The sequence below is a fragment of the Crinia signifera genome, chromosome 3 (genome assembly GCF_055691185.1).
Source record: "Crinia signifera chromosome 3, ASM5569118v1, whole genome shotgun sequence".
Classification (NCBI taxonomy): Eukaryota; Metazoa; Chordata; class Amphibia; order Anura; family Myobatrachidae; genus Crinia; species Crinia signifera.
Genome location: NC_139219.1, coordinates 208,616,827 through 208,677,774, shown reverse-complemented (window position 1 = coordinate 208,677,774; position 60,948 = coordinate 208,616,827). Strand labels below are relative to the sequence as shown.

General features: G+C 45.3%; 1 long non-coding RNA gene across 1 annotated transcript; it reads right to left on the bottom strand.

Annotated features, from left to right (window-relative positions):
• Positions 1 to 4,226: 4,226 nt before the first annotated feature.
• Positions 4,227 to 57,849, bottom strand: LOC146062641 (uncharacterized). The gene is made up of 3 exons (XR_014471438.1): positions 57,681 to 57,849; positions 9,301 to 9,659; positions 4,227 to 4,364 (listed from the first exon to the last, which is right to left on the bottom strand). It is a non-coding gene; the product is annotated as an uncharacterized LOC146062641 (long non-coding RNA).
• Between the last annotated feature and the right edge of the window lie 3,099 nt (positions 57,850 to 60,948).

Genomic DNA, 60,948 nt, shown 5'->3' with positions numbered 1-60,948 from the left:
GCGCCCCCCCCCCTCCGATCAGCTATTTAAGCACTGCGGGCGCTTTGCCCGCGGTGCTTAAAGGGTTAAACGGCCACGATCGGCGATCCGCTCGTGGCCGTGAGAGCAGGTACCTGGCTGTGATATACAGCCATTACCTGCTCTCTTTCAAGCCAGCTCACTCCGTGAGCTGGCTTGATTCCCCCGCAACCGTTATATGACGTACATGTACGTCATATGTCGGGAAGGGGTTAAACAGAGTGATCCTAAATTTTTCCTCACAGCTTCTCAGTAATTAGTTAGTACCCCCAATTCATAATATACAAAATACTGTGTATGTTCCATGATTTCATAATATGTTGCACAATAGTGCCCCCCATTTAGGCTATGCCTTAGAGCAGCGCCTCCAATTGAAAATCTGACACACATCTGTGGCGCCAATTCATAATAATAAACATAGTTGTGCTTTAATTTATAATATGCTCCACATCTTTGCCCCAATTTATAATATGCCACACATACAGTATGTGTCCATTTCATAGTATGCCACAAAGTAGTGCTCCAATTGATATGTCTCAGATCAGTGCCCTAATTCAGAATATACCTTATGGTGTGTACACACGGTCAGATGTGCCTTAAGATACTATCCACAATCAGATCGGATCGAAATCAGATCGCAAGGCACATCCGATTTGCATACAAGTCTGACTATATAGTGCAGATCTGCACTATATAGTCAAGGCAGACAAGACTTTCTGCCTTGCGATACGTGAACGCACATCGGGATCGAATCGGGATAAATCCTTGCGATCTGCATCCGATTCCGATCCGATGTTGACTATATCATCAACATCGGAAGGCAAATAGTACCGTGTTTACACACTATAAGAGCTGTGCCCTGAATTCGTAATTTGCCTAGGGGTGGCACCTGCTGGGGAGCAGCAAGGTATCCCCCCTCTGTGGGTCATGGAAGAGGCCATGAATCATAGGAGGGGGGTCACGAATCGCAAGAGGGGGAACACTCTCTTCCTCTCTCCGTTCTTGCTCTCTCTGTGCTCCCTCTCTCTGTGTTTAACCTCTCTCCCTCTTTCTGCACTCTCTCACTCCGAGCTCCCTCCGCTTTCTGTGCTCCCTCTCTCTCTGCACTCCCTCTCTCTGTGCTCCCTCTCTCTGTGCCCCCTCTCTCTTCACTCTCTTTTTCTGTCTCTCTTCCTTTCTCTCTCCCTCACCCCTTTCTCTCTCTTCCTCCCTCTCTCTCGCTTTCCCTCCCTTTCTCTGTCACATTGATGGCAAGATGAATGCAGCATGTTATCAGAAAATACTGGAGGAAAATGTGCACTCATCAGCCCGGAAGCTGTGCATGGGACGAACTTGGACGTTCCAACATGACAATGATCCAAAACACAATGCCAAGTCGACCTGTGATTGGCTACAGCAGAATAAAGTGAAGGTTCTGGAGTGGCCATCTCAGTCTCCTGACCTCAATATCATTGAGCCACTCTGGCAGTTCATGCAAGACAGCCCAAGAATTTACAGGAACCGGAGGCTTTTTGCTGAGAAGAATGAGCAGCTTTACCATCTGAGAAAATAAAGAGCCTCATCCACTACTACTACAAAAGACTTCAAGCGGTCATTGATGTTAAAGTGGGCAATATATGGTATTAAGAACTGGGGTATGTAAACTTTTGATCAGGGTCATTTGGGCAGTTTCTGTTGTCATTATGATTTAAAAAGAGTAAACACAGTTGTTTAACAATAAATAGCTTCAACCAACCACTAACCATCAGTGAAAAAAAAGTTTGGGAGTTATCATTCATATTCTCTGACAAATAGCCAGAAAATCACAAATTCTGCTAAGGTATGTAAAATTATGAGCACAACTGTATATCTCTTATTATCTCAAATAAACTCTCTACTTGACCTCTCTTCTTTGTGCAAAATTTCCATCTCTCTTACACAAATATTACTTAAGGTCCATACACACTGGGCGATTTTGCCCAGCGTGTATGGACAGTGATGATCAGTGTCATTGCTGGGGGGAAGCCGCTCAGTGCATACACACTGAGTGGCTTTCCCCCCTGACCGGCGCTGTCAAAGGGGGGCGGACGACTTTGCATAGCGTAGCACTATGCAAAGCTGTCCGCAAAGCCGCTCATTTTCTGGTAATTCCAGCAGATGAACGGCTTTCTCAGCGATGATGCAGGAGTGCGCATCACCGCTCATGGCCAGGCCATACACACCGAGCAGCTTTCATGCTGAAAGAAGCTCAAACAAGAAAACTAAGCGGCTTTCATGTACAAGTCGCCCAGTGTGTATGGGACTTTACTTACATTTACAGTTATGAGCTTTCACAAGAAGACTTTCTTCTAGCAACAAAACTAAAAGCGTTATCTGAGCTTATGAATTCCATAACCACCCACATTAACTTCATAAGCTATTTTATACATTCTTTCTACACAAATCACACTTTACATACAGTAGGTTCAGTTTCTGCACTCACAGAACCCACTGACCCCAGGCCAACATTGCTGTATGACTGGATCATATATCCCACCAAGAATCTCTGCAATCTGGCTAGAGCAATGTACAATACATATCACTTTTCCTCATGTATTACATTTCTATAAGCTTGCAAGCAGATCCTTACCTTTGTCTGTATGTTATTGCCCGGTCCTGTTTTTTTTTTACAGTTTTTTCCTAATTAAATGCAACATAATATTTTGGTGCAATATTTGTATCTGTTCATAAATAACTAGAATAGATATTGCATAAAGTATTATCTCCAACTCTTCATTAACACTCCTAACTAGAATATAAACAAGTTTCCCACCAATAAACGTCAACATCCCCAATGAGATGAACAGCTTGTACACCTGGAAGGTTATTCTGATCACCACACATTGCAGTTGCTCACCATCACTCCCCTGCACGAACACGCAGGGGAGTGATGGTCAGCGACTGGGCATGTGCATAAACTTTTATGCAAATGTGCAGCTGCTTTGTGCGAGCGGGCAATGCGAAGTACTCATTCGTCGTCCCGTTCGCACCTAGCAGTGCAGGCGTGGGAAGGCAGTGAGGGGCTGCGCTCATGGAAACGCCCAGCATTTCATGGGCGTCTCCGTGAAAATGCTGGGCGTTCCCATATTAATGCGCCCATGATGCTTCCCGTAGAGGGCGCCCGCAGATGTAAGACACCAGAGCATCATACATCTGATTTTTGTCCCCCACACACAAGACTGAGAATGGGGCATTCGTGCGGGACGGCGGTTAAATGACACGCTGAGAGTGGAGAATGGAATTGGTTACTGTTTGTTTCTGCTTCTTTTTTTCCTCTCATTCCTTCATGGACATATACAGTATTTTAATCCAAGATCATTGTTGCTCTCAGTATTAGGAATGTTAGTTGAAAACTTTCTTGTTTGAATATATTTGAGTATATGTATGGGCCTTCAAGCAGGGGCAAGTTGAGGTCGGGACATTGGAGCTTCTTGGGAGGCAGGTAGACAATGCTGCCTGGCTGCTCTGTTTACAATACTCAATAAGAGCAGCCAGGCAGCATTCTCTACCTGCCTTTTGGCCTTCAGCCAGACAGTGAATGGCTGCTAGCATGCTGATTGGTGGATGAGTGTTGACAGCCATTCACTGTATGGAAGCATATGAGAGACTGTGCAGTACTGCAGGAGAGGTAAGTTATGATTTCTTCCCCCCCCCCCCCCCCATGAATGGGTGTATAAGGATCATAGTGCATTGCTTTGTCCAGGATCTACAATGCTGGTAAGATGAACTTGATGGAACCCATGCTTTTCACCTTACCGCAAATTTTTGTATCTGTGCCCCAGGATATCACTCTGACTGTGATTATCCATGTGTGTCTAATTTTTTTGTTTTTAACTTATATCTCCCCAACTGGTGCAGTGATTGGTCCTGCCATGGTCATGTGATCACCGGCTCCGGCACTGTGACCCAGTCATCTGTTGTAAGCCGACATTTACAGCAGTTTAAAGCATTAGATGATCGGCAGAGAGCACCAACCACCAAGTAGTGGAAGGGGGAGGGGGAAGTTATTACTTGCTTTGTCGCAAGCCTGCGCATGATAATTGATACAGTCATGCAATGTATTTAACTATCGCAATGCGGATTGTGCCAAATTAATAACATCACATTTCATAGCAACATTCAATAAATGTAACACCATTATATGGAATTTGCTGTATTTTATTAGTACTTTATTTCAGTAGCTTGTTGGGGCTTATTTAAAGGCTAGCGTGAGAATTCCTTAAATGGCACTTGAAGGCTTTCTCATGACCTTTGTCTCCTTGATCTCAAGCATGATTAGATATCAGAATGCAGGATTAGTTACTTATGGTGCTGTTAAATTGGAATTTCTGCAAATAAGATCAAAGTGAAAAAATACACACATTATAGTCTGATGTAGAACTGGTCCTAAGTTAAAAAATGTGAAAAACTCAATGTGGTGTATCAAATCAATAATTAACTAATTAATTTTTTTCACGCACAATACAAAAAACCATACAATTGAGGACATTGGCTAACAAAGCGGGAAAAAATTAGTTGATTATTGATTTGACACACCACATTTAGTTTTTCACATTTTTTTGTTACTCACGTGTGTAATAAACCATCATCTAGTACTATATACTGTAATTAGAGAGTGTAAAAGTACATTAGTAAGTGCTTAGGAGTATAGTTTTTAAGAACAAAATCAATTAACAAGTAACTTTTTTGGCTAAGCAGTGCCCCAAGAAAGAGATTCATCTTTTTCTTGGATAATGTGTTGTATTACCTTATGACTCTGGGGAGCACCACCAACAAGGAAATTTACCAGGACCTGGCAAGTCCATAAATTAATAGCTAATGTTGGTCATTGATAAATGTATCTTTAAATCTGTGCTATTCCCCTTTTTCCCCTTCTTTCAAAACACTGGTCTAAGATATGTTTAACCTTATTTAGCACCAGCAGAATATAAGATCTGTTATTCACATCTGGGATTTTGCACAGCCTGATGTGACACCCTAGGAAGATATAGAACAAAATGGGACAATGAGTTGCTTTCCATCTTGCAGTTACTAGTGTCACATAAGGTGACGGCGAATAGTATGTATCTAACTACCGTTGGGATGCTACATCTGAACCAGTATGGAATATGGGGAAAGAAGATGGCATAACAAGCCCCTCCCATTGACACAGGGCCAGCAACAGAAATCTTGGGGCCCGGAACACTGATATCTCTGGGGCCCCCCAACCCCCGCAGATTGTTATTACATTGCATATTAAATGTATTTTTTTAATTAGATAGAACGAGGGCTGCATAGGCTCGAGTGTATTTAAGAGCCTGGGAATTTGTGGGTTGTAAATAAAGTTAATGCAGAAAGTAAGGTGCTGTGGGAAAAACCTCAGGCAGTCAGGGGTAGGTGGATGGGTCAATCAGGTAGCTTAGGGGAGGTAGCTTAAAGAGGGGTATAAAGCGACAGTTGGCAGTGAAACGCGTTAAGTGGACAGCCCTATCCTCTAACGCCCAGGACCCCAAAAACGCATGCCATCTTGCCCAGTGTGGACTCTTGGATACCAGGTACCCCCTTGTGACCAATTCATCTTTGTGTGGCGGACACTGCTCCCCAATCCCCCAGTGGCTTATTCCATCCAGCCAAGACAGTAGGAGGACCGTGTGAGCAGAAGCCCTGTTTTCAGTGACATTCCATCTCCTGGCGGACACCGCATCCTGGACAACCCAATATGGCCCACTAGGGCACAATACCAGAGGAAAAGCGGAAGCCTACGGTGTAATTTTTCCTCCACATGACCTACAATATATTGTGATAAATGGTGAGGATCAACATCATCTGTTATAAAAGTGGATTTCCCTGGATTTAAAGGTCACTCCTAAAATCGGTAAAGTGCACTTACCTGTGACTCACATACCTAATATCCCTTTGATCCCCTGGGCTAATTTACACTTTATGCATCATCCTGTGGCGTGATTTTAATATATATTTTTATATTGTATACCTATTGTGCATCCATTGTATATTGTTTTTGTTATTCTTTATTTATTGCAGTAAAATATTATATATTTTTCCAATCCACTGGTTTAAATTTATTAAGCGCTGCTCACATGCCCTGTGCGTGATTGCTTGCTTGTTTTTATTCCAGGAGGGGATTGACTACCCCCCCCCATTCTGAGCAGCTGCTTTAACAAGAAACACAGCTACTGCCATAGCGCCTGGTTCCTTTTCCTTGTGAAAAGTTTTCCTCTGTATATAGGGGCAAGTTGGGAGGAAGAACTTCCTTTTTGAGTCTGGATCCCCACCCTCCCTTCCCTTTTTTCCAATCCTGTGCTACCTGGCCAATTTGATTCAATAACTTTAATTATAAATTGGTGAGAAGGTGTTCTCGGCCAGCAGTCAGGTGAGGTGTCAGGCGGTCGCCGTGCGGTATTGCCCCCGTTTGCCAGGACGGTGGGCGAGTCCCGACTCGGAGGGGGGATGTTGGACACTTCCTGGAGGTGTCTGCGCCATGCCATAGGAGGGGCGGTAAGTCTGTCACGGCGCAGGCTGTACCTTTCGTAGGGGGTGTTTTTGTTGGATTGGAGCGTTGCAGTCGCTACCATTGACATATACCTTTGACTGGTGCTGGCCTCAAGTGCTTTTTCTTGGCCATCCCTTTAGACAAATAAGGGTCATACCACTTCAATAAATATCATGACCAGTTTAAACTTATGCAGCTGTTGTCCGAGTCGTTATTTCAGGTTATGGTGTCTTGTGTGAGTTATTTCTAGGCACTTAAGGTTATGTTATGGTATAGGCCAAGCAACATAATTCCTTAGGCGCCTTATTATTATTATTATAGAAATAAACAGATAATTTATATTTACAATGCAATATAATAGGGATGGACAGATGGGAGGGCACAGCACTGTGTGGTTTGGTGTGTTGCATGATGTCACTAAACTCATGAAGGTAATAAAACCATTTTTTTTTATTTCTTGTGAAAGAATATTTATTTAATTTAAAGTGCATTTATTTATTTATTACAGTAATTTAACTTGTAACTGTACACTGGGAAGTGGAAAACAGTATAAATATATACATAACAAGATGCAAAAATGAAATAACTTTATATTATATAACATTTTAAAATTTAGTAAAATGCACATGACCAGTATTAAACTATGTGCACATAAACCAGTGTCTAATGTACATAACCTTAACACTTTAGGGGTGACATTTAATAGAATGAGAGTTTTTCGCAATTTTTAAAATCACATCATATCGCCGCACATCGCACTTTTTTTCGCATTTTTCCCTTGTAATCCGCATATTTAATGAAATGCGCATTCGCGGGGAAAAGTGCTATATGGTGCGATTTGTGGCGATTTTTAGTCATGGAAATGTGCGCATTTTCAGTCATGAAAATGTGCACATTTCAAAACTTGCAATTTTTGGTAAGAAAAAAAACGCAAAAAAACATCATGAGGTCCCCCCTCCTGAGCATTACCAGCCCCGGGCTCAAAGAGCCGGTCCTGGTTTCATAAAATCACGGGGCAAAACAAATAGTCCTGGTTCCCAAAATTTGGAGGACAAAATGAGTAGGGGTCCCCCGAATTTCAAGAACCAGCACCGGGCCCAACCAGCCAGCAAGGTAATGCCACAGCCGGGGGGCGACTTTTTATACAAGTCCCCCCGGCCAAAGCATTCATCCTCCTGACCGGTCAGCATGGGCAGGGGTCCTGGGGGAGTGGGCGGTGGTCATCGAGCTGATTTTGTGTAAAAAAATAGATGATAAACTATTATCTTATACCGTGGAACTATGAGTCCCAGCAAGCCTCCCCTGCATGCTGGGACTTGGAGAACCACAAGTCCCAGCATGCGGGGCATTAAAGGGCCCACTGGCACTTGTAGTTCCACAGTAAAAGTTGAATAAACACACTGACACCTATTAAAAATAAAACTTTAATACATACAAAGCCCACACATACTGATACTTACCTATCTTTAGCCCGTAGGTGTCCCTTGGTCCGTGGTCCGGTGCTCTGAGGTCTGGGGCTCCAGGGCTGAAGAGTCCGGGGTCCCGGATCCGAAGAAATCCATAGGGGGACCTGTGAAAAAAAATCCTACTCACCAAGTTCCTCTGGAGAAGATCTGTCATCTTGATCCGAAGTAGTCCAGGTCTTCTGCGTCTACTCCCGCTGGTACCCGTGTGACAAACTATACGGAGAGAGGCTGAACTATATGGAGATAGGCACTTTTGAAGTGTCTATAAATCGCACTATTTTCAGACCAGGGTCTGATGTGTGAATTGGTCAGAGACATGCACAGATCATTGTGATCTGTGCATGTTTCTGGTGTTAAAGCACAGGATTGAAGCACAGAATTAAGTTTGTGTTTGTGGCTAATGAGGCCTTTATACTCACATTAAGGGGGGTATTCAATGTTCCACCGCTATTCCCGACGAGGGAAATAGCGGCAGGTCTCTACTCAATACTGTCTTTACCGACAACATTAAAGGGGGATTTGTATAAAAAGTCGACCCCCGGCTGTGGCATTACCTTGCTGGCTGGTTAGGCCTGGTGCTGGTTCTTCAAATATGGGGGACCCCTACTCAGCAGAACGAGCCTGACTTCAGAAGCTGTCGGGCCCATTCTGCAGATAACGGCCATGGATTGTCGCGATCCCGGCTGCAGATTGACAATCCACAGCAATTTACACAGACACGCCCACTTTTTGCCGATCGGCGGGCGGGACATTGAATCCCAGCTGCCGATTTGCTGTCAGGCAAAATGTAAATGGGCCTGGATCCCGACTGTCGGGAGGGATCGACAGCTATGATCCAAGATTGAATACCCCCCTATGCCTTATGCACAAAGGGAACTGATCAAGGAGAAGCATAACTACAACTATTGGCTTTCCAGAGTGTTCTGTGCTGTGGAAAAAGCATTTTGCAATCTTAGCAATTGCATCAGGAATTTCCACAGCGCCATCAATTAATATGTGGTTAAGAATAATTAGGTCATAACGATATACTGTGTCTTGAATAATTTTCTAAGAAAGAAAGAATAACAAACACAGCTACAGTATGCCGGATGACCAAGACAACCCCAAGATATGGCTTGGTGGTCTTCTTCTACCAACAACCTCTGCACGTACCAAACAACTCAGGGAGAAGTACCTGGAATATGCTAATAGAGTGAGGATAGTGCCCTGGCAGGAAGACTGCTTATAATAAACTTTAGTGGCCTTAGTTTAAGAAACACACAAAAAACCATTTAGCATGGCATGTTTAAGCATTGTGTCTTCACTTACCAAATCGATGCTAGAAGTACTGTATTGCCAATTTTATCCACCTCTTCCCCCAGTAGCTGATCCATCAAACTTATGAAAGAAAGGGTGTTGAGGGTCTTCTCCAACGTAAATGTAAGCATGTCGTAATACCACAAATTCCGAATGTGGTACTCATTTGCCCCAGCTCCAGATAACATGGATGCTTTGTGTTTTTTATATTCCTCCATTTTTTTTATCCTAACCCATTCAGGGCTTACTTTTTGCTGTAGTTCACCAGCTTCTGTATGGTGAATTTCTTTAGAGTTTTATTGGAGTAGCCTTTTGATTTTATTTTCCACATGGTAGTTTGATGAACCTTATATTCTTCTCCATACATATATCTGAGAAGATAACAGACAATAAAGACAGTGATTAGATGAAGTGTTTTATTTGAACTACGAAAAAAAGTGAAAAACTCATGTTGACCTTATTCATGTCGACCATGTCTATGTTCACCATACATTTGTGTTGACCTTTTGTCAATGCTGACCTTTGGTATGTCGACAAATTCAACGTATCAACCTACTCACTGTCGTCCATTAGGGTTTGACCTAGACATTGTCTACCCAGTGACCGCATATCGGCTGCATTATCAAAAAAAGGTTTCTCATGGCCATTACATTCGTTGCGCTCATATGGGTTTATTTACTAAGATGGGAGTTCTATTTAATATCGGCTGTTGCTATGGGCAACCAATCAGATTCTATCAATTATCTCCTAGAAGGTGCAAAATAAATAAATAAAGTTGATTCTTATTGGTTGCTATGGACAACATCCAAACTTAGATAGAACTCCCATCTTAGTAAATAAGCCCCATAGTGTTCCTTTCACAATCTCACTGAAATACTTTAAAAAATAGGCTTGTCTTGCATTTGCCTAGAAACCCCCTCCTCTTGGTATACCATTGCTATGACAACAATAGCAATGGTATATAGAGGCTAATTCAGCATGGGTTGCTAATCAGCAAATTTGAAGAGGAAACTGCTCCACACTATAGCGGAGAAACGCGTAAAGAATTGTGGGTCTGCAAGTGCCTTTATGCATAACTGAAGCCCATCATCCAATCTGTGGCGACCACGCAATTATCACCGAGACGCGGCTGATCTAAAGGTTTGCGGTGTGTTCCCTGCTATTAGCGAGCGGACCCGTCTCCAACGGCGGAAGCTCATACATCTAGTGCCTGCAACTCCAAAGCAAGTGGGGCTCCCTTTGTTCTGGAGGTAGAGAGCGGTATATGGCTATATCCACACAGCCGGAACCCACAAGGAGCAGCCGGAGGAGTCATCTCCTAAGCACGTAAGGCTCCCTTCACTGGGAGATACATCATACCTTATCATTGTGCCGCAGGTAATACCCGCACTTTACCCCGGCTTTCACACTCAGAGCTTAATTTTCTCCCTCCTGGCAGAGGTGCTTGGATAAAACTGTTTTATCTATTAACAGCATTCCGGAATAAGCTAATTATAAGAACTGTTTGGCCGCGCTTAAGGCTATACCTATTAATCCAGGATATATCTCCTTTGATTTGTGGTGACAGCCCTTTCTCCCCTTTTTTCAATCTGGGTCATAAAATCCAAATAAGATACTATGGATCAATAAACTGGACTAACACTCTCCATATAAATTCATATGGGGCGCAGTGGTGTAGCTAGGTGCCACGGTGCACAGAGCAAGGGCATGTTTTGTGCTCCCACGCCCCCCGATTTGTAGTATGCGGGGCTCTTGCGTGGCAAAAAGTGGGCCGGCCTAACATTATACCACGCACCATAATGCCCATTGCACATTTTAGTGAACTTCGTAATACCCATTACACATAAAGCCACATGCCGTAATGCCAATTACACATAAGGTCACACATGATGCCCATTACAATCTGTCACGATCCGAGCTCTCAGACAGACTTTCTTACCGGCTAAGTGCCTCTGCAGGTTCAGCTTGCGGTCCAGACGTCACCCCTGCCGGCGTCCTGTCTGCCGTGCGCCATCGCCGCTGCCATCCTCCAGTCTGCTCAGCGCTGCTGAGTCCGCGGCTGCGCGGCGCGCCGCTCTCCTTGTCCCCAGTGACAGTACCCAGTGCACGGCAGTCCACCTGTCCGCCGCCATTGCTCCCGGTGTCCAGCGTGGTGTGCGCGGGCGTGCTTTCCCGCCGTGGCCTGGCATGGGGGCTGCCATGTTTTCCCAGTCACATGTCATTCCCGTCCAATCCTGTGTGATCTGATCTCCCAGTCATACCTGCCCGGCCAATCCTGGCCACCCAGTGGGTATAAGTATGCTGGGAGCTCTCAGATCAATGCTAGTGCTTCAGTTGTCTCCTGTATATGGTCAGCTGTCCTTGTCTCCGTGCAAGTGTCTCTCTCTGCTGGTGTTGTCTTCCATGCTGCAGTGTATTCCAGGTTATTCCATCTCCTGTTGAAGTCCAGGTTATTCCATCACCTGTGAGCCTGCCTCGTCAGCCCAGCGATCCAGCCTAGCTCCAGGACTCTGGTCCTCCGATGCTCCAGCATCATCCGTCTCCGATGTTCCACCATCGATAGTCCGATACTCCGGACCCACAGTCAAGCTTCCGTCCGTCATTCCGGACCCACAGTCAAGCTCCTATCTTCCGTCCGTCATTCCGGACCCACAGTCTCCATATCCGTTACCCATCCGATGTTCCACCATCGATACTTCATTCATCATACCTGTAAAGTATTGCAATCTGCATGAACTGTCATTACTCCTGCATACTTTACTGCCTGTATCATTACAACCTTCTGCATAATAAATCTGGTTGTACTTTTACCTCTGACTTCTTATTGGCTCTGGGTGCACTGTCGCGCAGTTCATGCGCAGGGGTCCTCTCCAACCTCCCCGGTTCAGGTACCGGTCCAGGTCCCCACCAGAGGTCTCAGTCTTGTCGACTGAGTCCCCTGGTGTGACAGTAAGCACTAGCCAAATGGATCCAGCCGCAAACCAAGCTTCTCCACCCAGCCCTGTACAGCAACTGGCTGTTCGCTTGGATCAGCAAGAGGCTGCGCAGAGCCAAGTGATTCATTGCCTGCAAGATCTGTCTTCCCGGCTGGATAAGTTACAGACCACTCTCAGTGGCCCTGAGCCTGTCAGAGAACTTCCAAGTCCCGTTCATCCTCCTGTAATGGCTACTGCACCTCGCCTTCATCTGTCTGTCCCCACCAAGTATGATGGGAACCCCAAGACCTGTCGAGGCTTTCTCAATCAGTGTGAGATTCACTTCGAGCTGCAACCCAGCAACTTCCCTACTGAAAGGGTCAAGATCGCCTACATCATCTCCCTCCTGTGTGGAGCGGCACTAGAATGGGCGTCTCCCTTATGGGAAAGATCTGATGCCATCCTGTCCAATTACAAGGACTTCGTGTCAACATTCCGGCGTATCTTCGATGAGCCTGGGCGATCAGCATCTGCCTCCACTGAACTCCTCCGTCTCAGACAGGGATCCCGCTCCGTCGGGCAATATCTGGTCCAGTTCCAGATTCTGGCGTCTGAACTCTCCTGGTGTGATGGGGCCTTATACGCAGCTTTCTGGCATGGCCTATCCGATCGTATCAAGGATGAACTCGCTACAAGAGACTTACCCTCAGGTCTAAGTGACCTTATTTCATTGTGTGTTAAAGTAGACCTACGCTTCCGAGAAAGGGCTATAGAACGTCACAAGAGCGCTCCAGTTAAAGTGCCAACTCCTCCGCCTTCTTTACCCACTGCTCCTGCGGTCCACTCCAAAGAAGAACCAATGGAGATAAACCGTTTCCGCTTGTCTCCAGGAGAACGTCGACGTCGACGGTTGGCACAGCTCTGCCTGTATTGTGCCGATCCTGCACATCAAATTTCTGCATGCCCAAAGCGTCAGGAAAACTCCTCCTCCTAGCCCGTCAAGGAGAGGGTAGGCTAGGAGTAATTAAGTCCTCTCCATCAGCAACCGATTGTGTCCTTCCAGTTTCCCTACAAGTTGGTCAGCATTTCAAGACTGTCTCCGCGCTTCTTGATTCCGGTGCCGCTGGCAACTTTGTTACTGCAGAACTGGTCCGCAAGTGGGGGTTGCCCACTGAAAGTCTTTCCAAGACTGTCTTCCTTACTGCTGTGGATGGCAGTAGGATTCCTGATGCGACAGTCTCCCGCAGAACTTTGCCACTTACAGTAAAAGTGGGAGTCCTGCACACTGAACTTTTGTCCTTCCTGGTTTTACCCCGAGCCACTCATTCTCTGGTTCTGGGTTTACCCTGGCTCCGTCTTCACAATCCCCGTCTTGATTGGAAGACATCTGAAATCCTTTCCTGGGATCCTTCCTGCTCCGGTACCTGTCTCCAAAAGGTACTCCCAGCTCGTCATTCTTCAGCCGATGCAGCAGACCTTCCGCCTCTTCCCTACCAAGAGTACTCAGATGTATTCAGCAAGTCTGGCGCTGATGTTCTACCTCCTCACAGACCGTGGGATTGCCCTATTGAACTTATCCCAGGCAAAGAACCACCCAGAGGTAGAACCTATCCTCTCTCTCTTCCAGAGACTCAAGCCATGACCAGTTACATCAAGGAAAATCTGGCAAAGGGATTCATCCGTCCTTCGACTTCTCCTGCTGGCGCAGGATTCTTCTTCGTCAAAAAGAAGGATGGAGGCCTACGTCCCTGCATTGATTATCGCGGCCTCAATGACATTACAGTAAAAAACCGATATCCGTTGCCTCTCATCACCGAGCTGTTTGACCGTGTCAGCGGTGCAACCATCTTTACAAAACTCGATCTAAGAGGTGCATACAATCTCATCCGCATACGAGAGGGCGACGAGTGGAAGACGGCGTTTAATACCAGAGACGGCCACTATGAGTACCTCGTCATGCCCTTTGGGCTCAGCAATGCCCCAGCCGTGTTCCAGCACTATGTCAATGAGATTTTTCGGGACATTCTGTACAGTCATGTAGTTGTATATCTCGATGACATTTTAATCTACGCCAATAACATCACAGAACATCGTTATTGGGTCAAAGAGGTTCTGTCCCGGCTGCGAGCTAATCATCTCTACTGTAAACTGGAGAAGTGTGTCTTCGAGGTGAAGTCTATACCCTTCCTAGGGTACATTGTCTCCGGTTCCGGTCTTCAAATGGATCCAGGAAAACTGCAGGCCATCCAAGATTGGCCAATTCCCTCTTCGCTGAAAGGTATTCAACGTTTCCTGGGTTTTGCCAATTATTACAGAAAATTCATTCGTAACTTCTCTTCTATTGTGGCCCCCATCACTGCCTTGACTAAAAAGGGGTCTAATCCAGCGAAGTGGCCGGCAGAAGCCATCGAAGCCTTCCATCTGTTGAAACAGAGGTTCACTTCCGCTCCTGTTTTAAGACAACCTGATACCACCTTGCCCTTTATTCTCGAGGTTGATGCCTCCTCCGTGGGTGTTGGGGCAGTCCTCTCGCAGAAAGCGCCCGATGGTCGTCTTCATCCCTGTGGGTTCTACTCCCGTAAGTTCCTGCCTGCAGAGCGTAACTATGCCATCGGTGACCAAGAGCTTCTCGCCATCAAGTTGGCATTAGAAGAGTGGAGATATCTTCTAGAGGGCGCTGTTCATGAGATCACAATTATCACAGACCACAAGAATCTTCTGTATCTCAAGTCTGCTCAATGTTTAAATCCCCGTCAAGCCAGATGGACACTTTTCTTTTCCAGGTTCCGTTTCAAGCTGTCGTTCTGTCCAGGGACACAAAACCGAAAAGCTGATGCCCTTTCCCGCTCATGGGAGCAAGAAAGTGAGTCTAAGTCCACACATCAACACTTTATTATTTATCCAGTGGCATTCTCCGCAACGAGAGTTTCAAATCTCACGCCCCCTACAGGGAAAAGATATGTAAAGCCAGCTCTAAGAAAGAAGTTGCTCTGTTGGGCGCATTCTTCAAAATTCGCTGGCCATGCAGGCATTCAGAAAACTTACGAGTTTGTCACCAGGTCCTACTGGTGGCCGTCCCTCAAACAGGATGTACAGGACTTTGTTTCCTCTTGTGCTAAATGTGCTCAGCACAAGACCAGTCGTCAGTCTCCTCCTGGGCAATTGATGCCACTGTCAGTGCCACATCGTCCTTGGACGCATATTTCTATGGACTTTGTAACTGATCTTCCAGAGTCTGACAAGTTCACCACCATCTGGGTGATTGTTGATCGGTTCACCAAGATGGCTCACTTCGTTCCCCTCACCGGTCTTCCGTCAGCTTCCAAGCTGTCCCAGCTTTTCATTAAAGAGATATTCAAGCTTCATGGACTGCCTCTTGAAATCATCTCTGATAGAGGAGTCCAATTCGTAGCCAAATTCTGGCGAAGCCTGTGCTCCCTGCTTCAAATCAAGTTAAAGTTTTCCACAGCCTACCACCCTCAAACCAATGGCCAAACGGAGAGGGTGAATCAGGACCTTGAAGCATTTCTCCGCACATATGTCTCTTCTTCCCAAGATGACTGGGCTCAACTCCTTCCATGGGCAGAGTTCTGCCATAATAACCAATATCATTCTTCATCTAATGTCACTCCATTCCTTGCCAACTATGGGTTTCATCCTCGAGTTCCTGACTTCACTCTGCAACCTGTGTCCTCTGTTCCAGCGGTCGACACGACCATCCGGCAATTCGTCAAATCCTGGAAGCTTATTCGTTCTTCACTCCTGAAGGCTTCAAGCAGGTACAAAAAATTTGCCGACAGGAAACGCAGAGCTGTGCCAGCCCTCCGTCCCGGAGATCGTGTCTGGTTGTCAACCAAGAATCTTCGATTGAGAGTGCCATCGATGAAGTTCGCTCCCCGATATATTGGTCCTTTCCCAGTTGAGCGAGTCGTCAATCCAGTAGCTTACAAGCTCAAGTTGCCGCCCTATTTGAAAGTGCCAGCTACATTCCACATTTCGCTGCTCAAGCCGCTGGTCTTGAATCGCTTTCATTCCAAGCTCCCCAGGGCTCCTAAGGTTTGCACCCAGCGTGGAACAGAATATGAGGTCAGTAAGATCTTGGACTCTCGCATCCGATATGGTCGTCTGCAATATTTGATCGATTGGAAGGGCTACGGCCCCGAAGAGCGATCATGGACCAATGCCATCGATGTCCATGCTCCCAGACTCATCCGGGCGTTCCACTCCAAGTTTCCCCGCAGGCCTAAAAGGTGTCCTGGGGCCACCCTTAAAGGGGGGGGTGCTGTCACGATCCGAGCTCCCAGACAGACTTTCTTACCGGCTAAGTGCCTCCGCAGGTTCAGCTTGCGGTCCAGACGTCACCCCTGCCGGCGTCCTGTCTGCCGTGCGCCATCGCCGCTGCCATCCTCCAGTCTGCTCAGCGCTGCTGAGTCCGCGGCTGCGCGGCGCGCCGCTCTCCTTGTCCCCAGTGACAGTACCCAGTGCACGGCAGTCCACCTGTCCGCCGCCATTGCTCCCGGTGTCCAGCGTGGTGTGCGCGGGCGTGCTTTCCCGCCGTGGCCTGGCATGGGGGCTGCCATGTTTTCCCAGTCACATGTCATTCCCGTCCAATCCTGTGTGATCTGATCTCCCAGTCATACCTGCCCGGCCAATCCTGGCCACCCAGTGGGTATAAGTATGCTGGGAGCTCTCAGATCAATGCTAGTGCTTCAGTTGTCTCCTGTATATGGTCAGCTGTCCTTGTCTCCGTGCAAGTGTCTCTCTCTGCTGGTGTTGTCTTCCATGCTGCAGTGTATTCCAGGTTATTCCATCTCCTGTTGAAGTCCAGGTTATTCCATCACCTGTGAGCCTGCCTCGTCAGCCCAGCGATCCAGCCTAGCTCCAGGACTCTGGTCCTCCGATGCTCCAGCATCATCCGTCTCCGATGTTCCACCATCGATAGTCCGATACTCCGGACCCACAGTCAAGCTTCCGTCCGTCATTCCGGACCCACAGTCAAACTCCTATCTTCCGTCCGTCATTCCGGACCCACAGTCTCCATATCCGTTACCCATCCGATGTTCCACCATCGATACTTCATTCATCATACCTGTAAAGTATTGCAATCTGCATGAACTGTCATTACTCCTGCATACTTTACTGCCTGTATCATTACAACCTTCTGCATAATAAATCTGGTTGTACTTTTACCTCTGACTTCTTATTGGCTCTGGGTGCACTGTCGCGCAGTTCATGCGCAGGGGTCCTCTCCAACCTCCCCGGTTCAGGTACCGGTCCAGGTCCCCACCAGAGGTCTCAGTCTTGTCGACTGAGTCCCCTGGTGTGACACAATCTATATAACAAACCATAATGCCCATTACACATTTGACACATAAGTGCCACTTACCTACATGCTCATTACTAGGGGCTTCATGCTCAATGCCAGGGGCTTCATGCTCGATATCAAGAGGCTTCCTGATCGATGCCAAGGGGCTTCCTGATCGATGCCAAAGATGAAATAGCTTGTTGCCAAGAGGGACTGAAATTGCTCATTGCCAAGGGGATTGAAATTGCTCGCTGCCATGGGGGACTGAAATTGCTCCTTGCCAAGGGGAGAGTGAAATCCTCCTGCAGCCCACTCTGACAGCTGGGCAGAGAGAGCGGTGCGTTGCCCAGCTGTACGCCGCTATTTTCAAGTCTCTCGCTGGACCGCTAGCCAATAGGTGCTCGCAGTCCAGCAGCCACCAATATTGCTCCTGATTGGCTGCTGGACTGCGTTGATTCACGGGTGGGATCTGGGCAGGGGGGGAGGGATGCTCATTGACTTACCTGCTCCCCGCTCCCTGCTTTCTATGGTACCTGCTCTTCCTCGTCAGCTCAGTACCGCCCTCCAGTGGCCGACGCCCTAGGCAAATGCCTAAAGCTGCCTAGTGGTGGTGCTGGCCCTGCATAAACCCCATTTGAGAGTGGTGTATTAGTTGGGGAAGTACTAACTGTAAACGCTGGCCAATTATAATGGTGAAAAGATTGAAATCCTGGTTCTGTAGAGATATTGGATGATATGATATGGATGGCAACGTACAGTATCATCCAGGTTTTATTAAAAGTATAATAAAATAATGAGCGGACTTTGACTGGTGGGCGGAACTAACCCTGGCATGTGGGAAGAGCCACAAATGTTACCTTGGGCAACCTCACCACTGAATCATTTCTCCACTTTTTTCACTGCTTCACATATTGGGGCAAATGCCTTAATGTTTTGAAAATAATGTGTCCCGCATCTTTTGCATAACGTGGAGTATTGGGCACCCATAATAGCAAAAAGATATAACCCCCCTGTAGCCGTTAAGTATACCCGTTATGTCCTGTGTCCATGGCTCTCCTTATCGGTGCCCCTGGCAACACTGCACATGTGCACAAAAAAAAACAGTTGTAATGGGCATGCGCGAGATCTCGCTATTATCGTGAAATCTCGAGCATAGATGGGGCCAGCAGCAAGGCTACCCCAGGTTGTCCCTGCAGTGGGAATAGGACAATGTTAGCCCGAGCCATAAACCGCTGGGTGGTTTCAAGGGGAGAGCCGTGCCAAGTGTTAATCGGCAAGCTGTAGATTCACATCTTCAGCCACGTGTCCCTACCCTCAGGTCTCACATAAAAGATACAATACATTTTTTACAATGAATAAAAGTTATCCAATGGAAGGATACCTATTCCTTCCTTACTCTAGACGTTACAAGCCTTTATTCAAATATCCCTCATGAATTGGGGATACAGGTAATTACTCGGAGGCTACAGGAAGACGGGGACCTGGGGGAGAGACATCAGCATTCTATCACAGACTCCATTTCATACATATTGCCTAAAAATTATTTCCTATTTTAGAACACCTTTTATTTACAGGTAATGGGGACGGCCATGGGGACCAGGTTCACACCAAGCTAAGCAAACCTCTTTATGGGGGCGGTGGAACAAATATACATCTGGGATGGTGAGTTTGGTGCGAATCTGGTCCTGTAACATTGCCACCAAAAGTGAAATCGGGTGTCAGGGACCATTTTTAACCATTTAACATTGATTCCTATGGGAAAATCGCATAGATTGCATCTCATGCGCGATTTGGTCGCATGCGATGCGATTGATGTGATTTTACCGCAAAATCGCATCAATCGCATGTGATTGTATGCCTAACACTTAAGGCATACAATCAATGCAACTGGGCGCCGTGATTATACATAAGTACCATCATTTAGCATGGGGATTACTCTTCTGCACTTTCTTTTGTTGAACACCTTAATTCCAACACTTATAATTTACAGTTCTCACACAATTTACATAGGGAAGGAACCGCCTTCCTGGATTTGACTCTTATATGAAATATATTTTTTATTAAATAAATTCAAGTCATATATGGTACAACGATATTAACAGTAAATGACATATCAATTTTCAATTGACATAGGTAGCAAGAGAGGGTTATACATTGTAGAGGCACACATTATGACATTTAAACATTTCAACATTGGTTATCACAGGGTATATATGGGACATCTAGTGCTAATTTAAAAGGGAGGCTGTCCCCTTTCCAGGGTGGCCATGTTATACCAAGTTGTGAGTGACACTGCTTGTCTAATGTTGTTCTTTTCTTGGGCCGTAAGAGAAATTATGTATAGTAACCATGTGTCAAAAAAATTTTTGGCCCCTGTTTCCGTGTCTAATAGGCATTCTATCCAGTCCATCTGGTAGAGGAATTTTAGTCTTGGGAGCATGAGTTGTAGTGATATTGGATTGGAGTGTATCCACTGGGAGAGGATGGTTTTTTTAGTGGTTGCCGCTATTTTCGCCAACAGGCACCTGGTACCCCAGGGGAGGGATGAGGGTGTATCCACGTCATGGATATTCCATAACGCCCATGAGGGAGTTATGTTAAAAGATATTTTTAGTGTGTGGGTGATGTACTGCTGTACATCCTGCCAAAAGATTTGCACTGTGGGACATGCCCACAAGCAGTGGTAGATGTCAGCTTCTGGGGATAGGCATTTAAAGCAATTGGAGTTGTCTGATATTCCCATTAAGAAGCGGTGTTTGGGTGTGTAATAGGCCCTATGTAGGATCTTGAAGTGCATCTCAGCATAAGATGATGAGATAAGTAATTTATTTAAAGAATTTGTTGCTTTTATGATGGTTTCTATTGGTATGTCAGGAAAGGCCTCCTTCCAGTGTGTCAATCCTTTTTTGACCTTGGAGAGGTCTAAGGTGGGGCGAATATGGGTATGTAGTGTTGAGGTGGGTATTGGTTCTCCTTTTCTGTAAACTATCATCAGGTCAAACGCTCTGTCTGTGCCTGCTTTGCATAATTTTTGTAAGCTTTTTGTTATGTAGCTTCTGACCTGAAAGTAGGCAAACAGGGGGATTTGTATCTGGGGAAAGTTTTCTTTTAGCTGTGCCAGGGTGAGAGGAGTGGTATAATCTTCACCTAGAAACTGAAATATCGACCTGAGTCCCTGTAGATGCCAGGTAAAGAATATAGAGTCCGGATTCCCATTTTGAAAAGCATGATTATGGATCAGTGGTGTGTGGAGGGATACTGTGAGTGGCAAACTGAGTCGTTTCCGTGTGATGCGCCAGGCTCTGTATGGTGAATGGAGTAGGGGATTGTCTCTGACATGTGCTGGGGCAGACGTGGGCGGTATGTACAGTAAGGCGTCTAGGGTGCATTCGTGGAGGAAGGACTGATCTAGTGCTCTATGCGTGTAGTTATTTGTGCCACTCACCCAGTCAATTGCATATCGCAGATTGGCAGCTAAGGCGTAATCTTGTATGCATGGTAGGTTAATACCACCTTTAGACTGAAGCTGCTGCAGTTTCAATTGGGAAATTCTGGGGCGTTTACCAGCCCATAAAAACTTAGTGAGAGCTCTATTTATGGTTACGACATCCTGGTCTTTCAGCAAGAAGGGAAGCATCTGAACCGGGTACAATAATCTAGGGAAGGAAACCATCTTAAAAAGACTACATCGTCCCAGATATGAAAGTGGTAAGTGTCTCCATCTTTGGAAATCTGCTACCATTTGGGCGATGAAGTAAGAGTAGTTTAGGTCATATAGATCTGTTACCTTACTAGAAAAGCGTAGACCAAGATATGTTAAAAATTCGGTGGTCCATCTGAATGGGAAGGTGGTTCCCCATCCAGTCTGGGCCTCGGGGTGAACGGCCAACGCTTCCGTCTTTTGATAATTAACCAGAAAGCCTGAGATGTTTAGAAATACCCCCAATATCCCCAATAACTTGGGAAGGGCTTGTTTAGGGTTGCTGATGTATAATAGGAGATCGTCAGCGAAGGCAGATACCTTCACCTCCGACCCCCCTAGCTCCAATCCCTGCCATGTGGTTTCCTGGTAGAAGGTGCGTATTAAGGGATCTAAAGCCAGATTAAATAATAGTGGGGATAATGGGCAGCCCTGGCGTGTACCCCTGGCTAACCTGAAGGTTGGTGAGTTCAGTCCGTTAATGGTTATGCATGCTTCCGGGGAGGAGTATAGCATATTGAAAATATTTATAAAGTCTGGGCCAAAGTGTTGTGTTTGTAATATCCTTAATAAGTGAGACCAGGAGACGCGGTCAAACGCTTTGTCTGCGTCACAGCTTACAATGATCGCCTCTTTGTTGTGCAAAGAATTATAGCGTAGTAGGGCCGCCGTTAAGGTGCGGATATTATGGACAGAGGTTCGGCCTCTCACGAAGCCAGTCTGAGCTGGGTGTAAAATCCTATGTAGGATAGGCTGTAGTCTCCTGGCTAATAATGTGGTAAAGATCTTTAGATCTTGGTTCAGTAGGGATATTGGGCGGTAAGATTGAACTAGTTGGGGGTCCTTCCCCGGTTTTGGGAATACCACTATACGTGCAGCTGTGAACTCTGGGGGGGGGGGGGGGGGGTGCATTACCTTGTAACAGAGAGTTGAATAACGATATCAGGTGAGGGGTTAAGCTATCTTTCATTAGTTGGTAATATTCGGCACTGAAGCCGTCGGGGCCTGGAGATCTACCTTTTTTTAGGGTGCTAAGCACTGTTTTTAGTTCTAACTCTGTGATTGGGGTGATAAGTGCGTCCCTCTCTTCGGAAGTGAGGGTAGGCAGTTGGGCCTGCTGTAAAAATTGCATACCTTCTATGGGCCTGTCAGTAGGTGCTTCATATAGGTGTTTATAATAATTCTGAAATTCTGCTGAAATTTCAGCGGGGTTCAAAGTCAACGCTCCATTTTGCGTGGAAAGCTGTAATATGTGTAGTGGGGCAGATTGTGAGCGAACTAGGTTAGCCAGAAGTCTCCCCGTTTTGTTTGAGCTTCTAAAATATTTATTACGGGAGATGTCGTAGGAGAATTGGGCCTTTTCCGTGCATAGTGCATCATAAGCTTGTTTTGCCTCTGCATATGCAGTTTTGGATGTCTCAGAGTTATTGAGGAGCATAGCATTATATGCATCTGACAGGCGGTTGCTATGGTCAGCAATAGCGAGGTTTAATTTTTTACGTTTCCTGGCAACGTATTCCATTACCTGTCCCCTAACCACTGGCTTTGAGGCCGCCCAAAATAAGTGTATATTCCCTAGATGTTGCGCATTGTCCGAGGCATAGGTGGAGAAGGCATGTTTCAAATGAAGTGTGAAGTCTGTGGAGTGGGCTAGATAGGAGGGAAATCGCCAATTATAGGATGTGGTGATTGGACTTTTCAGAGTGAGTGTAAACCAAACCCAAGCATGATCTGATAGGTCAATCGGCCCTATCCCTGACTCCACCACTTGATGATATAAAGAATTTGTAATCAGCCAGAGATCAATGCGAGAGGAGGTGCCATGGGGGTGGGAGTAGAAGGTGTACTCTCTGGATGTGGGATGTTGGCATCTTCAGAGGTCACATAGGCCCAAATTATCTAATAATAATGAGACGGGGGAGGGCGTAGTTGCACTGCCCCCGCCGGTCCTCCGTCCAGATCTGTCTAGCCCTGTCGACAAAACATTGTTAAAGTCGCCACCCATAATTAGATCTCCCTCTTTCCAGGATAATAGTTTAGTGTATAGTAACGTGTAAAAGGGGGTATTGGGTCCGTTGGGGGCATATATTGTTGCTAATGTATATATTGACCCACATAGCTCGAGTTTTATAAATAAGAAATGGCCCTCTGGGTCCAACCAAGTGTCTCGAATCGTATAGGGCAGGTGTTTCCTGAATAGTATTAGCACTCCTCTACGTTTGGCTGTGAAGGAGGCTGCCCGGAACTCCCTGATCCAGGAATCCCTCAGTACATTGGGATCCTTGATATCCCAATGTGTCTCTTGTAGAAAGGCTACATCTGGACGTATGCGTTTCAGATGAGTTGCTACTTTGCGTCTTTTGATCGGTGAATTAAGTCCCTCCACATTCCAGGACACGAACTTTAACGTGGTTTGTGTCCTATTTGGTCTATTGGTCACGGTGGGCATCATTAACCAATCCCCTCACGGGGTCTATATGCTACTGGTAATGAGTTTTTTCGAGGCCCCCAGCCTGTCCCAGCGAGCAGACCGTAATGGGGCGATATGAACCCAAAGTGCCATTCCACATCACATAACATATATCGTGTACCACATATTATAAACAGTAACCAACTTATGGCAATAAACTTTTGAACTTTTTCATAAATCAAAACAGGTGGTCGTGTGGACCAATATTTAAAGTGATCAACTATGGGATATCCCAACAGGGGGAGGAGAACATTATTTTGTTGTTGCTGGCGAGGGGGGTGTGAGCCCTCACCGGCCATTGAGACCTCGCCAGCAAGAGATACATATTCCCCCATTACAGAATCCGGGGGGGAGCATATGGTATGTTGGCCCCGGCCATGCACAAACCCCAACCCCCCAAACCGGCTCAGAAAAACAATATCATATAACAAACTAGCGTAGAAGATGAAGAAAGAGACGCTGCATATTACCAGTCCATTAGATACTAACATAGGAATGTAGGGAAAGGATGAGACTTCTGTCGGTCAACCAGTTCAGTCCGCATCATCCATGGTTGTAGGAGGTTGTTGGGGTAAGGAGTCTAGAAAATTTTTTGCAGCTTCGGGGGTTTCTAGGTAATATGGTTTGCCATTATATTGCGTATCCCAGCTCGTACAGACCTTTACAAATCGGTGTGAATTCTCTTTGTTTCATGGAGATCAAATATGAAAAGTCTTGGAAAATAAGTAGTCTAGCACCTTCATAGCGCAGGTCAGAGCATTTCCTGTAAGCGTCCATTAAGTTGACCTTGTCGGCATAGTTCAAGATGCGCAGGATGACAGGTCTGGGCCTGTCTCTGTTCTGCTGGCGGTCTGGGCCCACACGGTGTACCCTCTCGACTTGGATTGAGTCGGTTGGGGAGACACAGCCCAGGGTGCGTGGCAGCCACTCAGAGACCAGGGACATGAGGGCAGCCGGTTTAACGCTCTCTGGGACGCCTATTATCCTAACATTATTCCTCCTGTTCCGATTTTCCAGGTCTTCCAGCTTGTCATGAATGGAGGATAGTAGTTTTTCCTGTGAGGAGGCGGTGGCTTTTGTGGTAGCCAGTTCATCCTCCAGGTCAGAAATTCTCTGTTCCGCTTCGGACAAACGCTGGTCATGTTGTAGTATTTGCGTCAGGGCAGAGTCAATTGACTCCTTCAGTGGAGTCAGCTTTTGGTCTAGTAACGATGCTAATATGGAGGTTAACTCGTTGGTGGAGACAAGATCCCCAGATGTCGGGGGCATGGTTGCAGAGTCCTCAATCGAGGTAGAAGATCTCGGGCCAGGGGAGTGCGGGTTAGGGGAAGATATGGGAGTGACCTCCTTTGCACGGTTCTTCCCCTGCTGCTGGGACTTAGTGCCACGTTGTGGTTTGGCCACGTATTTGTCCATCCCGGGCATCTGAGGAACTTCCAAAGAACCAGGAATTGTTATGGGAATGCTGTATTTTCCCAAGTCCAATGAGGGTTGCAATCTAGTTCGGGGCTTTAGCTGTGACCCCGGGGTCCTATGAGTCCGTGACCTGCAGCGGGCCCAAGTAGCCGGGGCAAGATTGTTAAGTTATTGGGGCAGCTGGTGCCAGTATTTTGGTTATGGGGAGAGGGGTGAGGGGTCAGCGATGGTACCCGCCTCCTCGAGGGATCCACTAGGCTGAGTGGGTTGTCAACCCGGGGTGCGTCAGAGTGGGAGGAGAGTAGATCAGTGATGTAGTAAGCACTTGCGGCTGGCTGATTGGTTGAGGGGGTCTGAGCGGGTGAAGACTTTAAGCCAAAGGTGCTAGTAACTGGGGGGGGGGGTTTGTGACGTTAAAGCGGGCCGTGGGAGGGGTGGGGGGGCAGGGCCGTGGGCCGCTTATTTGACGGGCCTTGAAATAGTTATATCGGTAAAAGTAGTGCTTACCCGCGCCTGCTAGTTGTCAGGGATGGTCACTCGTTACAGCAGGACAATATTCTGTGTGGAGTCTTTAAGGGTGAAGCAGCACCTGAAGGTTTATGAAGGAATACAGGTTTGGTTAGTTTCTCATTCAGTGGCTCCCACCATTGCTGCTTGTGGTGTGTTAGCAGCGGGTGTCTCTCTCAAAAGAGGGCTTCTGTCTGGGCCTGGTCCTCAGGTGTGTCTGGGCCCAACAGGTCACAGGGGGCTGTTGATTGAGGCCTGGCAGGTCGAGGCTGTGTCACCACCACAAAGTGGGTCCAGGTGGGGGGGCAGATGGGTATCCCCCTTCACCCTATCAGTTCAGGGCCCCTCTGCTGTGTTGCTGCCTCCGGGGAGTGCCAGTAATCTAGGCCGTGGTTTCAGGGCCTTTGTAGGCCGGGGGTCCCAGATCTTGTGGGGACCCGCCGGGTGTTTCAGTGGTTTCACGGGGCTGATGTAGAGGGTAGGTGGGAGGGTGTGGGGGCCGACAGGGATCCCCAGTCACCCGGGGTAGGCTGTAGTCCGTTCCGGCGTGCACGTTGTGGTGGCCGTGCCGCGGGTTCGCGGCCGGAAATCGAGGCCGCGGCTCCGGTGCTTTTACTAGGCCGGAGGTCCCGGATCATGTGGGAGCCTGCCGGGTGCTTCAGCGGCTTCACGGGGCTGATGTGGAAGGTAGGCGGGAGGGTGTGGGGGCCTCCTGGGATCCCCAGTCACCCGGGGTAGGCTGGCGTCTGTTCCGGCGCGCACTTCGCGATGGTCGCGGGTTCGCGGCCGGAAATCGAGGCCGCGGCTCCGGCGCTGTGACTAGGCCGCGACTCGGAGCGGCTCTCCGGTTGTCTCCCTGTGGATGTTGGTACAGCGGGTGTGTGGCGGGGACGTCTAGGGACCCGTTTGTGCTGCAGGGCGCTGAGAGTAGCTCTCTGTGCTGGCTCAAAAGGTGGTATATAGAGCCAGTCAGGGAGAGCTCAGCAGGCGCACGTCTACCCTGCATGGAGTCCAGGACACGCCCTGGATTTGACTCTTGAGGCACAAGGACCAGCTATAATTACTTCCAACTTTATAAAAGAAGTAGGCACAAATTCCTATCTACATTATGACAGTGCCCACTATCCCCCCTAGAAAAAGGGTATACCCAAAGGTCAATTATTACGATTATATAGAAATTGCACAAATAAAGGCATGTTCGAAAACATGGACTTGCTAACCTCATTTACACAAAGGGGTTATCCAAAAAGATTGACAATGAAAGCATATGAAGAAGTGATATCTCTTGACAGAGAGACATTACTACATACTAAACAGAAGGAACATCAACTGCCGAATGACAGAAACCAACAAGTCACATATATCTCTACATATAATAGCCATTCTGAAGAGATTAGGAGAATAGTTGGAAGAAACTATAAAATACTAAAACAAGACCATCTTATCGCAGATTTTATCCTTACTAAACATTATTTGTCTTCAGAAAAAAATAAAACACTAAAATATTCCCTGGCACCTAGCTTTTTTAAACCAATTGCACCCACTTCAGGGAAGGAGAGACACAATATGTGGTTAGGCTGTCAACCAAAAGTTTTTTTTCAGATGTGGGGCACATGTGAACATATTGAATTGAGGGGGTGCCATTCTATAGAGGACAAAGAAGGAACAAATATAAATATTGACAGTTTTATTAATTGCAACACTAGCTATTCCATTTATATAGGACTCACAATGAGAAAATAAAATCAGTTTTCTCGAGCATCAACGAAATTTATGAAACAAGTGCAGACACTCAGCGTCTCTAGACATTTTCACGAACACCATGCAGGGGACAAAAGAAGTTTGAAACTAATTGGATTAGAACAGTGGTCGCCAACCTTATTTGGGGTGTGAGCTACTCGAGAAAAATTAAACCGCTTGAAGAGCTACTAAAAATGTTTTTAGTGCTAATTTCTCATGTGGTCTCCAAACCTGTCTAGCCAACTTCCAACGGTTCCCCTCTCCATCTCGCAGTGACTCCCAACTACCTTCTCACTCATCTCTTACTCTGTTGGAGTATCAGCTGTTCTGCTGTCTCCCACTAGTGACTACGGGTGGTGTGCATCTTCGTGGGTCCTCGGAGTAGCCTCCAGTCTGCTATGGGACAATGACACTGGATCCCTCTGTAGCTGCCAGTGGCTTCCGGGTTCTCTCTTCCTGCCGTGTGGTGGCTCCCAGAGTCAGGTCCTGGATTCAGGCACTTAATCCCAGCTGACAGCGGTACTCTAGCAAGGCGAGCTACCTAAACTATGACCAAGAGCTACTGATAGCTCACGAGCTACAGGTTGGAGACCACTGGATTAGAACATATCAAGAGAACCCCATGAGGTGGAGACAGATATAAGACCTTATGTAGACAGGAGGTGTACTGGATGTATAAGATGGATTCCATACATCCAGGAGGACTGAATGGAGCTGTGGAGTAAAACACGGTCATTTAGATGTAATCACCTTCTTAAAATACCTTTGACTACTGTCATAGCCCCACTCTGTCCCTGTCCCTCCTATTCACAACTAAATTACATCAGAAATGTTTGTTATAAATTATGAAATATAAACATATGGATATAAAGATATTGATATACTTAAGCTCTAAATTCTGAATAGAAGATCAATATTCATGTTTATGATCATATTTGTATCCTCTGCCTATGTTTCCATTTCTATACTGTTTGTATTACTATTTTTTTGTGAAACGGCACATGCGCATTCTCGGATGACATATTAATCTGTTTATAAACTAAATATAAATGGAACCAAAAAGAATATCCCCAAAGGGGACATTAAAATAGGGACACACCATCGCTCCTTCCCCTTATGATATCCAGAGAAATCACCCAGGCTACAGATACAGTAGCGCTATCTGGGTATATGGATACTGGAAGTCCAGAAATCTCCATCTTAGAAGTGGGCAGTAATAGACCTATTGTATTGCTGCAATACATTTTGCCTGTGGAACGCATGTGCGGTCCAATGCCCGAAAGTGCCATGTCCCGGATATCTGTAAACAGGTGCTCATTATCTACATCATTATTTTGGGTATAAAATACTGGTACATGGTACTACAGACATCACCTTGAGAAAGCTGTAATGCGAAATGCATTGGTGACTTACAGCCCAGACACCCACCACTTGTACCTTAGACCTGTCGCTACCACTTGTGACAGGACCAGCTTCCCTGCTATCCCATCAGCCGTTTATCTTGGGACTCCAATCAGCCAGTACACTAAGCGGAACCCCATACCAACAGGTGTTCCCCCGGCAGGAGAGCACAGTCTCTCCCATATAGTCCTTTTCATTTGAAAAATTGGCCTTCAAAATTTGGGACACAAAAAGGAAAGCACCATAGGAACGGACACTAGACAGAAATGCATCTGGACTTTGGGTGAATATATCCATGCTATTGAAACTTTTCTTGGTACCAGCTGTTTTTATATTGCTATTTAGCAAATCTATATGTTTGCTTTTTTAAGTATTCAATATTTTTAATAATAAATCAGCTTGATATTTTTATTACACCTGTTGCATGTTTTTAGATGTAGCACAGTTTAACACCCCCTTTTTTTGTGTCCCTAGCGCTCATTAGGTGCACTGATAATACATTAGAATTTTTTTTATCCCCTCAGTTAACCAGAGTTAAGTGTAGCATCTACCCCACTGTATCTACCCATATTAGAGAAAGAAAAGAGTGTGTCGGAGCGCAGATCTATACTATAGCCTCCCTGGGTCTGCAGCTGTCTCTACGCGTTTCCCCGCCTTCAACTCAGCGGCTTCCTCAGAAGGATAAGTATCCTTCTGAGGAAGCCGCTGAGTTGAAGGCGGGAAAACACGTTAAGGAGACAAGGAGACTTGCCATTTGCCGGTACCTCCACGCAGATACACAGCTATATACCTCTGCCGCCCAACTAATAAGTGTGGAAGAACCCTGAAAGGCTGCATTTCTATGCAGAGAATCAGCAGCCGGGACACCACCACCTTGTGACAAAGGTTCTAATTGGAAGAGTGGCAAGTTATAGCTAAGTTGAGCTCTGTGTACTTATGTCAAATTATTGATTAACCCATACTAAACATCTAAGCATGCATGCTAATTACTAACCACGATGGAGCTGTGAGAGAGCTAACTATTGGTTACAAGATTGACTGTCTCTAATCATAGAGTGTGGATTAATAACCCGTGGTGACCAGAAGACCACATAAATTGCTTGTTGAGCCTTACCAACTCTACATAGTAAAGCACAGTGAAAACTATTTTATAAAGAGGCCCCCTAAAAACCCCCTCTTTTCTTTTTTCTTTTTATGTATCTGTGTAGTACTGGCCGGTACTTGATGAAATATTATATTAAATGTTTTATTATGTATATTACACTATATATAATTTTTATTGAGAAATAAAAATCTCTAATTATATACCTGGCTCAGCGCTATCTCTAACTCTTTTGTTCTTCTACCCATATTAGCCTGACACTTATAACACCACACTTCTCTACTTCATTTAGGGTGGGATGCACTAAGCGAAAAAATGCTGTAAAGCATCCATTTTTGGGTGTTTTATCGCATTTCCATATGTACTAATACCCAGCTACCGCGTTATTGCAGGGCAGGGTATCGCCACCTTCTGGTGGTGATACCCTATAGAAGCCTATGGGCTTCTATCGGTGCATACAGCAGACTCCTACCCCCCTTCCTGTCCTCTGTGAAACTCCTCCTCCCCCTAGGATATGTCACAGCCGGATGTCCTTCCGGCTGCAGGGGGGGAGGAGGAGGAGGCACCAGGGACAGCCGCACTGAGCCGGGATGTGAAGGAGACCCCCCACACACCACATCACAGGTATTGCGGGGGGCCTCCGTCACCGCACTGCGATGCTAGGCGCATATGTTAATACATATGCGCTAGCATCGCTGTGGTTGGGCGGTGAGGGGTGGCGATGTATTTGAATACATCCTGCCCTAACACTGCTCAATCTCTCACATTTTATGGTGACAAAATGTTCTGTCACTAGGAGTCAGATGCACACCAAGCTTAAAATACTGATAAAGAGTAGAGTGATAAACTACCAGCCAGTAGCCCCTAACTGCCATGTTACGTGGGGTCCAAAATGACAGTTGTGAGCCAATCGGCTGGTTGTTTTTCACTTTCCACCTTATCATTTTTGGAAGCTTGGCACATCTGTCCAAATAACTCCTTCCTCCTCTCACACAGCCAGCTCCACTAACTAATTTCCTTCACTCTTATCTTCCCAGGCTTATCCACTCATATTGGAACCACTGATTTCTCCTCTTTCCTTTTCGAGGGGCTCCAAGTTTAGTTTAGTCCAAGTCAAGTGACTCCACACATTGGTGGTGTGTCACATGTTCTAGAGCCTAGTACCTGGGTCTTGGGGTCTGGGTCTAACAGGGAGGAGCAACCACACAGGGCATGACCATGAACCTGACATACAAATACTGAAAGCTCTACACAATTATAAAATGATTTATTATATATTGTATACAGTATGTGTATATTGAACAATACACAGGAATGGCTTTTATAGCAATAGACCCACAAGAAAGATAAACACACTCTGTGTCCATGGCAGTACAATACAAAGGGCTGCACTGTACTAAGCAGCCGATGAGTCAGTCAGTAGTATCATACATAACATCGAAACCATAAAAATGATGCATGAATGCTGAGCACAGCCAAACGGCTGACAGTACAGGCCATTGTTGTGCTGTACTTGAATCTTGTGCTTGCTATTACTGTTAGATGGCATTCAATTGAATCATAGTCCAGGTTATTAAAAATATAATATATGTCTTGATGAAAGTAAAATAAAGTATATAAAATTAGGAGATGGAAATGTCACAATATGTATTGAAATGTTTGTAAAACAAAGACAGTTTTCATGTGTTTTTAATAGAATATATGTTAATATTTTTATCTACATCAATTGGATCAGGATAGAGACATAATGGTCAGTGTACAGAAATATATATATTAAACAGTGGCTGTTTTTACCTATGGGCTGCAGGGCTGCAGCCCCCCCAGGTAAAATCCGCCACTGTAGTGAAGCCAGATGCAGTCTGTGAGACTGCACTGTCTTCACCGTGACTGGCAGTGATTTCCTATTGGAAGTCCGACCTGCCAGTCACAAAGGCAGTCCCATTTGGAGGTGTTCCCTCCCTCCGGGACACCTTTGTGCAGGCTGCCATGCAAAAACGGCAATTGCTCATGCGCAGTACCTATATCGGAACTGCGCATGCGCTGGTCCCAGTGCCTGTCATTTGTATAGTACAGACGCTGGGACCAAGATTGCTTCTATGGGCTGGTGCCCAAGCAGCCCATAGAAGCTGGCCGCATGCGCAGTACACGTTTGTACTGCGCATGCACCAGTCTCAGTGCCTGTCATCACAGCACAGGCGCTGGGGACATAGAGGAGGTAGCGGCAGCAGTGACAGGGGGAGGGGGGTGCCTGAATTGCGGCACCCCCGCTGCGGCCAGAGGCAGCCCCCCTCCCCAAATAAGGTACGAGTCGCTGCTGACATTAAATATATGAAAGGTGCTATACTAAGGGATGTATTATGAGAGAGGGGGCCTGTGTGCAGTCTGCATCTGGGTCCCCTTGCCTCTAGCAGACATAGCAAACAACAACAGATAATGAGCGCTATAATAACCCTTAGGGTTCCAGCTGCTAACTATACGGGATAACCAGTCCCTATATACAAGAAAAAAAGAGAAAGAGTAGCGCTGGGAAACGATATACTAAAGTAAATTAATTCCAAATAGATAAATAATAACATAATATATATAATCAAATTAATAATATAAGCCAGTCGAAAGAGTTGTAATTAATAAACATTTATGTTAATTTAAAAATACATGAAAAATGCATAGAAAAAAAAATAAAAAATAATAGAAAACATAATAATTCATAACATTTAATACTATAGACAAAAAATGTGTTTCTATTTCTAACAAATTTGCACTGAAAAGCAGTTGGGTTCAGGGCCGGACTGGGAGCAGAAATTGTCCCTGGCATTTTGAGCACACAGGCCCACCTACAGCAGGCGGACCCTTGCGCCGTGAAGCGCGCAGCAACAAGGGGGTGTGGTCTCATGGAAAGGAGGTGTGGCATCACAAAAAGGAGGCATTACACATTATGGAACACAGAGTAATGCCAAGTAATGCCCATTACACATTATAGAACACACCATTATGCTGATTACACATTATGGAACACACCTTTATGCCCATTACATATTGGTGCACACTGTATTGCCCATTACATATTATGACACACACCGTAATGCTCATTACACAGTATGGCACACACCGTGATGCCCATTACAGACTATGACACAATTCATTATGCCCATTACACAGTATGACACACACACCGTAATGCACATTACAGAAAATGACACAATGCGTTATGCCCATTACACATTATGACACACACAGGGGACTCCTGTCATGGATGGATTGGTTTGTAGCTGTCACATATGAACCTGTAGTTCAATCCACCCTGGAGTAAACTTATTAATGTTTTTATAGATACCAAGGCTGCTGAACTGGCCTGACACCTTCTTTCTCAGGACAGATGCACACTGCGTTACACAATGTTCAAATTCATACACCCACTGTCACACACAGCATGCATCTACTGTCACACACAGCATGCACCTACTGTCACACACAGCACACACTCACTGTCACACACAGCATGCAAACACTATCACGCACAGCATGCACCCACTGTCAAGCACCGCATGCCCCCCACTGTCACACACAGCATGCTCCCAGGTCGCATGGCCAGGTCATACTGCTGCTACAGTGTTTAAAGTGGAGAGAGGGCCCCCTCAGCTCCCTTCACCCATGCTGGCTGCAGACTGGATGGTGCGGCGCTGCGCACAGTATAGCCAAGGACTGGGCTCCGGGCTACTGCAGAAAGTTCTCACTTTCTGCACAAAATCAGCCCACAAGGCCATTGGCCCTTCTGGCATTTGCCAGAAGTGCCAGATGGCCAGTCCGGCCCTTGTTGGGTTTATATTTTATTTTCTCATCCTACTTGAACCGACATGAAAACTGTTGTCTGATTGGATATACTGTAATAGTTTAGCGCAGAAGTCTACATGCTCAGCAGTATTATCAGAAACCCTAACAATGTGCAGAGCTTTTAAGTTGAACCCTCAATTTTAATTTCCCAATTATTGTTTTTTTTGTGGTTTGCATATTGACATTTTTACACTGAAATGCAAAAGGTATATCAGGCTGCAGCCAACTGATCTGATAAGTGTGAGATTACTGTATCTCTTTATGACATTCAGGCACACAGCTGTACTGTACTTTCACGTGTTGCAGGACCAGACAGATAAAATGTAGACTATGGTTTGTTGATTAGCCTCAACCCATACAGCAAAGATCACCCGAATGTCAGACCATAGTTGACCCTGACAGAGAGCAAGGCTCGAAAAATTCAGATAAGCAAGAACATTTTTTCTGAACAATTCAAAGTACACTGGGCTGGCTTCCAACAGCTGAGGCCAGTGAGTAGATGACGCTGCTGTACAGAGTATATCTTTCCACACAGGCTTTTACAATGGGAATCAATGGTGTTGGTGAATATACAGTACTATGGTTCCAAAGTAACCTCTGCAACTATTGAAGGTACAGAATCACCCGGTGTTTCATATTGTGTAGCACTTAGCAGACAGAACATTTGCTTGCTGCTGTATTCACTTGCAGTTTTATTTGTATGCATGCTTAGTGTGTAATGGTGTGTACACACGGGGGCGATATGGCTTCTGATGTTCCCGATATAGGGAACATCGGAAGCCATATCGCATATTAATTATCGGCTTTTTAGGGCTAACGAGCCCGATGCGCTGCGGATGCGCACTCCTGAGTGAGCACAAATCGGCAGCGATATAGTGAGGGCGGGCAACACTGTATAGTGCAGATCTGCACTATATAGTGTAAATTGTGCCCCTCTAGCATGCCGTGAAATGCGAGTCCTGATGCGATCTGATCGCGTCGGGACTCGCATCTCACGCCAGTATCTGCTGTGAGTACACTCTATAAGTGGTATCTGTAGGTAACGTCTAAATAAATAAATAAAGACACTTATTTAATATTTGGTACCTGCTGTATACATTTTGAACCCATGTATCCCTATAACACAAAGGGACTTTGCAGTAAATTGTTACTACTGGAGATATTTCCATAAGAACAGATATACCTGTAGGTTGTTCTGTATATTAATGCCTATGGACCACAGTAAACCTTTAGAAATGTTGTCACACAGTTTATGCTGCAGGTACTGGCTACATTACTAAGGAGGATTATGTTTATATTTACATATACCATACTTCAACCAATCTTTCCTTATACAACTGTAATTATAGTGACCACACTTTCAGATATCATTCAATTGTAACTATTTCTCCATTGATGTGGACCACACATTCTTCCATCCTCCCAACATCACCCCAATGATGGGAGCCACCCACCACCACCTAGCACATTATACACCCTTATACCCATTAAGTCCATCCTCTACCCTTTCATATGAAGGGCTGGTCACCTGTCTAATCTATTAATTATTTCAGCATCCACCCACCTAGGCCCACACCCATCCCCGGATATACAGGCCTTTACTATTCTATATACTATAAGTTATTTTTCTTCATGCCACCCATATTGGTATGTCTTCCACCACTATTACACACCTCAATGATGCAAGCTACACAGCAACTCTAATACACCCAGCCAATTACCACAATAGGGAGATCATACACCTAGTTATCCATCAAATCAAGCCCTCTGCAGTGCCCTAATAATAAAAGATAGGCTGATTAGGCTGCAGCCATGCAGGTGACAGTCGAGGAATAAAATGAAGGTCTAAGGCTTGTTAGCTATCACCTGTCACGATGTACTGTGTGTGTCTGTGTGTGTGGGGGGGTGGGGGTTAAGTTGTTACAGTGACTCCCAGATGGTTGTGCCAATGTAACTTACTGATGGAACCATTACTTTATGTACATTATGCCCAGCTGGGCAGCCTAAAGCCAAAGTCTCCTTCACACGCCACAAGCATGAGATCCTACAAGCCAGTTGTAAAACCTTTGTTACCTGCACATGGGCAGTAGGAATGGCAAGTCCCTGACCAAGCATACACATGTGTTTAGCAACATTACAAGGAGAGCTAAATGTGTATTAGCCTAGGCCACCATGAACCTTTAATCAGGCTCTGCCTCTTTCACAACACTGCAATGTGGACCACACAAACAACATTCTTCAGCACACCATAATGGAGGGTGTGGTATAACACACCGACAGTCGGGATTCCAGCAGTCATTAGCCTGACATTGGAATCCCAACTGCGGGGACTCAGACAGCAGGAGGGGGGGAGCGCAACGAAGGCCATTGTGAGCTTGCTGCGCTCACCACGCTGGGGCACAGCATGGACCCCCATGAGGGAGAATAGCTGCTGCTCATTGGGTTTTTAGCAGTTGGGATTCCAATTTCGGTGAAATGATGCCGGTCAGTCATCCGGGACCCATAATGGAGACCACACAGCAAGTCCTCCATTACCTAACCCCACCACCAATGATGGAAATGATCCCATTCCCCTAAACCCAATACATTGTTCCACGTCCCCAAGATGGGTAAAACTCACCAGCCCTCCATCTAGCCCACATGATAACGAATGATGTTTGATCCCTTCCTATTTATTTGATATATGTATGTAGTCCATAGCACAAAAACAGATTTAATTTTGACATTTTTGGATGGTACATGATTGTATTTAATTGAACCTAACTAGTACTTTTGTTTTGCTTTAGCATCTTCATTTTTAAATGTTAAATGCAACTTTAGGGCCAAATGTAATAGAGTGTGAGAATCAGAAAGAGTTTTCCCATTTTTTTAAAAGCGGCAATCAGTTACATGGCAAAATCACTGTTTTTTTTTGTCATTGTAAATGATTGGCGCTTTAAAATTTTTTTCTTTTAAATCTCCCTAAATCACTTACATTCGGGCCTGGTATGTGTTAATAGTATTGTTCAAACGGAATCGGGACATCTGTCAGAATGAACTTAGGTCTACAGTCATTAGGTCGACCCCACTAGGTCTAGGTATTGCGAGCGATGCGAGGGTCCGATTCTCATTGCCAACTGTGTCCATGTCAACTGTGTCGACATTCGGATCAAAAAACAGTGAAAAACCCGACCTTGGCCCATGTCGACCTTAAGTCAGGTCGACCTTCCTGCCAGTCGACCTAGTGGGGTCGACCTAATGACTGTAGACCTAAGTTCATTCTAATAGATGACCGCATCCCTGTTCAAACACAGGTCCCGATACAGACCTGATCAGGGGAGCCGAGAGAGGGGGGGAGCGGGTACTAATTACCCGGGCCCACGCTTGCTGAAGGGGCCCTGGTCTGAACCCTCCCTTCCCCCTCCATCCCTCCCGGGTAGCAACAGTAGCACACACTTCTACAGCATGTGCTGTGCTGACAGCAGGCTCAGCATGAGCATCTCACTGACAGCGTGAGAGGTCAAGCTGAGCCTGCTGTCAGCACAGCACATGCTGTAGGTGTGTGCTGCTTCTGAGATTACAGTTTTTAGAGTTTTCTTTCACCCTATTCTAAACATTTCGGGGCGTGGCCTAAGTGTGGGAGGTTCCCACAACACACACACACTTAGGCCACGCCCCCAAAATTTTACCGGGGCCCGGCATTCCTCTCGGCTGCCCTGGACCTGATAGCTTATCTGCAAAGTTGCTGTTATGCTGTGTACACACTTGTACAATCTGCATGAGATACAGATGAGATTACAATTTAGACTATCTGCATACAAGTTATGCTGTGTACACACTTGTACAATCTGCATGAGATCCAGATGAGATTTTGACTATATAGTCAAAATCTCATCTGGATCTCATGCAGATTGTATGGGTTTTATCCCAAGCGATCCAAATGCGTTCAAGATGCGCGCTCCCATATCTCAGCCAGAAAGTCTTGGCTGCCCTGTCTATATAGTGCAGATCTGCAGATAGTCTAAATTGTATGCAGATAGTCTAAATTGAAATCTCATCTGGATTCTGTGTGGAGACCTGGAAAACGTGCACTGTTGGGGGTACTTGAGGACCGTGGTTGAGAAACACTGTTCTAGAGGGTGCCAAATAAATAAGAAGTAGATTATGATTGGTTGCCCATAGCAACATCACATGTGAAGTAGAATACACATCTTAGTAAATTTCCCCCAGGGTGTCTGTGACCAGGTTGCATCATGTGCTTTGCCAGGGTTCTTTCCATTGACTCAGCCCATTGTGCACATCAAGAGCAGCAGCATGGCTAAGCCAGGCTCTCACTGTCCCCGCTCTGTGTTGACAGGGTATCCGGACTCATGATAGATTGACTCTAGGTCGACAGTCATAAGATCGACCACTATTTGTCGACAGTCAGAAGGTCGACGGGGTCAAAAGGTTCACAGTCAAAAGGTTGATAAGGTCCAAAGGTTGACAGTCAAAAGGTCGACAGGGTGAAAAGGTCAACAGTCAATAGGTAGATAGAATTTTTTCCCGACATGATCAAAAGGTCGACCTGCATTTTTTGACAAAATGTTGAGCTGGCATGTGAGGACAGGCGGTATTTCATACCCTAACATCCACTACGGCGTGGAGGGAGACTATAATAGTGTGCTGAGCACAGCGAGACACCGAGCCCGAAGCATGGCGAGTGTAGCAACACTTAGACAGTGTCCATGTCAACAGACACAAAAACATGGACATTTATTTATTAACAGTTTCTTATATAGCGCACACATATTCCGTAGAGCTTTACAGAGAATATTTGAACATTCACATCAGTCCCTGCCCCAGTGGTGCTTACAATCTATATTCCCTACCACATGTACACGCACACACAGACATTCTAGGGTATAACTGTTAGGAGCCAATTAGCCTACCAGTATAGTTTTGGGATTGTGGGAAGAAACCAGAATACCCAGAGGAAACCCACGCAAGTACGGGGAGAATATACAAACTCTGCACAGTTAGAGCGATGGTGGGAATTGAACCCATGACCTCAGTGCTGTGAGGCAGTAATGCTAACCATTACACCATCCGTGATACCCCAATGTACACTGCTCAAAAAATAAAGGGAGAGACTTACGGTCCCGATGTGAGCGGCCGCAGTGAACGAGACCTCCACTGAATCCCCGGTTCCAGCCACCCTCCTGTACTCCCAGGCGACCGTAGAGTCAAGTGACCGGCTCCGCTGGCACCCTAGAGCAGACGCGCTGATTACAGTGCTGCACGACCGTGGCGTTTGAGCACGCAGCCATGCACATTGCTGGACACCGGGCTTCCCCTCAGCCTCAGCACACAGCCGTCACCTCTGAGCGCCGGGACCCGGCAGCACACACTACACACCCCTCCACGCAGCTCCGGTGGCGGATCCAGAGATTCCTCTATCCGCAGATGCCGAGGGGGTCACAAAAACAGCAGGATCAGAGGACACAGTCCGGCGCCAGGTCTCAGTCTCAGACTCGCTCCAAGATGGCCGCTGCACCTGACACGCAGGGAGACTCTATGTCCCAGGTACTGTTCTCACAGCCCTCTGACACCATTGAGGGCTCCCCTGTAACATACTCAGAGGTAGTTAAGGCTATACAGGAGACAATGGGTCCTCTGATAGAGGCACAAGCAGCCAAGTTTAATATTGCCATACAAGATGTCACAGCACAGCTGAAGCAGGTGGCCCACATGCAACACACTACTGACTGCAGAGTAGGGGAGCTCTTTCATGATGTGGCCACACTCAAAGGTTCTTCCTGTACCCTTCAGCAAACTTGCTATGAGCTGCAGAACAAGATCGACGACCTTGAAAACAGACCAAGAAGGAACAACCTAAGAATTGTGGCCTGGATGAATCTATCAAGGGTCCTGACCAGTGTTCCCTCTAAGCTGTGCGCGCGTGCACGCGCACACAACTCGACGAGCGTGCGCACAGACATTACAACTGAGCGCACAAAGCAGCTGTGGTCCCTTTTTGCAGTTGTGGACTCAATTAATGTGTGTTTCACCCATTAACTACATTGTGTGCTGTGTTTTGAATGTTTTTGAAGTAAAGTTAACACAAATGCTGAACGTCATTTTCCAGTTATATATGTGACGCACAAAAATTTTAATTTCCTTCCAAAGTTGCACAGCCAAAATCTTTTGCCGCACACAGCCTTCGTAAAATTAGAGGGAACATTGGTCCTGACCTGTATAAGTTCCTACAAATTTCTCTGCCTGACATGCTTGAGATCTCGGACCAATGCAGAGACATGGTGGTTGAGAGGGCACACCGCTTGGGCCCAGTATGCACTGCATGTGGGAACAGACCGAGGGTTGTGATATTCAGATGCCTGAACTGGTACTTATGTAATATCTGGGCTCCCGTTTTTCTTATGAGACCGCGTCCCCTCGCGGGGCTCGCTGCACTCACCACGCTTCGGGCACGGTGGCTCGCTGCGCTCGCCACACTATATAAAATCAACTCCATGCGTAATTGGATAGTAGGGGTATGAAAAAATGGGGTGCATTTAACATGGGAGCCCAGATAATACATAAGTACCAAAATTTGCATTGCTGTACCCGGCCCGACTGAGAGTATTTGAAGGGGATACTGTTAAAGATTTTACATCTGCCGCGGACGCCGACAGCTACCTTACAGGACAAGCTGGCGACATTGCTGCTGGTTCTGACTGTCAGGAAGCACCAGAGGCTGCCAAATGACCAGAGAGGGTAAACTTAAGTTTTGCTATGAGGATGAGTGAGATGTTAGCTTGATAAATGACACCTGTCTATGTCTATATTCATGCTTTCTTCAGTTCATGTTTTGATATACCGTATTTTTCGGACTATAAGACGCACCTGACCATAAGACGCACCTAGTTTTTAGAGTAGGAAAACAGGGAAAAAAATATTCTGAACCAAATAGTGTAATAATTGAGATGAAGATTGCAATCTAATTCTTCTGGTCAGTTTTTATGAACATGAAGTTAGCAGGGGTTTTGAGTACTGAAAGTGGGTATATTAAAGGCAGGAACAACTGCGCTCCACTTATCACTTCTAAGTGAAAACAAAGAAATTCATCAGTTATTTATGTACAAATCAAAGCAGAGTAGTGTGGGCTGAGTGACAGTAACATTGCACTTTATAGAGCATACACATAGACACACACACATAAGAGCCAGCATACACATAGACACACACACACACACACACACACACACACACACACACACACACACACACACACTGTAGACAGTATTGTAGACACAGACCCAGTGGTTCCCCGCATCCAGGCTCTCAGCTAACGCTGCCCACGGTGCACTCCTGTGTATGGAGGTGGGGAGCAGGGGAGTCACATGGTTGCCGGCTCTGCTGCTAGGCTCTGAGATGCGGGCGCTCTGCTGCCGCTCTCTCAGATGTCAGGCTCTGCTGCTGCGCTCTGAGATGTCGGGCTCTGCTGCCACGCTCTGAGATGACAGCTCAGCAGCAGTATCCAGGATCAGGCACTTACCCGCACACTCTATCTGGGCTCTCCCACCCAGCGCCGTGGGAGCGCTGCCCCTTACGTAAGCGCCATGTAAGCTCCAGCTGTCTGCTTCACATGTCATATTCGGTCCATAAGACGCACATAGTTTTTCTCACACATTTTGGGGGAGAAAAAGTGCGTCTTATGGTCCGAAAAATATGGTATATTTAATAAGGTTTAGAAGTAAAGGGCCTCATACATCAGCAATTAATTGTGACAATTTTCAGATATGGAGATGATTGCCACAATTAATTTTAGATGTGTGGGCTCCCCCTTTTGGCAATCCCAATCAAAATCGCCAATCGATTGCTTAATCAGGTTTTTAAACATGTTTAATAATATGGTATTATCTGCAGATCTTTTTTATATGTGTGGGCATTCCCAATTCGTCTTCTTCATCTATTTACATTATGAACAGCAATCGATTGGGCAATTTCCAGATATGAAGATACAATCTTTAGATGGAAAAATCTGCCGATCACTGAAATAAATCTGTAATGTGTGGGCAAAGTCAGATAGATTGTAAAATCCATTTATCTGGCCCAAAAATCCCTGTATCTGGAAATCCATAAATTGTGATTGCTGATGTATGGGGCCCTTAAGGCCTACTTTTGAAATGTATTTTGGTTTCAAAGAAGCTCTATGGGATTGCTGGGGTGTTTTTTTTTGGGGGGGGGGGGTTGCTAGGGGGATCATTCGGCTGGGGGGTGTTTTGTACGGAAGTATCTAATTTGACTATTTCTGGCTATCATGCTGGCTTTTAACCAGCAGTGGCAGTCCATATTTCATGTTTGTCTTTTATCTTCCCTAAGTTTGTCTTTTCCTTCCTTATGTGTTCTCCCTTTGATTGTTTAGGGCAGACATGTCCAACGTTGGCCCTCCAGGTGTTTTGAAACTACACATCCCAGCATGCTTTGCAATAGTTTTAGCATTCTCTAATAGCAAAACTGTGGCAAAGCATGCTGGGATGTGTAGTTTCACAACATCTGGAGGGCCAACGTTGGATATGCCTGGTTTAGGGTGTGAGAGGTTATCCAGAGTGATTACATAAGATGTCAACTCTTAAATTGGGCACATTAAATGTGGGCGGTTTCAATACTCCTGCAAAATGCAGGAAGATATTAATGAAATATCACTAGACATAGCCTTCCTCCCGGAGACCCACCTTGTACCCCGAGAAGTACTGAAGCTCAATATGCTACAATGGACAGTGATGGCTTCTGCATCACTTAACTCTAAATCTCGAGGGGTGGTGATCCTTATCAGGAACGCTATTGATTATAGAATCATATCAACAGAGGTTGATGAGGAGGGCAGATATGTGATTGTAAATGTAACTATTCACGGTGTTTCGTATATATTGTGCAATATTTATGCTCCCAATACTAATCCCAGGGAGTTCTATACATCCCTGGTTGCCAAACTTGATTCATTGGGGACCCAAACGCTGATACTGGGGGGGGACTTCAATGTAGTGGCATCAAATACACTGGATAGAAGTACACCTACATCAAGACGCAATCGTCACCCCGATGATACTATAATATCTCTACGTGACTGATTCCAATTAGTGTATTCTTGGAGGGCATGTTATCCTGTAGATAATGATTTTACCTGCCTGTCTGCAGCGCATGGTACCCTCTCCAGAATCGATTATATTTTGATCTCCCGTCACCTGTTCCCCAGAGTGGCTGACGCGAGGATTGAGACAATTAGCCTCTCTGATCATGCCTTGTGCTGGTTGCAATTTGCCACCCAGGTTGATAAAGGACCGATCCGCCAATGGTGCTTTCCGGCCTACCTGGTAAACTCCATTCAGTTTAGATCCATGCTGGAGGCGGCATGGATGGACGACAAGCACAATCATGCAGAATTAGAAACAACAGACCCGTTGCTATTCTGGCAGACGTCTAAGGCCGTACTGAGAGGATATATAATATCATTATGGAGGCGCAAGCTAGATTAACCCAATCCTTTACTAATTTTAAAAAGAATCCGACAGAGAGTAATAAATCCTCTTATTATAAGGATAAAACGACATTTGATAACATCCTAACAGGCATAGAGACTAAATTTAGTTTCCATAAAAAACAGCAAGTTCCATTGTTTTGGAAATAAGACAGGGAGATTGCTGTCACATTTATAGTTGGGAAGGCGCCCTCCCACGATTGTGAAATCCATTCGGGATTCGAATGGAATTCTGAGAAAAACTAATGCTGATATTGCAAAGGTGTTCTATGACTTCTATTCATCTCTTTACTCCGCCCCCTTAGTGGATGTTGAGGCCAAAGACAGGTTCTGGGCCAATCTCACAATCCATGGTCTCACAGAAGCACAAAGAGAATCCTTGGTTTCCCCAATCTCATCTGGGGAAATCCAGAGTACTATAACTGGGCTCAAAACAGGAAAATCCCGGATGGGTTTGCTAACGAATACAGGTTGAGTATCCCGTATCCAAAATGCTCGGGACCAGGAGAATTTTGGATAACGGATTAGTCCGTATTTTGGAATATTTTAATATTTCAATTATGTATTTTGAAGTATCTTGCATTTATGCTGTATAAACACATCAAACACATGAAATGCACACAAATATATTTTATTTGTTCAAAAAACAAGGTTTCAAAACATGAAACAAAATTTGTGTATATCTCAGATATTGAATTTGAATGTCAAGCAATCATTTTCTTGTACATATATATAGTGCTAGTTACATATCATGTCCTCAGCAGTGCTGCTACAAATGTCCCCAGTGAGTTTTTAGCAAAAAAAAATTTTTTTTTGCACTTTCTGGAATGTATGGTTTTCGGAATAATTCGGATAACGGATATTCGGATACGGGATACTCAAACTGTACTTTAAAATATTATCCCCAAATTAGGCTCCCCTTTAGCGGCAATGTTTAACGCGGTCATGTCTGGAAAGGCTCTCCCTACCTATTTCAATTCAGCGATTATACGCATCCTACCTAAACCCGGTAGAGATGTGGAGGATCCAAGCTCCTATCGACCTATATCGCTGTAAAACACAGACTATAAAATTTTCACAAAAGTCCTCTCTGACAGGCTTAAGTTAATACTCCCACACCTGGTACACCCAGACCAGTCTGGGTTTATATGGGGACGCCAGTCGATAGTAAATATTCCTAAACTTTTAGCAGTTATGGAATGGCTCAAAGTTCACCCCTCCACGGAGCAGAATGTGGTTCTCTCCCTGGGTGCGGAGAAAGCTTTTGACCTAATTACATGGGATCATGTGTTTGAGACATTGCTCAGATTTGGTGTCCCTCCCCAATTTACCGTTCTCCTTAGAATATTATATACTGATCCAGCCACTCAAATACGTAACAACGGATTCCTTTCACAACCGTTCTATATACAACGGGGCACTAGACAGGGATGCCCGTTATCCCCATTGCTTTTTGCCCTAGCTCTGGAGCCCCTGGCCATAGCACTGAGAGCATCCACCACATGTACTGGCATTAAAATTGGCGGGGAGGAGGCCAAATTGGCTCTCTTCGCCGACGATATGCTGCTCTTCGCTCAAACCCAAATGTCGATATGATGGAAATAATATCCCTAACAGAGCAAGTCGGCTCTTTCTCAGGCTTTAGAGTCTACACCAAATCTGAGTTGATGATCCTCACAGGCCACAATAGCGCGCTCTCAATGGGCTCCCCACTATCTCAGTTCTCCATAGTGAAATGCACAATCAAGTATTTAGGTGTCCGCATACCTCCATCTATAACAGAAATTTATTCTGCAAATTTTCATACTGTAATAGCAGAGATCCCTGCCCTCCTCCATAGATGGACCACTCTCAATCTTTCAATGGTGGGTCAGGCAGCGGTTATTAAAAGCATTGCGTTCCCTAAATTAGCATATCTACTGCAAATGATACCAATGTCCCTTTCCAGACATGACTGTTCCTTAGTCAATACTATTTTCTCTATATTTTTATGGGCTGACAAAAAAACGAAAGTAGCGTATGCAAAGTTGCAACTTCCCAGGTCTGAGGGAGGGCTCAACATCCCTGATGCTTCAGCATTTAGCAGAGCAGTTAGCTTTCGATACATAACAGATTGGTTCTGGAGTCACTCCATATTCACAAATTGTGCTATTGAAGAGGCATTGTTTGCCCCCCTACTCACTAGCAGCGTTAATACACACCCCCAAGAGAATGATCAAATAAGATATACTTAATAATATTTTATTCAAAGACACATATATGGCCTGGATATATACTAATAAAAAACTGTGAAGGTCCTCCCAAGTCTCTCGCTTTATTACATTCTGGGGTAATTCCCGGTTCACCCTGGGATTGGATAACCCCCAGTTCCTGGTTTGGAAAAAGGCGGGCTTGTCTGCAATCCGGGACGTCCAGATGGAGCGCCTCTCAATATTGCCGCCAGCTCGCCTTGGCGGAGGTTCTGGCATTCCGATTTTCTTCTTGCGCTGCTGTCCACCAAGGGCCGTGGGCGCACAACATGCAATACAATCCACCACCACTGGGTGGCTAATGCTCCATCAAGCTAGCGTCGGAGTGCTATACTGTAATGTGCCAATGGAATCCCGCCATTCGCCGTACAGAGCACGCTTACAGTATGAGACGCTCGTGCGTAATGGGACGCTTGTACGGAATGAGATGCTCGTGAACATCGCTGTGTAGTGTAATGATCCTATACAAATATTTACCTTCACGTTCACGTAGTTGATGCTGAATATTTTCAACTGTTGGTACTGTGCATAATGTGTATGCAGCTGAAGTCAACCGCCTCCTCCCCTTCCCCCCAGGGGTGGAGGGGGTCGACTTGACCTGAATACAGTACATTACTTTACAATATCTCCAGCAGTGCTAATCCATGAAGGGACCGTCTGAAGCGACTGTGTCTGAATTAATGGGTCATTCTAGTCAATTGGGAAAAATGTGTCTATTTTGTCTATTTTGCACCCTGATATATCCTAGAGACTTGAGACTGGTAAGCCAAGAGGAGACTCTTGGCTTACAGAGGAGACTAAGTAGTAGTTTATATGACATCAGGAAGGGAAGCGGCAAGCATCCGTAGTTAGGGCCCCCTCCAATTGTCCACCTAATGCAACTCATTACTACTGAGTACCGCAAATAGGAGATCCTGTATAGAGAGTCTAAATTTTTTTTATGTTTTTGCATCCAAGGACTTAGGGAGGAGCATTGATCTGTCCCCATTAAACTTATATTGCTATCACTTATAGCTGTTACAGCAGAGTACAAAAAAAAGCTGTTTGTGCTACTAAATACAAAGTGCTATTGAGTAGCAAGTGCTAGTGTACTTACTGCCTAAATAGGAAAAACTCTATGGATGGGCTAGGAACAATGTTTTTTATTGTTATTATAATTATTATTGTGCCTTGGGGGTTAGTTTGGGAAATACAGAACCAGCGCAATAGTGCCACCCAAACTGTAAACTGTATTATACAGAATAACAGAATAAGCCAAAATTACTATATAATGCCATTTTTACTGCCCTTGAAATGGCATTATGACATTAATGCATTATGCAATTAATGTTAATTAATTGAAATCTAAAGGAACTGTGTAGTAATAAAGGCAGCACTGCTGCAATTATTAACAACCCGATGTATAAATCCAATACATATTTACATTTGTCAGAAAATATCCCTGCTATGTACTAAATTTGAACAGGGTAAAGATAACTGCTGTACCTGTGAGCTATTCCCCGCCATTTTGGAGGAGTCTTTCTCATGTGTACAGAGCCAGTATCTGCCCCCTGATGGAGGCTGCAGGATAATTGTCAGAAAATCTCTCTCCTGAGAGTAAGCATCCATGGACTCAATGTATGCATGCACGGAAGTGTGTCTTTCCAAAAGCGCCACCAGTAGTTGTCTTTCACCAATAGCCAAGTAATAAATATAATTAATAACTGTCCTTGAGAAATATATTATGAATCCTCTCCAATCATATAACTTTAGATCTGAAAATAACTCCAAAGAAAGAGATAATAGTGCAACACTGTTTAGACACCATAGATCTTTTTATATTTTCAATTTTCCACTCACATGTACAGGTATTCTAGAAAGGTAAAGCATATGAATCCACTTGAAAATGGATAGCCTTAATTTTTCTTCCCCTTTAGAGGAAATATCTCAAACATAGAAGGACATAGTGCAATATTGTTTGCAAATATAAACAAAATTTATTCCAAGAATGCACTCACATGAAATAAAACATTAAAAGCATATCACCAAATTTTTGGTAAAGAAGGTCCCCAAGAGGTATCCACCACGCAAGACTGGTATCCTATGCTGTTATTGGGGCAGTAAGTCGGGTTTCAGTCCCAGAAACTTTCCCCTGTAGTTACGCCTGGTTAGGAATTTCCACCGCAGTCAGAGTCCTCTGGGTCCTCAAAACGGACTAGTGATTCTTGATTCTTTGTCATAATCCGCGTTGATGATACAAATGGGTACATTTACTAAGATCGGAGTTCTATTGAAGATGGGTTGTGACCCACAACATTCGACCATGGAAGCCCAAATGTACCTGTAAGGGTTCTGGGAGTGTCCCCGCCAAACCTAACTCTGTTGCCTCTCACTGTAGTCAACGGACGTGTGCAGGGCTAGGCTTCGCCTGTACCCATCCCGGCTGTAAGGGCGAATTAGGTCTGCCCAGACTCCTTTACAGGCAGGTCTTATGTACAGACAACACGTCCGCCGAGGCCAGGAGAGAGCAAGGGGACAAACTAACTACTGCCCACAAGAAATGGGGAACTCCCAGTAACCCCAGGGGAGCAACAATGATCAGGAGATGAGACACTATAAAAATGAATGCACCGGTACCTATAGTGCCAATACAGGGTGCAGGTGTAACAATACACTGAGGTATAATAAGCAACTGAAACAATGCCGAACAATGATCTGGTGGGTAATCCCCAACTTATCTGTAAGATGTACACAGCAGGGAAGTAGGGACACCACATCATAGACTGGCAGGACAACCCAGAACGGGTACACTGGATTGCAGGGATGACACTCTGGTTACACGGCACGCCAAACAGGCTGGACAGGCGAGGGTTAACTACCGGGAACCGGGAACACTCTGGATACAAGAGGCTATGACAGACCGGCAGGAACACAGCAAGACTGGAGTCCAGAATGAAACATGAGGCTAACAAGACAGTATAACTGGCAGGGCTACACAGGTCCAAATCCTTTATCAAGGCTTCTGGTAATTAGCGCAGCTGTGATCTCCAAGCTAGCAGCCTGATAATTACATACCTGTGCCCAACTGACACATTATTGAGAGAGCTGCAATGGCACAGGCTGACCAGTGGAGGCCACCAGCGAGTAAACACAACACAAGCTGAAATGATCCCATGCCAAGCAAGGCAGATAGGAGTCATAACTGATGACTCCTAACAGTACCCTTGAAGGCTCACTTTGCTCACAACACCGTATGGCGTACGTCATGCCTGGTGCTGGTTACTAAAGTCTGTAGATGGTGGCATAGATAGTAACAGTTCTATGTCACCAACCTTGCTCCTCCCACTGGCATTGCCTATCACATGTGGTGTTGGTTACTAAAGTCAGTAGATGGTGGCATAGATAGTAACAGTTCTATGTCACCAACCTTGCTCCTCCCACTGACATTGCATATCACATGTTTGGCTGTCAAAGGTCCTTTAGCTCACTAGGATCTAGCAACTCACTAGGATCTGCAAGGTTATGCACCTCGGGAGGCATAACCAGTGTGCTAGTTACAACCTAAGCGGGGAGGCATTGGGTATTTCAGTACTTGAAAAGGATCTAGGAGTCCAAATAGATAACAAGCTGGGGTGTAGTGCTCAATGTCACATAGCAACAAAAAAGGCCAACAGAATTCTAGCATGTATTAAAAGGGGTATGGAAACTAGGGCTCAAAAGTAATTATGCCACTGTACAAGGCATTGGTTAGACCTCACCTTGAATATAGAGTACAGTTCTGGGCCCCACACTATAAAAAGGACATCATAGAATTGGAAAAAACCCAAAGAAGAGCAACTAAGCTAATCAGGGAATGGAGAATTTAAAATACGAGGAGAGATTGAGCACTTTGGGACAATTTACACTGGAGAAGAGACGTTTAAGGGGGGACATGCTCAACATGTACAAATATATCAGGGGCCAATATAAGGAACTGTCAAGCACCCTTTTTACTGCAAGAAAGGAATCTAGGACACGAGGGCACGAATTTAGACTAGAAGAAAGAAGATTTCGTTTCCTCAAAAGAAAAAATTTCTTTAGTCAGAACAGTCAAACTGTGGAACTCTCTCCCTGGAGAAGTGGTGTCGGCAGACACAATAAATACATTCAAAATAAGGCTGGACAAACATTTATTGGATAAAAACATCCAACGGTACTAATAAGAATCATATTCTGTAATTTACAAGGAATAAGCTATTAAAACCTAGGTTGAACTCGAGGGACGCAAGTCTTTATTCAGCCTTATCTACTATGTAACTATGGGCCTTATTCTGGTTAGGTCGGTGAAAAGTACGTAGGTCCGTCTCATCGTACGTTTTCCATACGCTCGCGGTGAGCGTAAGTCCGCCCACAGAACAGCCGCACACGGAGGGTCACAAACAAAGACAATGAGGAGTGACGTACACTTGAGCATACGTACGGACGGATCTCCCTCTTAGCCACCGATACCTGACGTACAGCGTACGCCAAAGTGCATGGACGGATCTCGTCCGTTTTCACACCGACACCTTCTGTATATCTGAGCGTACGCCACAGTGCAAGTAGAAATTGAGTCCTAAAACATCATTGTTGCATCATTGAAGTGGTTTATGTGTATTTTTCCTAAGAAAAAACTGGTATGTTTGTGTTACAGTGAAAAAGTTGACACATGTCAACTTCTGTGAATTGAGTGTCCTGCTTTTTAAAGTATACAAAAACACTTTCTGAATGGGTGTAGATGGTTATAAAATAACTACCTTGACATATATAAGCAGGTCTTAGAATGAATATTACCTAAAATTAAGCCAACCTTTACATGTTGAGAAGTGTAGAAAGATAAGGTTCCAATGTGTTTGAGGGCTGTGTGTGGCTTGCAGGTAGTGAAATAATGGTTTTCACTTAATAGCCTGCAGCATTGCTTATTACATTCAGGTGTAGTAATCAGCGTTAATTAGCAGACCCAGGTGTCCGCTCTCATACGGTATCTTTAGGGGTGGTCTGGAGCTATCTTTGGCGTCCGCCTGTTTTTGGGCCAAAATGCACGGTGCGCTCGCCAATCGAGGCGGTTGCGGCACCGTGCATTTTGTGTGCACACCCCCGTGTACGCCCATGTTTACGCCCAGTTTTCCTCATTATTCCGGCCGCTCCCCTAAAAACACCCACTTGCCGCCCACAATGACCATGCTCTTGCGGACAGGTTTTTTCGCACAAAGAGACCCGTCCGTGAGCGGTGTGAGGTCGCCGCACATGCGCATTGCGGAAGCTACGCATGCGCAGATAAAAAAAAACACACACAATCCGCCCACCAAGGGGCCCACCGTACCAAGCAGAATAACCCCCTATGTAACTATGGAAAGAGCGTCTTCAGCCTGCCGTCTCTCTGCTTTGTATACCTTTGCTGAGTGGGTTCCGCCAGCCCTAGTAAATGGCACATTGATTGTGCCGAACATATTAAACTGAGGACAGAAATCTAATCTTAAGTGTTTAGGAAGACAATGGATGCTCAGTAAAAGCTCTTTTCTAAGACGTTTTACAGCTCAGAGAGGAATACACATACAGCACCATAGCACAATGCAAATATGCTAAATGTTTTCATAAGGCAACAGAATAACAGCTGGGATGTAGATTCTCAGTAACAGATCAGCAGACACCTCTGCAATTGGTATACAGTCATTTAGTCTACAGCATGTTGGTCGACAAGCATTGGGTCGACACCATTAAGTCAACATGGTTCTAGGTCGACATGGGTTAAGGTCAACATGGGCCTAGGTCGACATGAGTTTAGGTTGACAGGTCATTAAGTCGACACAAGCATTAGGTCAACAGTGTCTAGGTCGACAATCAAAATGTCGACATGTGGGTTTTCCACTGTTGTTTTAACCAACATGTGCCGACAGGTGGTATTTCCTGGTCTACCTTCCACTAGGGCGCGGTGGGAGAATAAAATAATGTGCAGAGCGCAGCGAGGCACCGTGCAGTGTGTTGCACTTTAAACTGTGTCCATGTCAACTGTGTAGACATTTGGGTGAAAAAACTGTGAAAAACCCCATGTCGACCTGTTGACTGTCGACCTAATGCTTGTGTCAACCTAATGACCTGTTGACCTAAACCTATGTCGACCTATACCCATGTCGAGCTTGTCCCATGTCGACCTAGAACCATGTTGACCTTTCCCCATGTCGACCTAATGCTTGTTGACCAACATGCTGTAGACCAAATGATCCCAACCCCTGCAATCTACCCTGGATGTGCAAAGTACATGATTTCATCCCTCATGCTCTAAAGGCTATTTGAGGTCTTTTACACAGAGTCTACTCCACTTTTGACAACTGCAGTTCATTCATTGTGTAGCTTTTCTTGGGGAATGATTAACAACCTTGTTACTTGTTCACAACAATTTGTATTGAGTTAATTCTCCTTTCTATGGGAGATGGATAGAAAGCTATCACCTGTCACTGTAAGACATTGACCTAGATTGTTTTCACTTGCTATGCCATTTCACAGCTTTTCTTTCAGTCATTCGAGTTGCTTTGGTGCCGTTTTTATTACAGCTCAGCTATTTCAAAGAAATATCATATTACTGCTGACTGCTGCTTATATGACACATTATTAATTTTTTGCTGACTTAATAATGAGGACAGTCACTGACACTATTGTATAATAACTTCTTATTCACTTCTAAACATCTAAAATGGACAAATACCACAAAACTTTTTTAGTTACGGCACAAAGGAATATAGGTGTGACACTATGGGCCTTATTCTAGTTCACTCTTTCTGACAAAATCCTTCAAAAGGAGCCCAAACACGCTCCGTTGTGGTTCGGCTCCGTTCTGTACTATGCAATGCGCGCTCCCGCGCATCACATAGTACGGTACAAAAAGTATGTGCTGCACATACTTTTTGTACTAGCTACACATCGTATCGGATCGCAGTGCATGCACAATGCATGCACAAGGCATGCAATCCGATACAATGTGTACTTTAAAAGTACATAACGGAGCCGCAAAACGGAGCGTGTATGGGCTCCTTTAGACCATGTGCACTGGAGGGGGGCAGATGTAAAATGTGCAGAGAGAATTAGATTTGGGTGAGTTATTTTGTTTCTGTGCAGGGTAAATACTGGCTGCTTTATTTTTACACTGCAATATAGATCTCACTTTGAATTAAAACCCCACCCAAATCTAATTCTCTCTGCACAAGTTACATCTGCCCCCCTGCAGTGCACATGGTTTTGTCCATCTAAGAAGGATTTTGTCAGAAAGAGTGAACTAGAATAAGGCCCTATGTAACTAGTTAACAATATAGTAAAACAATGTGAATTGGTAATCTGAATTAGAGAATTTGTTATGGACAAAGTTTCCAAGGAAAATACTGTATTTGTTAATGTCATACTTAGGGGATATTCAATTATCACGGTATATAACAGCAGTTACTGGATTCCCACAGGCCTATCTAATTAGCCCCTGAACGCCAGCACTTATCGGGATTAGGTTTTGTGTGCCTCAGCAGCCCTTTTTGCACGGATATAGCAACTTATCCTAGACCCAAGGGCGTAACTACCATAGGTGCAAGGGGTGCAGCTGCTCTGGGGCCCAGAGCTGAAGGGGGCCCATCTTTACCATCTAAGTAATATGTTTCACATGCATTTATCACCATTAGTTGCTAAATAGGGGGCCCTTACAAACTTTTGCTATGGGGCCTACAAATATCTAGTTACGCCCCTGCCTAGACCCCGGTATTTATATATATATCTATATTTATTGTGGAAGAGGCAGCATCTCTCCACGGGCCAGCTGTACTAAGCTTGAAAAGTGATAAAATGGAGAGTAATAAACCACCAACCAATCAGCTCCTGCCTGCCATGTCACATGCTGTGTTTGAAAAATGTCAGGTAGCAGCTGGTTGGTTGGTGGTTTATCACTCTCCATTGTATCACTTTCCAGGGATATACTTTAGTATATCTCGCCCCACATGAGAGTAATGTGTTGGATCTAGACCAGTTTTTGAAAGCATCGACATCAGCAGGGTTGTGCAATCAGCATAGGGTACATGTTCTTGATGGTGGATTAGCTGCCCCAGTGATAGTCCGGAGTGTGGTCTATGGTAGGGACCACGGGAGTATTTGGAAGAGTCTGTACTCCACTTGCATGTGAAAATGACCTGGTATGCTGTGACCTGCTAACCAAAATAAAAACCAAAGACCTCATTTGAGTCCAGTGTACAGATGGAGCCGGCCTTGGTCTTGCAGGAGCTGGCCAGCTCTCGCCAGCAGCCGGCTCTCGCCAGGGGCGCTCACGTGTGCCCCGTGGCTATGGAGCTTTCTCTGGTGCCCCTCGCCGCACTCCATCTGTATGTGCTCCTTTTCACATTTGGCACCTGAACAGGGACACATTTCAGCTTGAAATTACATACAACAGAGAACTGTGTGTAAGACAACAACTTGCATTTAAACTGGCAAGTTTTTTCCCCCTGGTTCCACATTGTGCAGCTGGCTTAGAAGCCAGGAAAAGGTTTTCCCTTGAGATACAGTATGTTGGGAGTCCCCCATGACAGCTGCTGAGCAGCGGTGAATAAATGTGTCTATTCCCACAGGCAGGGGGCTGGGGGCATGGCTAGAGGCTCACAGAGCCTCTGGGCCATGCCCCCATAGCAACAAAATGGGAGCATGGCCTCACGGGAAGACACGATTATATACCATGCCCCTCTCCTGATAGCCACACCCCCTAATTTTCGGTCATGTGCATTTGGCACGCGACTGTGTCCCTCTTCAAGATGCTGCAAAGTTGGAAGGTATGCTCCTGGAGAGGGTCATGTTGGGAGGCATGCATGTAGGGCAACACATACCTCCCAACTGTCACGATTCCGTCGGGACAGTCCCGATTTTCGGGTCCTGTCCCGACGTCCCACCCGCGGCAGGCATTGTCCCGCTGCGGGGGGTGGCAGTTGGGAGACCCCCCAATCTAGTAGAATAGACGCTGTGCGCATGCGCACAGCGTCTATTCTCGTATGAAAATGAGGTCGCGGCTAATTAGCATAAGACGCGCCCTCATTTGCATACGCCCCGCCCCCTTTTCGGGCGCTCGTGCGGCTTCGCCGCGCGAGTGTCCCTATTTCATCCGGACACAAGTTGGGAGGTATGGCAACATGATCTGGTTGCTAAACAGCAAGCTCTAGTCTAGATGTTGTATGAGGGGCAGCAGAAGATGTCAGCTGGACAGCAAGTTCATATGCAGATGTTCCATGAGGAGTTTAAAGAGCTGAGAAAAGGGGGGCAGGAGCGAGAGAAACTACTAAAGCTCACTTCAGCTTTTGACATTGAGGTATTCCTGTGGACATTTCAGCACCTGGAATGGCCTGCAGAGGAATGTTTAACAGAGGCACATGTGGATATGGCTGTGGAAAGGTACGTTCCTATCCTGATCTAAAGAAAACTATACTTGACAGGATTGGAGTGATGTGCCCCAGCAAAGCCCAAGCGTTCCATGATTTATGGCTGGAGGGCTCTGAGCCTCCCAGGATTTAACTGGCCAAATTAGCCTGGCCAAGGCCTGGTTGCAGCCGGATAAAAACTCTGAAATACAAATTGTGGAGATAGTCGCACTGGACCAGGCAATGTAGACCGCTTGGTACAGCAGTGGGATGTTATCACAGGCTCATTTGAAATGTTGCCCCTAGAGCTGCTCCACTAACCAAATGTCTTAAAAAAACAGTCCCAAGACAAGATAATATGGTCTAGACTAGTGAAAGCTGCTTGGCAGGATTTAAGATGAGCTTTGTGTACAGAGCCTGTCTTGCAATCTCCCGACTTTAACAAACAATTTGTGTCACAGACATATACCTCTGGAACGGGATTAGGAGAAGCCTATCCTCTACTTTAGTCATAAATTACTGCCCAGAGAGTGCAAGTAGTCAACTGTAGAGCAGGAGTGCTTAGCAACTAAGTGGGCAGATTAATCCTTGAGATATTATTTGTTGGGACGAAATTTTTGTTGGTCACAGAGCATGCACCCTTACAATGGATGCATACAAACAAATATGTGAAAGCTCATGTGACCTGTTGATTTCTGGCCTTGCAGCCATTTAAGTTGGAGGTGAGACATTGTCCGGGGGAACAGCACCTCAATGCTGATTCCCTTTCCAGGAGGTTTGCATGTCCTGATCTTCCAAGCAACCCTATGTTGAAGCTATGGGAGGAAGAATGCGAGGTCCCTGGAAAGTAGTGGAGGGCTGTGTAACACCAGTAGATAACACCAGGCAGATAACATCAATAGAGGTGGGCAAGGCAAAGAGTTTGCCTGAAATTTTAGCAGCTTCACCAGGGTGGTTGAAGCTAAGAGGGGAGGAGTGTGGCAGAGACAACCTCTATCCACATGAGAGTAATATGGAGGATCCAGACTAGGAAGCAGTAGCATCAGCAGCGTTGTGTAATCAGCAGCACATGTGCTCTCCTGATATAAGTGTTTCCAGGGCAGAGGGTAAATGCAAAAGCTTCAAAAGCTCGTCTGCTGCCTTCTGTATTTGTGCAAGTGTGAGAAAGAGGTGTAGTTTCACTCTCTGCCAGCAGATGGCAGAGTTTCGGAGACTCACAGACACTAGACGTATATATCTATAAATATATATATCTATATCTATATATATATATATATATAAATAAATATATACAGTATACTGTATTTATTTCTTCCAAAGTAATTGTAATCCTTGCTTAAAGAACTAATATATTTATTGCCATAAGCTTTGCTGAACACTCATTTGTAGAGTCATTTATAATTTTTAGGATTAGAACAGCATTTTTTATAATGCTGATTTGACAAAACTATCTTCTAGGAATAACACATTATTTTTCATGGTCCATATGAGCAGACAGCAGAGAGCACCTTGTACTTTACACCTTTAGCAAGATTTTTTAGTATATAAAAAGAACAGATTGTAGTCACATTTGTAGATGTCAGTTCTAAAGCAGAGTTAAATCTGTGATTGCAACCACAACTTAATCCGGATTCGGTATGAAATTCCGACAGGGTCAAAATCCTGAATGGGTCAAAATACCGACATGGACAAAATCCCGACATGGACAAAATCCCAACATTTAAAATCCCGACAGGGTCAAAGTCCCGACATTTAAAATCCCGACAGGGTCAAAATCCTGACATATAGAATGTACAGGTGAAACAGTCTACATGCCTTTCGGTCGACAGGTGTGAGGTCGACATGGGTTTTTTCACTGTTTTTTTACCTGAATGTCGACACAGTCGACATGGACACAGTTGCAAGTGAACCGCAGCCCCTCGCATCACTCGCTTCGCTCGCAATGCTTCGGGCACGGTGCCTCGCTGCGCTTGGCACACTATTTTATTCTCCCACCACGCCGTAGTGGATGGTAGGGCATGAAATACCGCCTGTCGGCACATGTCGGTTCAAAAAACAGTGAAAAAACCCATGTCGACCGAATGGCATGTAGACTGTTTCACTTGTACATTCTATATGTCGGGATTTTGACCCTGTCGGGATTTTAAATGTCGGGATTTTGAACATGTCGGGATTTTAAATGTCGGGATTTTGTCCATGTCGGGATTTTGTCCTTGTCGGTATTTGGACCCATTCGGGATTTTGACCTTCGGGATTTTGACTGCATCCTCTTAATCTAAGTACATATAAAGTATGATATCATACCTCCCAACTTTTCATTCTTGGCCAGCAGGATGCTTGAGTGTGCTGGAGGTGTGTGTCAAAATTGGGGGCATGGCGTCATGATCAGTGGGTGTGGGCTATCATGGTAGCGGTCCTACAAAAAACTCTCCATTTTCACAACTGTGGGGGGCATGGTCAGAGCTGTGAGAGCTGTGACCCTGTACTTCTCTTCAGTAAATATATACTGTGTGTGTGTATATATATATATATATATATATTATACTCTATATATATTTATATGTATATAGATAAGTATGTATATATGTATATACAGGCATAAAAGGAATTAAAATGCACACAATTTATCTATATATATATATATATATATATATATATATATATATATAAATATATATATATATATATATATATATATATATATAGGGTCAATGAATCAGGCGGCACTCACGGATTTGCAAAACGTGAACAAACTTATTTATTCATCCAACATGTTTCGGGCACTCGGCCCGTCCTCAGGGATAAACAACAGTGACTTTACAACACACTTATATTCTGTAACAAGTGAAAAACTCCCTCCACCTGATCAATTAGCGCCGCCCCTCTTACCTGTGTTCACCAGATTGTGTCCCTGCTTCCGCCCACCTCCAGCATGTGTCTGCCTGTATTCTGCCATTGAGGGGGCTGTACTTCCGCTGTGGTTCAGCTGGATAGCCAAGCCTCTCTCTGGATTCCACAGGGAGGTCAGTTGCTAGGTGACCATACAAACATTAGAAACGTGATCTACAAGAGAAATAATTCATGTGATGAATACAAATACATTAAAAACGTGCAATAAGAGGCTGTGTAACAACCATTTAAGAGGCAATATAATGCCAGTGCTGGGTGTAAAACAAAATAAATGTAATACATAAAAAATGCATACATTAAAATACATAAAATAATGAATAGACAATAGACAATTTTTAAAAATCTGCAGAGGGATGCTGCATCTATTGGGTTCCATGTGACTAAACAGTTTTTATATATTTATGTTTTTATTTTATTTTATGTTGTTATTAATCCAAAAGATTATCACTATGGTAGCCTGATACAGCATTGTATATCTTACTTATAGATGTGTGCATCCACTGATGGTAGGCTGTAAATTTGAGCAATATATTTTTAAAGAAATTATCATATTAGATACTGATTTATCATGGATATATCCTAGATTAAAGAACTTGTTACCCTACAGGACATAAAATGCCTATAGGAAATGGTACAATCCATGTTGCTCGTTCAGCCCCTTGGGTGCGAGAGTGTCGAGCTGGTGTATCCACCTCGCCTCCGCCTGCAGGAGCTGTTTCTTTCTATTGCCACCTCTTGCTGGGACAGGTATGTGGTCTATAATTTTAGATCTTATACTGGACAAGTTGTGCTTTCTTTCTGCACAATGTCGTGCCACTGGTTGTTCGCTCTGGCCAGAGGCTAATGCTTGCCTTATGGCAAGGCGGTGGTTCGCCATCCTTTCTTTAAATTGACACTCTGTCTTGCCCACGTAGTAAAGTCCACATGGACAAGACAGAATGTACACAACATACCGGCTGGAACAAGTGACAGAGTGCTGGATTTTAAATTTTCTACCTGTGTGTGGGTGACTCACCGTATCTCCTGTAATCATGGAGCTACAGGTCGTGCACCCCACACATTTGTAGCATCCCTTGGGGTGAGATAAAAAGTGGCTAGGTTTGCTGATTTTAGTTAGCTTGGCTATGTCGTTCTTTACTAACAAATCTGCCAAATTTTTGCCTCTTTTGTAGGCTGGCATGATCTGTGTGTTGTGCAGACTTTTGAGATCTCTGTCAGAGGTTATCAGGGGCCATAATTTCTTAACTTTTTTTGTGGTCTCACAGCTGCCCATGGCATGCTGTGTGACCCAAGGAATCCTGGCGCCTAATTCTTTTTTGGTACTAATGGTGTTTAAAGCAGTTTCCCGCGAGGTGTTAAGAACCTTCTCTTTAATTTTGGACAACTCTTTCTTTTTGTATCCCCTTTCTTCAAACCTGGCCTGCATGGCATCCAATTCAATGTGTACTTGGGCTTCCTCACTTACTATCCTCCGTACTCTTAGCATTTGCGAGTAGGGCAACCCCTCACGCAGTGCTCTAGGGTGACAACTTTCATATCTGAGGAGGGTGTTGCGGTCAGTTTCCTTGATGTACAAGGAGGTCTCAATGTGGTTGTTTTTGAGATTAATTTTTACATCTAAAAAATTAATGACCTCTTTACTCATGTTGTACGTGACTTTGACTGGGTGGATCAAAGCGTTGTGTGTTTCAAAAATGCTTTTTAGCTCATCTATGCTGCCCCTCCAAAAGATGAGCAGGTCATCTATATATCTGCGGAATAAAAGTACTTTGTTCACGTATGGGGCTCCGTAGATTAACTGTTGGTCCACCTCATTCATGTAGGCGTTGGCGTAGGATGGGGCCACATTGGATCCCATCGCTACGCCAAGCCGCTGGCCATATACCACACCGTTGAACAAAAAATAATTACGATTTAGTACCAAATGCAGTAGATCCATGAAGAAAGGGATAGGCGGGCCTTTGTACATTGCATTATTGCTGATGAGGTTCTCCACAGCTCGCATCCCTTCTGTGTGGGGGATGCATGTGTAGAGCCCTGTAACATCAGCGCTACACATGACTACATCATCAGGGATGGTACCTAAGGCATTGAGCAATTCCAATAAGTGATTAGTGTCCTTAAGGTACGAATTTGTTTGTTGTACGCATGGATTTAATATAGCGTCTAGATAAGTGGACACAGACTGGAACAAGGAACCCCTGGCTGAAATTATAGGCCTGCCAGGGGGCTTGTCCAGGCACTTATGTACCTTAGGTAACATATATAATAGAGGAGTGATGGGATATTCAGTGCTCAATGCCCTGCCCAACTCACCCGAAATGATGCCGTCACGTGTGGCTACGCCAATTAAATTGTCCAACTCTTTTTTATAGACCTGAGTGGGGTCTTTGCGCAAAACTTCATATACCTGTGTATCTGCTAATTGTCGCATGCATTCAGTGACTTAGTCTGATAAGTCCTGCACAACCACTGACCCACCTTTATCTGCCTTGTGGATCACGATATCTGTCCTGGCTTTAAGTCCCTTCAAGGCTTCTCTCTCTTGCCCCGATAAATTGTTGCGCTGTAAGTCAGCGGGGGCAGGTGTGGCTTGACCTGCAGCCTCCATCATACGTATAAAGGTCTTTATTGATGGATTGGAAACCTGGGGATCGAATGTTGATTTGGGCAATAATTTCTTTAATTGGGCTGGTAGCATGGGCAGCTGTGAGACCACAAAAAAAGTTAAGAAATTATGGCCCCTGATAACCTCTGACAGAGATCTCAAAAGTCTGCACAACACACAGATCATGCCAGCCTACAAAAGAGGCAGAAATTTGGCAGATTTGTTAGTAAAGAACGACAAGCTAACTAAAATCAGCAAACCTAGCCACTTTTTATCTCGCCCCAAGGGATGCTACAAATGTGTGGGGTGCACGACCTGTAGCTCCATGATTACAGGAGATACGGTGAGTCACCCACACACAGGTAGAAAATTTAAAATCCAGCACTCTGTCACTTGTTCCAGCCGGTATGTTGTGTACATTCTGTCTTGTCCATGTGGACTTTACTACGTGGGCAAGACAGAGTGTCAATTTAAAGAAAGGATGGCGAACCACCGCCTTGCCTTAAGGCAAGCATTAGCCTCTGGCCAGAGCGAACAACCAGTGGCACGACATTGTGCAGAAAGAAAGCACAACTTGTCCAGTATAAGATCTAAAATTATAGACCACATACCTGTCCCAGCAAGAGGTGGCAATAGAAA